We start from the raw sequence: 72,089 nt of genomic DNA on the forward strand, positions 1-72,089 counted from the left end.
CTCAAGCGTGGATTTTTAAAAATATTTTTGTCAACGATGATCAGTTCCTCAAGCGTGGATTTTTAAAAATATTTTTTTCAACGATGATCAGTCCCTCAAGCGTGGATTTTTAAAAATATTTTTGTCAACGGTGATCAGTCCCTCAAGCGTGGATTTTTAAAAATATTATTGTCAACGATGATCAGTTCCTCAAGCGTGGATTTTTAAAAATATTTTTGTCAACGATGATCAGTTCCTCAAGCGTGGATTTTTAAAAATATTTTTGTCAACGATGATCAGTTCCTCAAGCGTGGATTTTTAAAAATATTTTTGTTAACGATGATCAGTTCCTCAAGCGTGGATTTTTAAAAATATTTTTTTCAACGATGATCAGTCCCTCAAGCGTGGATTTTTAAAAATATTTTTGTCAACGGTGATCAGTCCCTCAAGCGTGGATTTTTAAAAATATTATTGTCAACGATGATCAGTTCCTCAAGCGTGGATTTTTAAAAATATTTTTGTCAACGATGATCAGTTCCTCAAGCGTGGATTTTTAAAAATATTATTGTCAACGATGATCAGTTCCTCAAGCGTGGATTTTTAAAAATATTTTTGTCAACGATGATCAGTTCCTCAAGCGTGGATTTTTAAAAATATTATTGTCAACGATGATCAGTTCCTCAAGCGTGGATTTTTAAAAATATTTTTGTCAACGATGATCAGTTCCTCAAGCGTGGATTTTTAAAAATAATTTTCTCAACGATGATCAGTTCCTCAAGCGTGGATTTTTAAAAATATTATTGTCAACGATGATCAGTTCCTCAAGCGTGGATTTTTAAAAATATTTTTGTCAACGGTGATCAGTCCCTCAAGCGTGGATTTTTAAAAATATTATTGTCAACGATGATAAGTTCCTCAAGCGTGGATTTTTAAAAATATTTTTGTCAACGATGATCAGTTCCTCAAGCGTGGATTTTTAAAAATATTATTGTCAACGATGATCAGTTCCTCAAGCGTGGATTTTTAAAAATATTTTTGTCAACGATGATCAGTTCCTCAAGCGTGGATTTTTAAAAATAATTTTCTCAACGATGATCAGTTCCTCAAGCGTGGATTTTTAAAAATATTATTGTCAACGATGATCAGTTCCTCAAGCGTGGATTTTTAAAAATATTTTTGTCAACGATGATCAGTTCCTCAAGCGTGGATTTTTAAAAATATTTTTGTCAACGATGATCAGTTCCTCAAGCGTGGATTTTTAAAAATATTTTTGTTAACGATGATTAGTTCCTCAAGCGTGGATTTTTAAAAATATTTTTTTCAACGATGATCAGTCCCTCAAGCGTGGATTTTTAAAAATATTTTTGTCAACGGTGATCAGTCCCTCAAGCGTGGATTTTTAAAAATATTATTGTCAACGATGATCAGTTCCTCAAGCGTGGATTTTTAAAAATATTTTTGTCAACGATGATCAGTTCCTCAAGCGTGGATTTTTAAAAATATTTTTGTCAACGATGATCAGTTCCTCAAGCGTGGATTTTTAAAAATATTTTTGTCAACGATGATCAGTTCCTCAAGCGTGGATTTTTAAAAATATTTTTGTCAACGATGATCAGTTCCTCAAGCGTGGATTTTTAAAAATATTTTTTTCAACGATGATCAGTCCCTCAAGCGTGGATTTTTAAAAATATTTTTGTCAACGGTGATCAGTCCCTCAAGCGTGGATTTTTAAAAATATTTTTGTCAACGATGATCAGTTCCTCAAGCGTGGATTTTTAAAAATATTTTTGTCAACGATGATCAGTTCCTCAAGCGTGGATTTTTAAAAATATTTTTGTCAACGATGATCAGTTCCTCAAGCGTGGATTTTTAAAAATATTTTTTTCAACGATGATCAGTCCCTCAAGCGTGGATTTTTAAAAATATTTTTGTCAACGGTGATCAGTCCCTCAAGCGTGGATTTTTAAAAATATTTTTGTCAACGATGATCAGTTCCTCAAGCGTGGATTTTTAAAAATATTTTTGTCAACGATGATCAGTTCCTCAAGCGTGGATTTTTAAAAATATTTTTCTCAACGATGATCAGTCCCTCAAGCGTGGATTTTTAAAAATATTATTGTCAACGATGATCAGTTCCTCAAGCGTGGATTTTTAAAAATATTTTTGTCAACGATGATCAGTTCCTCAAGCGTGGATTTTTAAAAATATTTTTGTCAACGATGATCAGTTCCTCAAGCGTGGATTTTTAAAAATATTTTTTTCAACGATGATCAGTCCCTCAAGCGTGGATTTTTAAAAATATTTTTGTCAACGGTGATCAGTCCCTCAAGCGTGGATTTTTAAAAATATTTTTGTCAACGATGATCAGTTCCTCAAGCGTGGATTTTTAAAAATATTTTTGTCAACGATGATCAGTTCCTCAAGCGTGGATTTTTAAAAATATTTTTCTCAACGATGATCAGTCCCTCAAGCGTGGATTTTTAAAAATATTTTTGTCAACGGTGATCAGTCCCTCAAGCGTGGATTTTTAAAAATATTTTTGTCAACGATGATCAGTTCCTCAAGCGTGGATTTTTAAAAATATTTTTCTTAACGATGATCAGTCCCTCAAGCGTGGATTTTTAAAAATATTTTTGTCAACGGTGATCAGTCCCTCAAGCGTGGATTTTTAAAAATATTTTTCTTAACGATGATCAGTCCCTCAAGCGTGGATTTTTAAAAATATTTTTCTTAACGATGATCAGTCCCTCAAGCGTGGATTTTTAAAAATATTTTTCTCAACGATGATCAGTCCCTCAAGCGTGGATTTTTAAAAATATTTTTGTCAACGATGATCAGTTCCTCAAGCGTGGATTTTTAAAAATATTTTTCTTAACGATGATCAGTCCCTCAAGCGTGGATTTTTAAAAATATTTTTCTTAACGATGATCTGTCCCTCAAGCGTGGATTTTTAAAAATATTTTTCTCAACGATGATCAGTCCCTCAAGCGTGGATTTTTAAAAATATTTTTGTCAACGATGATCAGTTCCTCAAGCGTGGATTTTTAAAAATATTTTTCTTAACGATGATCAGTCCCTCAAGCGTGGATTTTTAAAAATATTTTTCTCAACGATGATCAGTCCCTCAAGCGTGGATTTTTAAAAATATTTTTGTCAACGATGATCAGTCCCTCAAGCGTGGATTTTTTTAAATATTTTTCTCAACGATGATCAGTCCCTCAAGCGTGGATTTTTTAAAATATTTTTCTCAACGATGATCAGTCCCTCAAGCGTGGATTTTTTAAAATATTTTTCTCAACGATGATCAGTCCCTCAAGCGTGGATTTTTAAAAATATTTTTCTCAACGATGATCAGTCCCTCAAGCGTGGATTTTTAAAAATATTTTTCTCAACGATGATCAGTCCCTCAAGCGTGGATTTTTAAAAATATTTTTGTCAACGATGATCAGTCCCTCAAGCGTGGATTTTTAAAAATATTGTTGTCAACGGTGATCAGTCCCTCAAGCGTGGATTTTTAAAAATATTTTTCTTAACGATGATCAGTCCCTCAAGCGTGAATTTTTAAAAATATTTTTCTTAACGATGATCAGTCCCTCAAGCGTGGATTTTTAAAAATATTTTTCTCAACGATGATCAGTCCCTCAAGCGTGGATTTTTAAAAATATTTTTGTCAACGATGATCAGTACCTCAAGCGTGGATTTTTAAAAATATTTTTCTTAACGATGATCAGTCCCTCAAGCGTGGATTTTTAAAAATATTTTTCTCAACGATGATCAGTCCCTCAAGCGTGGATTTTTAAAAATATTTTTGTCAACGATGATCAGTACCTCAAGCGTGGATTTTTAAAAATATTTTTGTCAACGATGATCAGTCCCTCAAGCGTGGATTTTTAAAAATATTTTTGTCAACGATGATCAGTCCCTCCAGCGTGGATTTTTAAAAATATTTTTGTCAACGATGATCAGTCCCTCAAGCGTGGATTTTTAAAAATATTTTTCTCAACGATGATCAGTCCCTCAAGCGTGGATTTTTAAAAATATTTTTGTCAACGATGATCAGTACCTCAAGCGTGGATTTTTAAAAATATTTTTCTCAACGATGATCAGTCCCTCAAGCGTGGATTTTTAAAAATATTTTTCTCAACGATGATCAGTCCCTCAAGCGTGGATTTTTAAAAATATTTTTCTCAACGATGATCAGTCCCTCAAGTGTGGATTTTTAAAAATATTTTTCTCAACGATGATCAGTCCCTCAAGCGTGGATTTTTAAAAATATTTTTCTCAACGATGATCAGTCCCTCAAGCGTGGATTTTTAAAAATATTTTTCTCAACGATGATCAGTCCTTCAAGCGTGGATTTTTAAAAATATTTTTCTCAACGATGATCAGTCCCTCAAGCGTGGATTTTTAAAAATATTTTTCTCAACGATGATCAGTCCCTCAAGCGTGGATTTTTAAAAATATTTTTCTCAACGATGATCAGTCCCTCAAGCGTGGATTTTTAAAAATATTTTTCTCAACGATGATCAATCCCTCAAGCGTGGATTTTTAAAAATATTTTTCTCAACGATGATCAGTCCCTCAAGCGTGGATTTTTAAAAATATTTTTCTCAACGATGATCAGTCCCTCAAGCGTGGATTTTTAAAAATATTTTTCTCAACGATGATCAGTCCCTCAAGCGTGGATTTTTAAAAATATTTTTCTCAACGATGATCAGTCCCTCAAGCGTGGATTTTTAAAAATATTTTTCTCAACGATGATCAGTCCCTCAAGCGTGGATTTTTAAAAATATTTTTCTCAACGATGATCAGTCCCTCAAGCGTGGATTTTTAAAAATATTTTTCTCAACGATGATCAGTCCCTCAAGCGTGGATTTTTAAAAATATTTTTGTCAACGATGATCAGTCCCTCAAGCGTGGATTTTTAAAAATATTTTTGTCAACGATGATCAGTCCCTCAAGCGTGGATTTTTAAAAATATTTTTGTCAACGATGATCAGTCCCTCAAGCTTGGATTTTTAAAAATATTTTTGTCAACGATGACCAGTCCCTCAAGCGTGGATTTTTAAAAATATTTTTCTCAACGATGATCAGTCCCTCAAGCGTGGATTTTTAAAAATATTTTTCTTAACGATGATCAGTCCCTCAAGCGTGGATTTTTAAAAATATTTTTCTTAACGATGATCAGTCCCTCAAGCGTGGATTTTTAAAAATATTTTTCTCAACGATGATCAGTCCCTCAAGCGCGGATTTTTAAAAATATTTTTCTCAACGATGATCAGTCCCTCAAGCGTGGATTTTTAAAAATATTTTTCTTAACGATGATCAGTCCCTCAAGCGTGGATTTTTAAAAATATTTTTCTTAACGATGATCAGTCCCTCAAGCGTGGATTTTTAAAAATATTTTTCTCAACGATGATCAGTCCCTCAAGCGCGGATTTTTAAAAATATTTTTCTCAACGATGATCAGTCCCTCAAGCGTGGATTTTTAAAAATATTTTTCTTAACGATGATCAGTCCCTCAAGCGTGGATTTTTAAAAATATTTTTCTTAACGATGATCAGTCCCTCAAGCGTGGATTTTTAAAAATATTTTTCTCAACGATGATCAGTCCCTCAAGCGTGGATTTTTAAAAATATTTTTGTCAACGATGATCAGTACCTCAAGCGTGGATTTTTAAAAATATTTTTCTTAACGATGATCAGTCCCTCAAGCGTGGATTTTTAAAAATATTTTTCTTAACGATGATCAGTCCCTCAAGCGTGGATTTTTAAAAATATTTTTCTCAACGATGATCAGTCCCTCAAGCGTGGATTTTTAAAAATATTTTTCTCAACGATGATCAGTCCCTCAAGCGTGGATTTTTAAAAATATTTTTGTCAACGATGATCAGTACCTCAAGCGTGGATTTTTAAAAATATTTTTGTCAACGATGATCAGTCCCTCAAGCGTGGATTTTTAAAAATATTTTTCTCAACGATGATCAGTCCCTCCAGCGTGGATTTTTAAAAATATTTTTGTCAACGATGATCAGTCCCTCAAGCGTGGATTTTTAAAAATATTTTTCTCAACGATGATCAGTCCCTCAAGCGTGGATTTTTAAAAATATTTTTCTCAACGATGATCAGTCCCTCAAGCGTGGATTTTTAAAAATATTTTTCTCAACGATGATCAGTCCCTCAAGCGTGGATTTTTAAAAATATTTTTCTCAACGATGATCAGTCCCTCAAGCGCGGATTTTTAAAAATATTTTTCTCAACGATGATCAGTCCCTCAAGCGTGGATTTTTAAAAATATTTTTCTCAACGATGATCAGTCCCTCAAGTGTGGATTTTTAAAAATATTTTTCTCAACGATGATCAGTCCCTCAAGCGTGGATTTTTAAAAATATTTTTCTCAACGATGATCAGTCCCTCAAGCGTGGATTTTTAAAAATATTTTTCTCAACGATGATCAGTCCTTCAAGCGTGGATTTTTAAAAATATTTTTCTCAACGATGATCAGTCCCTCAAGCGTGGATTTTTAAAAATATTTTTCTCAACGATGATCAGTCCCTCAAGCGTGGATTTTTAAAAATATTTTTCTCAACGATGATCAGTCCCTCAAGCGTGGATTTTTAAAAATATTTTTCTCAACGATGATCAATCCCTCAAGCGTGGATTTTTAAAAATATTTTTCTCAACGATGATCAGTCCCTCAAGCGTGGATTTTTAAAAATATTTTTCTCAACGATGATCAGTCCCTCAAGCGTGGATTTTTAAAAATATTTTTCTCAACGATGATCAGTCCCTCAAGCGTGGATTTTTAAAAATATTTTTCTCAACGATGATCAGTCCCTCAAGCGTGGATTTTTAAAAATATTTTTCTCAACGATGATCAGTCCCTCAAGCGTGGATTTTTAAAAATATTTTTGTCAACGATGATCAGTTCCTCAAGCGTGGATTTTTAAAAATATTTTTCTCAACGATGATCAGTTCCTCAAGCGTGGATTTTTAAAAATATTATTGTCAACGATGATCAGTTCCTCAAGCGTGGATTTTTAAAAATATTTTTGTCAACGATGATCAGTCCCTCAATCGTGGATTTTTAAAAATATTTTTGTCAACGATGGTCAGTCCCTCAAGCGTGGATTTTTAAAAATATTTTTGGATTTTTAAAAATATTTTTGGATTTTTAAAAATATTTATCTCAACGATGATCAGTCCCTCAAGCGTGGATTTTTAAAAATATTATTGTCAACGATGATCAGTTCCTCAAGCGTGGATTTTTAAAAATATTTTTGTCAACGATGATCAGTTCCTCAAGGGTGGATTTTTAAAAATATTTTTGTCAACGATGATCAGTTCCTCAAGCGTAGATTTTTAAAAATATTTTTGTCAACGGTGATCAGTCCCTCAAGCGTGGATTTTTAAAAATATTTTTGTCAACGATGATCAGTTCCTCAAGCGTGGATTTTTAAAAATATTTTTGTCAACGATGATCAGTTCCTCAAGCGTTTATTTTTAAAAATATTTTTCTTAACGATGATCAGTCCCTCAAGCGTGGATTTTTAAAAATATTTTTGTCAACGGTGATCAGTCCCTCAAGCGTGGATTTTTAAAAATATTTTTCTTAACGATGATCAGTCCCTCAAGCGTGGATTTTTAAAAATATTTTTCTTAACGATGATCAGTCCTTCAAGCGTGGATTTTTAAAAATATTTTTCTCAACGATGATCAGTCCCTCAAGCGTGGATTTTTAAAAATATTTTTGTCAACGATGATCAGTTCCTCAAGCGTGGATTTTTAAAAATATTTTTCTTAACGATGATCAGTCCCTCAAGCGTGGATTTTTAAAAATATTTTTCTTAACGATGATCAGTCCCTCAAGCGTGGATTTTTAAAAATATTTTTCTCAACGATGATCAGTCCCTCAAGCGTGGATTTTTAAAAATATTTTTGTCAACGATGATCAGTCCCTCAAGCGTGGATTTTTTAAAATATTTTTCTCAACGATGATCAGTCCCTCAAGCGTGGATTTTTACAAATATTTTTGTCAACGATGATCAGTCCCTCAAGCGTGGATTTTTTAAAATATTTTTCTCAACGATGATCAGTCCCTCAAGCGTGGATTTTTTAAAATATTTTTCTCAACGATGATCAGTCCCTCAAGCGTGGATTTTTTAAAATATTTTTCTCAACGATGATCAGTCCCTCAAGCGTGGATTTTTAAAAATATTTTTGTCAACGATGATCAGTCCCTCAAGCGTGGATTTTTAAAAATATTTTTGTCAACGGTGATCAGTCCCTCAAGCGTGGATTTTTAAAAATATTTTTCTTAACGATGATCAGTCCCTCAAGCGTGGATTTTTAAAAATATTTTTCTTAACGATGATCAGTCCCTCAAGCGTGGATTTTTAAAAATATTTTTGTCAACGATGATCAGTACCTCAAGCGTGGATTTTTAAAAATATTTTTGTCAACGATGATCAGTCCCTCCAGCGTGGATTTTTAAAAATATTTTTCTCAACGATGATCAGTCCCTCAAGCGTGGATTTTTAAAAATATTTTTCTCAACGATGATCAGTCCCTCAAGCGCGGATTTTTAAAAATATTTTTCTCAACGATGATCAGTCCCTCAAGCGTGGATTTTTAAAAATATTTTTCTCAACGATGATCAGTCCCTCAAGCGTGGATTTTTAAAAATATTTTTCTCAACGATGATCAGTCCCTCGAGCGTGGATTTTTAAAAATATTTTTCTCAACGATGATCAGTCCCTCAAGCGTGGATTTTTAAAAATATTTTTCTCAACGATGATCAGTCCCTCAAGTGTGGATTTTTAAAAATATTTTTCTCAACGATGATCAGTCCCTCAAGCGTGGATTTTTAAAAATATTTTTCTCAACGATGATCAGTCCCTCAAGCGTGGATTTTTAAAAATATTTTTCTCAACGATGATCAGTCCCTCGAGCGTGGATTTTTAAAAATATTTTTCTCAACGATGATCAGTCCCTCAAGCGTGGATTTTTAAAAATATTTTTCTCAACGATGATCAGTCCCTCAAGTGTGGATTTTTAAAAATATTTTTCTCAACGATGATCAGTCCCTCAAGTGTGGATTTTTAAAAATATTTTTCTCAACGATGATCAGTCCCTCAAGCGTGAATTTTTAAAAATATTTTTCTCAACGATGATCAGTCCCTCAAGCGTGGATTTTTAAAAATATTTTTCTCAACGATGATCAGTCCTTCAAGCGTGGATTTTTAAAAATATTTTTCTCAACGATGATCAGTCCCTCAAGCGTGGATTTTTAAAAATATTTTTCTCAACGATGATCAGTCCCTCAAGCGTGGATTTTTAAAAATATTTTTCTCAACGATGATCAGTCCCTCAAGCGTGGATTTTTAAAAATATTTTTCTCAACGATGATCAGTCCCTCAAGCGTGGATTTTTAAAAATATTTTTCTCAACGATGATCAATCCCTCAAGCGTGGATTTTTAAAAATATTTTTCTCAACGATGATCAGTCCCTCAAGCGTGGATTTTTAAAAATATTTTTCTCAACGATGATCAGTCCCTCAAGCGTGGATTTTTAAAAATATTTTTCTCAACGATGATCAGTCCCTCAAGCGTGGATTTTTAAAAATATTTTTCTCAACGATGATCAGTCCCTCAAGCGTGGATTTTTAAAAATATTTTTCTCAACGATGATCAGTCCCTCAAGCGTGGATTTTTAAAAATATTTTTCTCAACGATGATCAATCCCTCAAGCGTGGATTTTTAAAAATATTTTTCTCAACGATGATCAGTCCCTCAAGCGTGGATTTTTAAAAATATTTTTCTCAACGATGATCAGTCCCTCAAGCGTGGATTTTTAAAAATATTTTTCTCAACGATGATCAGTCCCTCAAGCGTGGATTTTTAAAAATATTTTTCTCAACGATGATCAGTCCCTCAAGCGTGGATTTTTAAAAATATTTTTCTCAACGATGATCAGTCCCTCAAGCGTGGATTTTTAAAAATATTTTTCTTAACGATGATCAGTCCCTCAAGCGTGGATTTTTAAAAATATTTTTCTTAACGATGATCAGTCCCTCAAGCGTGGATTTTTAAAAATATTTTTGTCAACGAGGATCAGTCCTTCAGGCGTGGATTTTTAGGAATATTTTTTAAACGACGAACAGTCCCTCAATCATGGATTTTTAAAAATATTTTTGTCAACGATGATCAGTCCATCAAGCGCAGATTTTTAAGAATATATATTTTTCTTTTTTTGTAAAACATTTTTATTCCCTCCTTCCATAGAACCAATCAACCCCATGCATTTGAATTACAACATCACCAAAAATATATCTAAACAATATCCCGCCGACACTTCCGCATGGCCTTACGCATCAATATTGCCTGTCGTTCCTCTTCCTTACGTCTCTCTTCTTCCTCCCATGCTTTGCGTATGGCATCGGCTTCATTTGTTGCCTTTTCGGATATTTCATGTACCAACTCAAGATGTTCCATCATACCTTTACGCATGCAATATTGAAAATTCATCGCCGCAGAATATTTGATATCCATTCCCGAACGCACTCCCAACTCTTGCCAATGCAGATAAAGCCAATTTTCATTTTTCAAATCACGTATGGCATTAAATTTCGGTACGAATTCATCCATGACTTGTAAAAAGTAGTGAGCAACATTTTGTATTTCCGGTTTTTCATTGAAAATTTCCAGTGATTCATTGAGGGAATTCTTAATAGCCTGCAAAGCTTCCCAGACATCGTCGAGCTCGATATTTACAATGGGATTTCCCACCGTGGCTTCTTCCAGCTTAACAAGATCTTGACAGGCATACCAAAGATTTTTGTACGGCAAAAATCCTTCTATGATGCTAGCCAAGAATTCCAAGGATAATTCTTCCAGCTCAAAGAGTTCCTGGCGATAACGCAAGGTTTCGCCGAGTTTCTGAAGATCTTGTATAATCTTCCAGGTTTTCTTCACCTGGAAAGAAATGAGATAAGATTATTGTTTTGCTCGAAAAATATTCGCTAAGAATTCTAAGAGCGTGGATTTTTAAGAAGATTTTTTTCGACGAGCCTGGTTTTTTTAAAATGTTTTTTTCGATGTGCCAGGATTTTTTAAAATATTTGTTCGATAAGCCTGGATTTTTAAATACTATTTCGTTGCGTCAGGATTTTTTAAAATATTATTCCGACATGCTTGGATATTTTAAAATATTTTTTTCGACTAGCTTGGATTTTTTAAAATTTTTTCGAAGAGCGTGGATTTTTTAAATATTTTTTCGACGAGAGTGCATTTTTCAAAATATTTCTTCGACAAGCGTGGATTTTTTTTAAATATTTTTTCGGCAAGCGAGGATTGTTTAAAACATATTTTCGACGAACATGCGTGGATTTTTTAAAATATTTTTTGAACGAGAGTCGATTTTAATTTTTAAAAATAGTTTTTCGACGAACATGTGCTTTCAAAAAATTTTTTTTCGACGATCATGGATTTTTATACCCTCCACCATAGGATGGGGGTATATTAAGTTTGTCACTACGTTTGTAACTACTAGAAATAATCATTGTCGACCCCACAAACTATATATATTCTTGATCAGCGTGCAATTCTACATCGATATAGCCTTGTCCGTCCGTCTGTCTGTCTGTCCGTCTGTCCGTCTGTGGAAATCACTCTAGCGTCCGAACGGATTGACGTAGGTGGATGAAATTTTGGGAAAATCTATTATATGTACGTAGGACTTTTGGTATTGAAAGCGGGCTATGTAGATCCACGCTTTTGTATAGCCCCCATACAAAATGACGCGTGACGCGTCGTCGTTTTAATGAATTTTTAAGATATTTGTCCCATTTTACCACCGAATTGGTTGTAATTTGGTATTTTGTGTCTCCAGAGGCCAAAAAACATTCCTACCAAAGTTGGTTTATATAGGTCCACGTTTTGGTATTACCCCCATATAACGAACCATATAAAGTACGCGTCATTTTAATATATTTTGAATGTATTAGTCCCATTTGACAACAGAATCGGTTGTCACTTTGTATTTTGCATTTCCAGAGGCTAAGAAACATTTCTACCATAAAATGTTTATATAGGTACACGTTTTGATATAGCCCCCCATAGGACGATATCTCCCTATTTTCGGTATTTTGAAGGTTTTGGCGTCATTATCACACCGAGATGGCTGAAATTTGGTATTTAGTATTCGTTTGGGGTATACAACTTTCCCCCAGAAATTTGTATGTATAGGTCCACGCCATCATATAGCCCCCATAGAACAGTACCTTCCGATTTTAGGTATTTTGAAGGTTGTGGCCACATTAATCCACCGAAATGGATGAAATTTGTGGTGGAGGGTATAAAATGTTCGGCACGACCGAACTTAACGCATTTCCTACTTGTTTAAATAATGTTTCGACGAGCGTGGATTTTTTAAAATATATCTTCGACGAACTTGGATTTTTTTAATATATTTTCGATAAGCGTGGATTTTTAAAATATTTTTTGGACGAGAGTGGAATTTTATTTTTTTTTGGCTTAACGTAATAATATTTTAAAAAAATCCACGCCTTTGGAAATAATATTTTAAGAAATCCACGCTCTCTTTAAAAAGTTTTGTTTTTAAATATCCACGCTCTGTTAATAAATAATTTAAAAAATCCACGCGTGGATTTTTAAAACATTTTTTGGACGAGAGTGGATTTTTATTTTTTTTTTTTTTTAAATCCACGTGGATTTTTTAAATTATTTATTAACAGAGCGTGGATATTTAAAAACAAAACTTTTTAAAGAGAGCGTGGATTTTTTAAAATATTATTTCCAAAGGCGTGGATTTTTTTAAAATATTATTACGTTAAGCCAGGATTTTTTAAAATATTATTATAATATTAATATATTAAAATATTATTTTAAGAATATTTTTTTCGACGAGCGTGAATTTTTTAAAATATTTTTCCCAGAGCGTGGATTTTTTAAAATATTTTTCCCAGAGCGTGGATTTTTTAAAATATTTTTCCCAGAGCGCGGATTTTTTAAAATAATTTTTTGAAGAGCGTAGATTTTTTAAAATATTTTTTTGAAGAGCATAGATTTTTTTAAAATATTTTTTTGAAGAGCGTAGATTTTTTTAAAATATTTTTTTGAAGAGCGTAGATTTTTTAAAATATTTTTTTGAAGAGCGTAGATTTTTTAAAATATTTTTTTGAAGAGCGTAGATTTTTTAAAATATTTTTTTGAAGAGCGTAGATTTTTTAAAATATTTTTTTTTTGAAGAGCGCGGATTTTTATACCCTACACCACTATGTGGGGAGGGTATTATAAGTTGGTTTTGGCCAAAAAGTTTGTAACGCATCGAAATAATGGTCGTAGACCCATACTTATATATATCAAAATGAATGTCTCGACGAGCTGAGTCGATCTGGCTATGTGTGTCCGTCCGTCAGTCCGTCCGTCCGTCCGTCTGTCCGTCTGTCCATCTAAACCTTGTAATCACGCTACAGGTCGCAATTTTGATCGGATCGTCGCGAAATGTTGATGGGGGTCCCGGAGGGGAAGAAGCCTATTGATTTTGGTGATGCTCGGATAATATTTAGGGGTCGGAATGGGCAAAAAAACTTATGTAGATAAAAAGACAATGTTTTTTTCCAAAGCGAATATCTCAGCTTCTATATGGGGTATACCAAAAGCAAAACCTGACAATAAAAGTAGAAAATATCACCTTTCTAATAATGTAAAGTAAGTTCTCGCAGGTGATCAAACAACGAAGATATCACAATAGTCGCAACTAAAACCCAAATTTTCATTTTTGCGATTTTAATTATAATGACGAATATCACAGCTTTGGTTGGGGACTTTCCAAAAGCAAAGCCTGGCTATGAAAGTAGAACATCCCATCTTTACAATGATGTAAACTAAGTCGGTGTAGGTGACCAAATGTCGGAGATATCGCAATAGTCGGTAGTACATCCCATTTTTCCACTTTTTTGGAAATCACGCTACAGGTCGCAATTTTGATCGGATCGTCACGAAATTTTGAGGGTTAATGGGGGTCACACAGATGAAGAAGCCTAATGATTTTGGTAATGGTCGGATAATATTTAGGGATCGTAATGGGCAAAAAACTTATTTGGAGAAAAAGACAACGTTTTTTTCCTAAGCGAATATCTCAGCTTCAATACGGGGTATACCAAAAGCAGAAGCCATGAAAGTAGAAAATATCGCCTTTCTAATGATGTAAAGTAGGTTCTCGTAGGTGATCAAACAACGAAAATACCGCAATAGCCGCTAATAGAACCCAACTTTTTATTTTTGCGATTTTAATAATAATGACGAATATCACAGCTTTGGTTCGGGACCTTCCAAAAGCAAAGTCTGACAATGAAAGTAAAAAATCCCATCATTACAATGATGTAAAGCAGGTTGGCGTAGGTGGCCACATAACGGAGATATCACAATAGTCGGCAATACATTCCATTTTTTCACATTTTTGTAATCACGCTACAGGTCGCAATTTTTATCGGATCGTCACGAAATTTTGGGGGCTAATGGGGATCCTACAGAGAAAGAAGCCTATTGATTTTGGTGATGGTCGGATAATAATCAGGGGTCGGAATGGGCAAAAAACTTATTTGGAGAAAAAATCAAAGTTTTATTTCAAAGCTAATATCTCCGCTTCTAAAAGGGGTATATCAAAAGCAAAACCTGCTAATGAAAGTAGAAAATATCACCTTTGCAACGATGTTACGTAGGTTGTCGTAGGTGGTCAAACAACGAAGATATCGCAAAAGCCGCTAATAGAATACAACTTTTCATTTTTGCGATTTTAATAATAATGACGAATATCACAGCTTTGGTTCGGGACCTTCCAAAAGCAAAGTCTGACAATGAAAGTAAAAAATCCCATCATTACAATGATGTAAAGCAGGTTGGCGTAGGTATCCAAATAACGGAGATATCGCAATAGTCGGTAATACATCCCATTTTTCCACTTTTTTGGAAATCACGCTACAGGTCGCAATTTTAATTGGAACGTCACGAAATTTTGGGTGTTATTGGGGGTCCCACAGTGGAAAAACCCTTTTGATTTTTGATAATGGTCGGATATTATTCAGGGGTCGGAACGTGACAAAAAAATATTTGGAAAAAAGATCAACGTTTTATTTCAAAGTTAATATCTCCCTTCTGTAGGAGGTATATCGAAAGCAAAACCAAGCAAGGAAAGTAGAAAATATCACCTTTACAACGATGTGAAGTAGGTTGTCATAGGTGGTCAAACAACAGAGATATCGCAATAGTCGGTAATGCATCCCTTTTTCCATTTTTGTGCAATCACACTACGAAATTTTGATCGGATCCTCACGAAATTTTGGGGGTTGATGGGGTCTAACAGAGAAAGAAGCCTATTTATGGTTGGCACACATCCCACTTTTCCATTTTTTATTTGGGTTGTACTGTCGATGCACTTAAATGCGTTTCAAAAAAATTGACCTGTTTTAATGAAGACATTCAGAGCAAAGGCGCTAAGCTATCCCAATTTTAATATTTTGAATTTTATTAGTCAAAAGCTTATGAACAGGGGTAGTGGTGTAGGGTATCACATAGTCGGCCACCACCCGACTATAGCCTTGGCTCACTTGTTTAAAATATTGTTTTGCACGAGAGTGTATTTTTTAAAAAAATTGTTTTGCACGAGCGTGGATTTTTTAAAATATTGTTTTGCACGAGAACAAATTTTTTAAAATATATTTTTGACGAGCCTAGATTTTTTGAAATATATTTTCGACGAGCCTGGATTTTTTAAAATATATTTTCGACGAGCGTGGATTTTTTAAGATATTTTTTTGCACGAGACTAAATTTTTTAAAATATTTTTTTTGGCAATTGTGGAATTTTTCAAATATTTCTCAACTCACCTCCACTGCCGTCTCCATGACCTTCTTGGGATTAAACTGCAGCGAGAATTGTTGTATCTCATCGTTGAGCGACTCCAAACGCTCCTCAAATCCAATGCATTCACTTAAATGCAATCGCTTGAATTCTTCAATATCCATCTTCTGTTCCTCCTTCAGGGTACTCAGACGATCTAGAATCTGTTTAGGCCAAGCATATGCCTCCCATTTCATGGCAAATTGATGATCTGGTAGATTATAAAAGAAGCTGTCCAACATATCATATTCCAACCACATAACTTGTATATCCGCTCTCAATTGATCCACCAACTCTGGTATGGTAAGGGCAAAGTTCCTGATCTCATAAAGATGTTCAATGCTTTGGGGTTTTTCATTTATGCGATTATAAATCTCCAGACACCGCTCGAGAAGATGTTCATTACTATCATACATTCGATCGATGTAGTATTCAAAGATCCGCTTGACAATTTCGATTCTCTTTCGTATCATATATTGCTTCATCGGGTCGACTATGACTAGGAAGGGACCAATGCTAATGGAGGCGGGTAGAATTTCACGCATTTCCTCTTTGCAACGCTTATGCTCCAATATGTCAGTTTTCACCTGCATGGAAGTTTTCTGGGAGGCTCTGTATTCCGCCATATAGGTGGGTACGTGAAGCAGATAGAAGTCAACAAATCGTTCATATTTCCGAGCATAGGAATGTAGAGGTGGTATAGCTTTCAGATAACATCTTTGCAGCAAATCATTGCAACGAACATAAAGATCCTCGATTAGCTCCACGGTGAGTATAAACAGATTCGGGGCAAATCTCAGGTTTACCAGAGTCTCAGCATCAATACAACGTACGCCACTGGTTTTCTCCAGACTTTTCTTAAATACCTCCTTTAGGGCGGGGGGAAATTCTTCTGGGTTGGTGGAGTAAATTACCTCCTTTGTGTCCTCCGTCACACTGATGATAAGCGAGAAAATGGGTTTCGCATAGGGGAATTCGGAATTTATGAAATCACTCGTCCACTGATAATCCTCTGGCAGCTTGAGGAATGGCAAACAGGGTTCACTAAGAAATTGAGTAAAATTCGTTATTGAAGATTCCAGCAGAACCTGCATAGATTCTTGCATCCGAAATTTGGTTTGTAAAATAAAACGAAATATTTTACACATTTCATAGACCCTCCACTTGTCCAGGCATATATCCAACCAGCCTTTGCCCAATGGTCGCAGCACCATTATTATGCCCATTGCCAATTTAGAGGGCCATGAGTTTTTTAGATATCCCGCGACTTGAGAACTTTGTTGCTGCTGGACACTTAGAAAATCGGATAGAGGCATTGCCTTGGCAAAGTTGCAAATGAAAAGACTCAACGTTTCAATGTAAAGGCATTCCGAGGCCACATTACCCATGGACTCTATACCACCTGCCGTGTAATAAAGTGAAAAACTCAAGACCTCATAGGCTCGCTTTTTGATGGCGATATTGAAACTTTTCAGGATCCTTTGTTCTTCTACACTTCTCGGCGACACAAAGGCCTTGGGCAGGAATCGCTTAATGACATCAGCCTGTAGTAGCGGAAACTGTTTGGGTTGAATTGTAACAAATCTCTGCAAATCATAGCAGGCCATTAGATGTTCAAATAACAAATAAATCTCCAGTCGTAGCTGTTGATAAAATAGCGGATCTGTGGTGGTGGCGACATTCGCCATTAATCTCTCCACCAATTTGTTGGGATAATAACGCTGCTCATTTAAATTTTGCCGCAGAACACAATCCGCAATTGTCTCCATCATTATTATTGATTCCGCCTGGTTCCTCTGCTCCACAGCTGAATGCAGACGTTCTATGAACAAAAAAGGATTTTCGGCCAAAAACATAATTTGTATACCAGGCACCTGATAGCAACATTCATCCGACAATATCATAACCTGCCATTTGCCTGAACCGCTGTCAAACTCGCTGACGGCAGCATCTTGCCATTCATAGTCTCTCAGGCTTTGTTGTAAAGGCAAAAAGGCTTTGGCCGGCAAGGGATATCTTTGATCGCCCTCTACCAACCCCAAAGACAACCATACATCAGGGCAATGACTCTCCAGATTAGGATCATCAAAAAAGCTCAATGGTAGAAAGTGTTTAAATGCCTTCTCGGACAACAAAAAGTATTGCTCCTCCGTAGGCAACAATTCCTCTGGTGTTAATCCGGCTTTAGACAATTCTTCTCCTAAATTGACTTTGTTATATAATCTTCTCTTGCGATCCACCTCAACATCTCGAGGTAGTTGTTTTGCCGGCACACGTCTGGTCATCTGAACCTTGGGTAATATTGCCTTCAAGGGAAACTTGTGTATTCTACCACTTTTACCCTCTAGGGTCAACCATCTCTGGGCCATTTCAATGTTATATTCATATTTGGGTAGTCTATCCCTTTCAATGGCAAACTCTTTAAAGTGCACCCCCGCCGCCGGATCATTGGATTGTTGGCATACCCGAACAGTTATGGGTGGACTTTCGTCCAAAAGAGAATCTCTGGTTGTTTTCACCAAACCCTGAGAATAGATTGTGGTACGACGTGAATCATAGAAGGCCGGTGGTATGTTTACAGAGTTCCGTGATGTTCCTCTGTCTTCGGCAAATATTGAACCTTTAGGAGGATGTTGGGACATGGTTTATTTCGAAGCTTCTCTGTGGAATATCTATTTTGAAGTTTGACAAATATACTGAAACAAAGAAGGAAGGGTGTTTCTAAAAAATTAAACAACTTTTTTTCAATAACCTTGCATTTTTTAATAACCCTCTACACTTCTTTCCATGAGTATCTTTGTTATTTTCGCGGAAAGTTGTATTAATCTGTTATACTATGCCTATTCACAATGCCTCTCGTAGACAAAGAAGAGGTTCTTGTCATGACTACAGGACTCTTCCAGAAATAAAGATTCATTCACACTTTAACCAGGAAATAAAGGTTAATTCACAATTAAATCATGAAATGTGCGGACAGTGTTTTTCAAGGACCAACAGACCAATGAGCGAGGATTTTTTTTAAAGAATATTTTTCAAGGACCAATAGACCAATAAATGTGGATTTTTTAAACAATATTTTTCCAGAACCATTCACCCAATAAACTTGGATTTTTAATGAATATTTTTTAAGGACCACTCACCCAATAACTGGTCCATTACAGAACATTTGTTCTATAAGCCGAACTAAGAAAAGATCTCCAATTCTATCTGTTAACTGCTTCACTTTCTGGAATACCGCGCCTTTTCATCTCTTCATCCACTTGTGTGCTCCATCTAAGCTTAGGCCTGCCAATTCTGCGTACACCGCCATGTGGCATGTATTCATACGCCTTTTTAGCGGGTTCATCATCGTTTATTCTTACGATATGGCCTAGCCAACGCAATCGTTGCATCTCGATACGTTTAACTATATTCATGTCTTTGTATAGCTGGTATAGCACGTGGTTCATACGACGTCGATATTCACCGTCAACGCAAATCGGCCCGCAGATCTTTCGAAGAATTTTCCTCTCAAACACACCAAGCACTGGCTCATCTGCTAGTGCAAGTACCCATGCTTCGGAGCCATACATTAGCACGGGCAGTATCAGTGTTTTGTAAAGCGTTGCTTACTCAGACCGAAGTAGCATCTGTTGGCCAACACTATTCTTCTTCGCATTTCACAACTGATGTCGTTTGTTGTGTTTACGGAGGTGCCGAGGTAGATGAAGTCTTTTACTACCTCAAAATTATAGGAACCAACGTCAACAGTTGGCCCGATCTCTATGGATGCATTGCGCGTCGACACCATCAACTTGGTATTCTCGCCGTTTACCGCCAGACCCACTTTAGCAGATTCCCTTTAGACATTTGCAAAGGTGTCAGTTACTTCCTTTACCGATCGACCCATGATGTCTATGTCGTCGGCATAAGCAAGTAACATATGGCTGTTCGTGTATATTGTTCCACTTCTTTTGATGTTGAAAAGATCACACGACAGGCCGTCTCCTTGTCTGAAGCCTCTTTTGGCAATAAACTCTTCGGAGAGGTTCTTTCCTATTTTAACAGATGACCGAGTATCAGTTAATGAAATTCTACAAAGCCGAATGGCTTGGAACACCTTTGAACGTAAAGGGCTGTCGAAGGCTGCTTTATAATCGACGAAAAGATGGAAGGTGTCGATCTGCATTTCTTGGGTCTTTTCCAGGGGCTCAATTCTGTTTCTATGAAAATGTGAACTGAAAACTTTTATAAAGGAGAAAACTGTTAAATGAAAATATTATAAAAGAAATATTTTTCATTTCAAATTTTCATAGAACAAAAATCCAGCCCCAGGATTTGTCTCAAGGTAAATGGTAGATTTGTCCGGTCTATAGCCGCACTGATAGGGTCCAATAATTTCATTGACCATAGGCTTTAATCTCTCACACAATATGCCAGATACTATCGTATATGCAATAGGGAGCAGACTTATGCCCCTGTAATTGGAGCACACAGTCTTATATCCCTTCTTGTGGACTGGAGATAGGATGCTCACGTTCCAATCGTCGGTTATGCGTTCTTTCTGCCAGATGGTGCTAACTAGCTGATGTATACACCTTATTAGCGTGTCGCCTTCAGTTTTGAACAACTCGGATGGTAGGCCATCGACTCCTGCTGCCTTATTGTTCTTCAGCCGGTTTACTGCTGTCTTTACCTCATCTTCGCCGGGCGGTATACATTCAATACCATCTTCTGGGATTGGATCTGTGGTATCTTCGTTGTCTTTGTTAGTATTGGATACCAGCAGTTTGGAAAAATGCTCTTCCATATCCATAGCACACTATCTGTATCAGTTACCAAATTACCTTGCTGGTCTCTACAGGAGGATGTGCCTGTACCAAAGCTATCAGTTTTATGCTTGACTCTTTGGTAGAATTTTCGGACTTCATTCTGGTTCCTGTACATCTCGATTTTTTCCACTCCCGCTTTTCCATCTCCATCTTTTTCTTGCGGAAAAGACGTTTCTCCTCTCTCTTTTTCTCCCGATATCTCTCTCGTGCGCTACGCGTTGCTACGGATTATAAAGTAGCCCTATGTGCCGCATTTTTCTCTTCGGTAGCAGCACGACACTCATGAATCATACCATGGATTCCTTGGTGGAGGACTCTTGTATCCAAGTATGGATTTTGTGCTGATATGTTATCGGGACGAGGAGTTTTTCATTAAGCAATTGGGCTAGTTGAGTGGAATATGATGTGGCTATCCGTTGTGCTTGCAGTTTACCGATGTCCAACTTCCGTGTTGTATCTATTCGTGCTTTATTTCCAACGTTTAGACGGGTACGTACCTTTCCTGCAACAAGGTAGTGGTCCGAATCTATGTTTGCTCTTCGGAACGATCGTACATCCAATACGATCGATGAATGTCTTCCCTCTATCACAACATGATCAATTTGATTATTTGTTCGTTGATCTGGATACAGCCAGGTGCCCTTATGAATATCGAGATGCTTAAATCTGATACTGCTAACTACCATGTTTTTTGCAGCTGCAAAGTCTATCAGCCTCATACCATTGTCAGATGTTTCACTGTGGAGACTGCATTTCCCGACTGTTGGGCCAAAGATATTTTCCTTTCCAATTTTGTTATTAAAATAGCCTAGTATAATTTTAATGTCATGGGCTGGGCAACGGTCATTTCTTATAAGCGCTCGTAAAATATATCTTTGGTCTGTTCGTCCTTTTCTTCAGTGGGAGCATGAGCGGAAATAAAGCTGATGTTGAAGAATTTAGCTTTTAATCGAATTGCAGCGAGTCTTTCATTCACTGGGGTGAAGCTGGAGACCAGATATTTTAATCTCCAAACAACTACAAATCCGCAACCAAACACATGCTTTGTGTCATGGCAGCTATAATCATGGTCCTTAAAACGTTTGCGGGGTTTGTCAACTTTAAAGGGGTTTGTTTTTCTTTTCTTTCGTTTTTTCATAGTAGGCTGTTTTTTCTAGGGGAGGGTTACTAACCCGACGCCCAAACCCAAGTTTTTAACGTTCTTATGGGTGAACGCGCGGCACATGTTAGCTCACTACCTTTAACGGGTGTTAAAGGCAGTTCCCCAGGTGACAGCACGGGGAGGTCAGTGTCCACTTGAGATGAACGAGGGACCATGATAAATCCTGAGCTTGGTATCTTCCATCCCCTACGTCACCCACCTTCGGGTACTTCCCACACAAAATTTCGGAAGAGTGCGGTTTAAGACATCCTCTCGAATCCTTCTGATTTTTGTTGTAGCAACTTGTATTCGCTGCCCCCATTACGAAGGTGCAAGTTTTTTCAGGAGAGTACTGACTTGATCAGGTTAGAATATGGACTATATATGTCAACTCCTTCGGGAAAGTATACCTAATTCCGGAAAAGTGCTGGTTAGGACCTCCTCTCGAATCGTTTTGATTTTTCTTGCAACAGGTTGCACTCAAGGCCGCTATTAACATGGTACAATTTTTTTCAGAGGCAAATCCATACTTCTTGAGATAATTACCCGAAAACTGTAAAAACTAGCATGTGCAGTGGCTGGTGCGCACGACAACTGCCGAACCGAATACTATGTTGGTCACACTTTGTGTATCGTAATATTTCTTAAAATATTAGATGAAATTCTAAGATGGCGCTCCTGCCGATGCCTTCGAAAATATTCTCTCAAATGTTAATCGCAATATCTCATAAACGGAGCAAGCGATTTACTCCAAACTTTAGATAAAATTCAAAGATGGTGCCACTCCTTCCGATACCTTCCCTCCAAAAGTTCGAAAATATTCGCTAAAATGGTAAGCGCGATATCTCATAAAAATAGGAACCGATTTGGTCCAAACTTTGGATTTCGAAATATTTTCTCCAAACTTGGTTTATGTTAAAAATTGGGTCCTATTTGTCCACTAATTGGGGTACTACCAACACAAATGCTCAACATTTTTGTCTATAAGAAACATATTCTTAAAAACTCCACGAGTCCTTAAGAAAAATATTCTTAAAAAATCCACGAGTCCTTAAGAAAAATATTCTTAAAAAATCCACGAGTCCTTAAGAAAAATATTCTTAAAAAATCCACGAGTCCTTAAGAAAAATATTCTTAAAAAATCCACGAGTCCTTAAGAAAAATATTCTTAAAAAATCCACGAGTCCTTAAGAAAAATATTCTTAAAAAATCCACGAGTCCTTAAGAAAAATATTCTTAAAAAATCCACGAGTCCTTAAGAAAAATATTCTTAAAAAATCCACGAGTCCTTAAGAAAAATATTCTTAAAAAATCCACGAGTCCTTAAGAAAAATATTCTTAAAAAATCCACGAGTCCTTAAGAAAAATATTCTTAAAAAATCCACGAGTCCTTAAGAAAAATATTCTTAAAAAATCCACGAGTCCTTAGAAAAATATTCTTAAAAAATCCACGAGTCCTTAAGAAAAATATTCTTAAAAAATCCACGAGTCCTTAAGAAAAATATTCTTAAAAAATCCACGAGTCCTTAAGAAAAATATTCTTAAAAAATCCACGAGTCCTTAAGAAAAATATTCTTAAAAAATCCACGAGTCCTTAAGAAAAATATTCTTAAAACATCCACGAGTCCTTAAGAAAAATATTCTTAAAAAATCCACGAGTCCTTAAGAAAAATATTCTTAAAAAATCCACGAGTCCTTAAGAAAAATATTCTTAAAAAATCCACGAGTCCTTAAGAAAAATATTCTTAAAAAATCCACGAGTCCTTAAGAAAAATATTCTTAAAAAATCCACGAGTCCTTAAGAAAAATATTCTTAAAAAATCCACGAGTCCTTAAGAAAAATATTCTTAAAAAATCCACGAGTCCTTAAGAAAAATATTCTTAAAAAATCCACGAGTCCTTAAGAAAAATATTCTTAAAAAATCCACGAGTCCTAAAGAAAAATATTCTTAAAAATCCACGAGTCCTTAAGAAAAATATTCTTAAAAAATCCACGAGTCCTTAAGAAAAATATTCTTAAAAAATCCACGAGTCCTTAAGAAAAACATTCTTAAAAAATCCACGAGTCCTTAAGAAAAATATTCTTAAAAAATCCACGTTTATTGTTGAGGTAGTCGTTGAAAAATATTCTTTAAAAATCCACGTTTATTGTTGAGGTAGTCGTTGAAAAATATTCTTTAAAAAATCTACGTTCTATCTATTCTTAAAAAATCCACGAGTCCTTAAGAAAAATATTCTTAAAAAATCCACGAGTCCTTAAGAAAAATATTCTTAAAATATTCTTAAAAAATCCACGAGTCCTTAAGAAAAATATTCTTAAAAAATCCACGAGTCCTTAAGAAAAATATTCTTAAAAAATCCACGAGTCCTTAAGGAAAATATTCTTAAAAAATCCACGAGTCCTTAAGAAAAATATTCTTAAAAAATCCACGAGTCCTTAAGAAAAATATTCTTAAAAAATCCACGAGTCCTTAAGAAAAATATTCTTAAAAAATCCACGAGTCCTTAAGAAAAATATTCTTAAAAAATCCACGAGTCCTTAAGAAAAATATTCTTAAAAAATCCACGAGTCCTTAAGAAAAATATTCTTAAAAAATCCACGAGTCCTTAAGAAAAATATTCTTAAAAAATCCACGAGTCCTTAAGAAAAATATTCTTAAAAAATCCACGAGTCCTTAAGAAAAATATTCTTAAAAAATCCACGAGTCCTTAAGAAAAATATTCTTAAAAAATCCACGAGTCCTTAAGAAAAATATTCTTAAAAAATCCACGAGTCCTTAAGAAAAATATTCTTAAAAAATCCACGAGTCCTTAAGAAAAATATTCTTAAAAAATCCACGAGTCCTTAAGAAAAATATTCTTAAAAAATCCACGAGTCCTTAAGAAAAATATTCTTAAAAAATCCACGAGTCCTTAAGAAAAATATTCTTAAAAAATCCACGAGTCCTTAAGAAAAATATTCTTAAAAAATCCACGAGTCCTTAAGAAAAATATTCTTAAAAAATCCACGAGTCCTTAAGAAAAATATTCTTAAAAAATCCACGAGTCCTTAAGAAAAATATTCTTAAAAAATCCACGAGTCCTTAAGAAAAATATTCTTAAAAAATCCACGAGTCCTTAAGAAAAATATTCTTAAAACATCTACGAGTCCTTAAGAAAAATATTCTTAAAAAATCCACGAGTCCTTAAGAAAAATATTCTTAAAAAATCCACGAGTCCTTAAGAAAAATATTCTTAAAAAATCCACGAGTCCTTAAGAAAAATATTCTTAAAAAATCCACGAGTCCTTAAGAAAAATATTCTTAAAAAATCCACGAGTCCTTAAGAAAAATATTCTTAAAAAATCCACGAGTCCTTAAGAAAAATATTCTTAAAAAATCCACGAGTCCTTAAGAAAAATATTCTTAAAAAATCCACGAGTCCTTAAGAAAAATATTCTTAAAAAATCCACGAGTCCTTAAGAAAAATATTCTTAAAAAATCCACGAGTCCTAAAGAAAAATATTCTTAAAAAATCCACGAGTCCTTAAGAAAAATATTCTTAAAAAATCCACGAGTCCTTAAGAAAAATATTCTTAAAAAATCCACGAGTCCTTAAGAAAAACATTCTTAAAAAATCCACGAGTCCTTAAGAAAAATATTCTTAAAAAATCCACGTTTATTGTTGAGGTAGTCGTTGAAAAATATTCTTTAAAAATCCACGTTTATTGTTGAGGTAGTCGTTGAAAAATATTCTTTAAAAAATCTACGTTCTATCTATTCTTAAAAAATCCACGAGTCCTTAAGAAAAATATTCTTAAAAATCCACGAGTCCTTAAGAAAAATATTCTTAAAAAATCCACGAGTCCTTAAGAAAAATATTCTTAAAAAATCCACGAGTCCTTAAGAAAAATATTCTTAAAAAATCCACGAGTACTTAAGAAAAATATTCTTAAAAAATCCACGAGTCCTAAAGAAAAATATTCTTAAAAAATCCACGAGTCCTTAAGAAAAATATTCTTAAAAAATCCACGAGTCCTTAAGAAAAATATTCTTAAAAAATCCACGAGTACTTAAGAAAAATATTCTTAAAAAATCAACGAGTCCTTAAGAAAAATATTCTTAAAAAATCCACGAGTAATTAAGAAAAATATTCTTAAAAAATCCACGAGTCCTTAAGAAAAATATTCTTAAAAAATCCACGAGTCCTTAAAAAAAATATTCTTAAAAATCCACGAGTCCTTAAGAAAAATATTCTTAAAAAATCCACGAGTAATTAAGAAAAATATTCTTAAAAAATCCACGAGTCCTTAAGAAAAATATTCTTAAAAATCCACGAGTCCTTAAGAAAAATATTCTTAAAAAATCCACGAGTACTTAAGAAAAATATTCTTAAAAAATCAACGAGTCCTTAAGAAAAATATTCTTAAAAAATCCACGAGTAATTAAGAAAAATATTCTTAAAAAATCCACGAGTCCTTAAGAAAAATATTCTTAAAAAATCCACGAGTCCTTAAAAAAAATATTCTTAAAAATCCACGAGTCCTTAAGAAAAATATTCTTAAAAAATCCACGAGTAATTAAGAAAAATATTCTTAAAAAATCCACGAGTCCTTAAGAAAAATATTCTTAAAAATCCACGAGTCCTTAAGAAAAATATTCTTAAAAAATCCACGAGTAATTAAGAAAAATATTCTTAAAAAATCCACGAGTCCTTAAGAAGAATATTCTTAAAAAATCCACGAGTCCTAAAGAAAAATATTCTTAAAAAATCCACGAGTCCTTAAGAAAAATATTCTTAAAAAATCCACGAGTCCTTAAGAAAAATATTCTTAAAAAATCCACGAGTCCTTAAGAAAAATATTCTTAAAAAATCCACGAATCCTTAAGAAAAATATTCTTAAAAAATCCACGAGTCCTTAAGAAAAATATTCTTAAAAAATCCACGAGTCCTTAAGAAAAATATTCTTAAAAAATCCACGAGTCCTTAAGAAAAATATTCTTAAAAAATCCACGAGTCCTTAAGAAAAATATTCTTAAAAAATCCACGAGTCCTTAAGAAGAATATTCTTAAAAAATCCACGAGTCCTTAAGAAAAATATTCTTAAAAAATCCACGAGTCCTTAAGAAAAATATTCTTAAAAAATCCACGAGTCCTTAAGAAAAATATTCTTAAAAAATCCACGAGTCCTTAAAAAAAATATTCTTAAAAATCCACGAGTCCTTAAGAAAAATATTCTTAAAAAATCCACGAGTAATTAAGAAAAATATTCTTAAAAAATCCACGAGTCCTTAAGAAAAATATTCTTAAAAAATCCACGAGTCCTTAAAAAAAATATTCTTAAAAATCCACGAGTCCTTAAGAAAAATATTCTTAAAAAATCCACGAGTCCTTAAGAAAAATATTCTTAAAAAATCCACGAGTCCTTAAGAAAAATATTCTTAAAAATCCACGAGTCCTTAAGAAAAATATTCTTAAAAAATCCACAAGTAATTAAGAAAAATATTCTTAAAAAATCCACGAGTCCTTAAGAAGAATATTCTTAAAAAATCCACGAGTCCTAAAGAAAAATATTCTTAAAAAATCCACGAGTCCTTAAGAAAAATATTCTTAAAAAATCCACGAGTCCTTAAGAAAAATATTCTTAAAAAATCCACGAGTCCTTAAGAAAAATATTCTTAAAAAATCCACGAGTCCTTAAGAAAAATATTCTTAAAAAATCCACGAGTCCTTAAGAAAAATATTCTTAAAAAATCCACGAGTCCTTAAGAAAAATATTCTTAAAAAATCCACGAGTCCTTAAGAAAAATATTCTTAAAAAATCCACGAGTCCTTAAGAAAAATATTCTTAAAAAATCCACGAGTCCTTAAGAAGAATATTCTTAAAAAATCCACGAGTCCTTAAGAAAAATATTCTTAAAAAATCCACGAGTCCTTAAGAAAAATATTCTTAAAAAATCCACGAGTCCTTAAGAAAAATATTCTTAAAAAATCCACGAGTCCTTAAGAAGAATATTCTTAAAAAATCCACGAGTCCTTAAGAAAAATATTCTTAAAAAATCCACGAGTCCTTAAGAAAAATATTCTTAAAATATCCACGAGTCCTTAAGGAAAATATTCTTAAAAAATCCACGAGTCCTTAAGAAAAATATTCTTAAAAAATCCACGAGTCCTTAAGAAAAATATTCTTAAAAAATCCACGAGTCCTTAAGAAAAATATTCTTAAAAAATCCACGAGTCCTTAAGAAAAATATTCTTAAAAAATCCACGAGTCCTTAAGAAAAATATTCTTAAAAAATCCACGAGTCCTTAAGAAAAATATTCTTTAAAAAATCCACGTTTATTGTTGAGGTAGTCGTTGAAAAATATTCTTTAAAAAATCCACGTTTATTGTTGAGGTAGTCGTTGAAAAATATTCTTTAAAAAATCCACGTTTATTGTTGAGGTAGTCGTTGAAAAATATTCTTTAAAAAATCCACGTTTATTGTTGAGGTAGTCGTTGAAAAATATTCTTTAAAAAATCCACGTTTATTGTTGAGGTAGTCGTTGAAAAATATTCTTTAAAAAATCCACGTTTATTGTTGAGGTAGTCGTTGAAAAATATTCTTTAAAAAATCCACGTTTATTGTTGAGGTAGTCGTTGAAAAATATTCTTTAAAAAATCCACGTTTATTGTTGAGGTAGTCGTTGAAAAATATTCTTTAAAAAATCCACGTTTATTGTTGAGGTAGTCGTTGAAAAATATTCTTTAAAAAATCCACGTTTATTGTTGAGGTAGTCGTTGAAAAATATTCTTTAAAAAATCCACGTTTATTGTTGAGGTAGTCGTTGAAAAATATTCTTTAAAAAATCCACGTTTATTGTTGAGGTAGTCGTTGAAAAATATTCTTTAAAAAATCCACGTTTATTGTTGAGGTAGTCGTTGAAAAATATTCTTTAAAAAATCCACGTTTATTGTTGAGGTAGTCGTTGAAAAATATTCTTTAAAAAATCCACGTTCATTGTTGAGGTAGTCGTTGAAAAATATTCTTTAAAAAAGTCACATTTATTGTTGTGATGGTGGGTGAAAAATATTCTTTAAAAAATCCACGTTTATTGTTGTGATGGTGGGTGAAAAATATTCTTTAAAAAATCCACGTTTATTGTTGTGATGGTGGGTGAAAAATATTCTTTAAAAAATCCACGTTTATTGTTGTGATGGTGGGTGAAAAATATTCTTTAAAAAATCCACGTTTATTGTTGTGATGGTGGGTGAAAAATATTCTTTAAAAAATCCACGTTTATTGTTGTGATGGTGGGTGAAAAATATTCTTTAAAAAATCCACGTTTATTGTTGTGTTGGTACGTGAAAAAATATTATTTAAAAAATCCACGTTTATATTTGTGTGGTTGGTGAAAAATATTCTTTAAAAAATCCATGTTTATTGTTGTGTTGGTAGGTGAAAAAATATTATTTAAAAAATCCACTTCTACTGTTGTGATGGTGGGTAAAAAATATTTTTTAAAAATCCACGTTTATTGGGTGGATTGTCCTTGAAAAATATTCTTTAAAAAAATCTACGTTTATTGGTCTGCTAGTCGTTCCCTATTTGATTTTCGTTTTCGCAAAATTGTGAAATTCAAGATGCCTTTAAAGTGTTCCCTATATGCCGTTTATTGTTGTGATGGTGGGTGAAAAATATTCTTTAAAAAAATCTACGTTTAATGGTCTGCTAGTCGTTCCCTATTTGATTTTCGTTTTCGCAAAATTGTGAAATTCATGATGCCCTTTATGCCGTTTCACCACAATGGAAATAAATAATTTGTTGCACCCCAGGATTTGATTTAAAACAATATACAGTTTGGTGGGTAGATTTTCATCTTTAATAATTAATTATTCTATATAAAAAATATAGATTATACAAAAATATTTGTTAATTTTTTTAAATTTATCTAGGTATAAAAAATTTCGATATGTATTTGTCTCTTAATAAATTGTATAACGTTTAATAAATGTTATAATTTAAATAAGTCTCATAATAATTTCTACTAATATGAACGTTTGCCCAGTGGCAGCACTTCATCAAACGATTGTTTACGTTCTTCGACATAGGCCAAAAACACCAGGCCATAGTGTAAAATTAGTTTCGTTAAAATTTCTACATCAGCTTCGGCTCGATGTAAATTCTCTGGAGTTTGATGAAACACACGTTCATATATATTACCCAAAACATATGTGCCTTTTTTGGGAAATCTTGTTGCCGGGGTAAAGGGTTGTGAGAATAGTTCACGATACATATTCAGGGAAAACAGACGCTTTTCATTTTCAGCCGCCAAGAGAGTAGATAGTAAAATATCACAGTTTTGGGAGTAAATTTGACTTTGTGAATTGCTACATTCCTCCATTTGTTGTATCCGTTCTTTGATTGTTTGTATTTTGAACTGTTTTTCATCTAGTTCACGAAATGCTTTAAACGAGTCTATACAATAAATTGATGATGGTATGGCCTGTAGAGAGAAGATTCTTTGATTATAATGTGAAGGGGTAGATATTTGGGGAGGTACTACTGACCATATTGATTCTCTGCAGAACATATCGAATGACTGGATAATCAAAAGACCAACCATTATGGGCCACAAAACAAACCGGTGTTTCCAAACGTTCCAAAAACATAAATAAGCAATTGGCTGTGTTCTCATCGAAGGGGGCTTCATTTTCCAGTAAGCTATTTGTTAGACCTAGAAGGAGAGGGAATATTAAATTGATGAATAATACACGTAATAAAAAATACAGGTTTCCTTATGACAAATCTACATCTTGAAGACTTCAGGTCTTCATATGGAATTTCACAATTTTTCATATAGAATACTCTCATATAGGAGACGACAAGTCTTCACACACAGATGATGACCACAAGTACATATTATATTATTAACAAAACTATCAGCCGACTTTATGAACACCTCTTTAATAGGTCTTATTAATAATACTTGTTGTTGTAGCAGCTCTTAAACCTACGATAATACTGATAATACTTGTGTTCATCATCTTTGAATACTTGTGGTCTTCTATATGAAGACATGCGAAATTCTATATAAAGACCTGGTGTCTTCTATACAAAGACATGGGGTCTTCTATATGAAATTGTATTACTCTCCTCGAAAGCAACACGTAAAAGTCTTCCACAAGAGTCAAGACACCTTACTTTGCTGACGTCACTAAAATGAAATTATCTTAATTATCTTCCAACTCACCTGACATCTTCGCTGCATCTGGATGAATGCTTTTTTCGGGATTAATCATCATCGTAATTTTGTGGAGAACACGGGGCAGCATAGGTGGTTCAAACTTTTCTGAAATTTGTAGATCGTCATCCAATTGTTGGTGCAGTGAATCTTCCTTATAACCCCGTAGATTAGATGAAGAAAATGCATAAATACTTAGCTCTGTAATGGCGCATGTATTTCCCTGCTGCCATGGTAGTCCATTGGTTTCCAAATCTATTACAGCTATGGTTTTAATTTCATCATGTTGCGCTGACATGTTTTCTTAGGCACTTTATGTTGTGATGGTGAGATGTGGAACAAGAATGAAGTGGGTGATGCGGATGATGCCTTATGTTGCCCATCTTGTCAACATATGTTTTTGTTTATATTAAATATACTCCTCCTCTCACTCCCCCCTGAGTGTTAAAGGGTAATTGGTTATTGGGTAATTGGCTATTGGGTAATTGCATGGTACAATTACTTAGGTAGATGCCTCAGCCCAGCTGATCGAATCAAAAACGTCAAAAAACCACAAAAACCATATAATTTGGTATGTAAGAGATAGAATGTATACGCTTTATAGGCAAACACATGCGATAAAAATATACAACAGAGACCATTTGGCGAAAATTTTGACATTTTACATTACAAAAAAAGTTGCTTTGTTGTAGTAATTCGCTGATGCATCTACCTAAGTAATTGTACCATGGGTAATTGCTGTCATGGTACAAATACACAGGTAGCCGCATCGGCAATTGTTGGTAACATAAGATATCCAAATTTGACATCAATTCAATGCAATTGACACATTATGTTACCATCAACTGGCTTGATAATGCTACCTGTATTATTGTACCATGATTGCTGTTGAGCATGGTACAATAATACAGGTAGCATTATCATGCCAGCTGATGGTAACATAATGTGTCAATTGCATTGAATTGATGTCAAATTTTGACATCTTATGTTGCCAACAATTGTCGATGCGGCTACCTGTGTATTTGTACTAGAGTTCATGAACGAACTAGTTCAATTGAACGATTCATTGAAAAGAGCGTATGAACTAGATCAGTCGATATAGTTCATTATAGTTCAATAGTTCACTGAACTATAATCGGTCGGGAGCCGTACGAACGATTCACAATCTAGTTCAACATGTCGTTCACAAATACATAAAGTGACGGCGTCGTCTATGTTAAGGGATGCCTTCGTAATTTGATCAGTTTGTTTATGTTTTGGATCAAGGTACATGGAATAGCTGTCCGAAAAGGAAGATTTCTACAAAAACATACGAGACATACAATATTACAATATGTCGAATCCATTATCTATTGAATCTGCCTTTTTTGATAGAAAAAGACGGGAAAAAGTAAAAAGAAACACACACACACACACAAAGCTTTTTTGCAATGACAATTTCTACACACACACACACAACATAAGATTTTTTGCCAGCCACCTAAATGAAGGATGTTTTTTCTAAAATTAATTAATCTTTCTTTAAGAATGGAATAAAACTATGTAAATGTAATATTTTTGTTATGGAGTAGTTAAATTATATTAGATTTTTGTTTGTTTGTATTTGGTGTATGTATGCGTTTTCATCAAACGACCGATTAAGAGCCGGTGAACGATTTTGATCCGAATGATTGAACTGAACTATGAACTAGATTACTGACCTAGTTCAGTTTAAAGAGCTGAGCTATTGAACTAGATCTTTCAAATGAACTAGATTGTACAACTCTAATTTGTACCATGCTGTTGAGTGACTAAGTAGGGTTAGTTAGTGTACGGAACGTGGATAGCGTAACGTAACGAACAGAAACACAAATCATATACTTTTATAGTCGTGTTCCTTTACGTGCCTGAAGTTACCAGTTTTTACCACTTTTTACCCGCAAAGTGTTCCCTTACATTTAAAAGCATACAGTTTATATGAGAATATTTCACCACTTTTACCATTTTTTGCCACTGTTACCATTTTTAAAAGTAAAGGAACATACAGTAATTTCTGGTTATCTGCATTATTCATAGCTGCATTTTGGCGTTACCTGAACAAAAATCTGTTTATAGGCAACTATTCTCTAGATTCCGTTCAAGATATTATGTTTTAGTGCACATTCAATAGCTGCATTTTCGGCATAGCTGCATCAAAATTTTGTTGATTTTACTTCAATTTGGATGTAAAATTTACATATATGTATGTATCTGCACAAGAAAAAATTTTAACTTTTTTGGCGAACTCATAACAAGGATAAAATTCGACCACTCTGATTTTGTACTGATAAGAAGCAAGGCAAATTGATATAAGGTAAATGCATGAATTACAACAACTAACAAATTTACAAAAACAACATTGTTGTTATAGAGCCAAACCTATAGGTTTGGCCCATAGAAAATTTAATGTCAAAGAAAATATTGTATAATGGGGTCGTTCTAAAAAAATTCTCAGGAAAAACATAAATATATTTTGAAAATCCTCTAAAATAGAACAATTTTGAATCAAAATGTAAATAAAAAGCATTCGTAGGTCTTGTTGTCGTTTACGATGAAAAGAAGTATTTTATAGTAGCATGTTTCGTATTTTCAAATTTCATGAGTACCCTATTACCCTATTACATTTTGAAAACCAAATTTACAAAAAAGTAAAAATACAGCTGATTGTCACTTCTACCTTATATAAATTTGCCTTGATAAGAAGTGTGCAAATACAAATACAACACAAGAAAAGATAATGACTTGTAAAAAATTGTAAAGTTTTCTCTCCCGAACTTGAAATGTCTCTCACTTTATTATTTCAACATTGCTTAAAACTGCACATCATATGCACGTAAGTAATATTGAAGATATCGGCCTTGTTGGGCAGGTAATAGCTCATTTAGACTAGCCATAAATCCTCGACTGGATTTAATAAATCCAGTATAAATCTCATTGCATTTAGATATACATTTTGGAGGATTTAAATGGCAGTCAGCTGATTTTTGTTCATAGCACAATTACCAAGGTAGATGCATCAGCCCATCTGATCGAATTTGAAACGTAAAAAAAATTTTTGTAAATTGAATTCGTCTCAAAAAACATACGTCAAATTAAAAATTTATTGTTTAATACTGAAAATGATCACACATTATGCTACTAATGCTTAGTAAAGAGCAAATAAAGAATTATTTTATCACAGTTTGCCCATCTAAAATAAATAAACGAATTATTTTATCGTTTAGCCATCGTAAATATTAGTCTTGGTTGATTAAAATCAACTTTGTACATCAAAACAAATTTAATTTTTCCACCTTGTTTACAAATTTTTACATTTTAAATTATTTTTAGCGTAGCAATTCACCGATGCATCTACCTTGTTTCTTGTGCTAGCTTGCAACTTTTTGTATTTTCTTGCAACATGTTGCAAAAAACAGAGTTGTATACGAGGATTTATGCCAGATTTAAAACAAATCCACTCAATACGAGGATTTATTTTTGTATGGGAAATCTGGTAGATTTTTGCTGGATTTAGCAAATAAAACCTGATAATGTGCTAAATCCGGCTAATGATGTCATATCTAAATGGCATATAAGGCATTATTACAAAAAAGTAAAAATACAGCTGATTGTCACTTCTACCTTATATAAATTTGCCTTGATAAGAAGTGTGCAAAACAAATACAACACAAGAAAAGATAATGACTTGTAAAAAATTGTAAAGTTTTCTCTCCCGAACTTGAAATGTCGCTCACTTTATTATTTCAACATTGCTTAAAACTGCACATCATATGCACGTAAGTAATATTGAAGATATCGGCCTTGTTGGGCAGGTAAGCGAATTTAAGCTTCCTGCATTTTGGGGATTGCTGCACAAGAAATCGTGCAATTTTTGATAGTGCAGGTAAGCAAAAAATACTGTACCATATGTGTTTTTGGGTTGTTGTCTTGGATAGCTAATGTAATGTATTTCCACGTAGCTTGAGACAAGAAATTGGACTCAAATAAGCATGACTGTCTGTGGCCATAATGAATAAAGGAATGAATAAAGTATGTATGTATGTGAACATGGCAGAATAAGAAGGTAATCTCATTTCAAAAATCCGTCCTTGAGCTGTCAAATACAACCATGCATGAAACGATATGAAAGTTGTTTTTGTTATTGTATGTCAATGACAACAATAACAAAATACTGTTTGTTTACGTTTTCAAGAAATTGATTTTTGATTTCAATTTTATTGAAACAATAAAATATTCGTTATTTTGAGAAAAGGCCAAGAAAAACGGTAAGTAAAAATGAAGAAGACAACGCGGTCTGTGTGGATATATGGAAATTCAGTGAAAAACCGCAAAAATAACTGTTTCTCTGCAATGTGAAATATAACTTCAATCATGGTTTAATAATAAAGGTTAGCTAAAGCTTCCTGTCAATTTAAATTTTTTTCTTTCGACTGTTCCTAAAACGTCAAAACAATATACACAATCTTTGTATGTGTGTGTGATGTTTGAATAATATGCCAACAATTTTAAAAACAATCAAATTCAATGATTTTCAAAATTGTTTTTAGAGCATTTGTATGGTAGAAATCCTTCAGCTTATTATTAAACCAAACATTTTATCATATCCACAACTCGATTATGTGGAGAAACCTTGGCCCTTCATACATTTTTTTATAAAATGCTCAAAATTGGTATTTTGTAAACAAACCCACTTGTTTTGTTTACTAATTTTGAAGTTTTATGAATTCAGGAAAAACTAGGGTTCTATAGATTTTTTTCATTTAAATCTACCTCTTTACTTATACCATGACTTCAATGTTTTTATTGTTATTCGTGTTATTGCAGAGTTTAGCCAACCCAAAACCAGTGGAAAATAATGGCAAATCATGAGAGATGGTCAGCAAGCAGTGTTCAGGGCACCCATTCGCCCTGATGACAAAACATCTACCAATTAAGGCGTTGTAATAAGCGTGGTACCACTAGGCCAGTAAGTCATTGGGTTGCAGCGAGAATGAATGAGTTTATATTCATATACTGAATGTGTGCCTTTTGTTATAGGCGTTGTTCCTATCCCCGTGTCTGTGTTGTGGTACTAACCGTTGTGGTCAAAAAGCAATTGCAAATTCGATGCAAAAAGCATTCTAAGGGGTAGTTTACACTACATGTTAATGTCATATGACATGAAATTTTCCATCGTTATATATTCGATAATATGTGTAATATTGGAGATTTTCCTTACAGCATTTACTCTGTGCGTCCACACCAGCAAAAATGTAAAAAAACTACGTCTCCACATTGCCTCTGTGGGTAAATATGGAATGTTTTTATTTCGTGTCATATGACATTGATAGATAGTGTAAACTACCTCTAAGTATGAGTGTTGACAAGATTAGTATGTGGAAATTGACCCCTGGTGCCCATGATGGCGTTACCTCATCTGGACCGAATCTACATTCGACTTCTTAAATCTAAAGAAACAGCGAGTTGCTGCGTGACCCACGCAAGAAGCTCTTCTGTCGAATCCATTGTCCATTGTTTGTCAACTCATCACGATGAATTCTGATATTTTTGTGGCAGTATAGGTTTGTTGGTGCGTTGGCAGCTGCTGGGCGAAACTCTTTTCTCGCTGCCGTGGGATTTGTCGATTCCTAATGCTGATAAGCGTTCCATTGCCAAGCTATCGTCAAGAAAAACAACGTTGAATTGGGTAAGCCACCAAAGCTGCTGTCAACAGCGCTATAATGCTACAAAAGGCATTTGAAGCCAGAAAGAAGAATACCACAGCTGCCCCCAGAAGATGTAAAGGCCTGCGTACATAAGCTACTTTGCCTGATTGCCTTGCTTACCTGCTTCATTTCTGACGTAATAAAAATAATAGAATAAAGACGAAATTTCGAACTGGGTTGCCATCAGTTGGAAATTATGTCGACCTTCTTTGTTCTTTTATTTTTTTATTGAAGCAGCAAAGCAAGGCAATCAGGCAAAGCAGCTTATGTACGCAGGCCTTAAACGTTTGAAATTCTTTTAACTTTGTGAGAATATTGTATTCTTTTAAAGATAAAAAATGCATGATTTTTTATAATTTACAAGAATAAAAAGCATACATATATTTCATAGGAAAACATCTGTGTATGTCTTGTCTTTATGTGTATGTTTTGTCATCTTAATCATGACTATCTAATTTGAGTCATTTCGATAGTTCTCCTGCCAAACAGCCATTTTAGTTTGTCACCGTAGCATTTTTTCAGGAAGCAAGGACTTGCCCATGTTCGAGAGGAATATTCCGATTTGTTAAGGTTGGACCAATGTCTGCCACTTCTTCAATTATTGTGACCACCAGTCATTTATATTGGGCACTATAGGATTTTTAAAGCTTTTGGACAAATATGTCTGGAAGCATGGACTTGATCACGAAACACATCATATCACTGTAAACAGGACCACAAGGAATTTAAAAACGATTCTCGAACAGCCCTTAAGCGAATTGAATTGAAAATTTTGTGTGGAGGTACTCGAAGGATTGAATAGATATAGTCCATCCTTAATCTATGTCTGGAAAAAATATTGCGAGAATTAATTATTGGCAAAATCAGTTGATCCGTTCGTGAGTTATCGTACGCTCCACTTTAGCGAAAATCTTTGAACTTTTATGTGGGATGTACCGGAAGAAGTGACTGCCCCATTCTCGAAATTGATTAAAATTTTGAAAAATATGACGAGGACCGATATTTGGACCGCATCAGCAGATCCGTTCGAGAGTTATCCTTCAGGCAGGCGGACAGACAAGGCAAAATCGACTCCAAATGGTCTGACATTTTTTAATTAAAAATTTTAAAATTAAATTGATTTCAGATTTGAAATGTAAATAAACCTGACGTATGTATGTTTTTACATGTACATACAAAGTTTGTCAAAATGAGTTTGGCAATGAAGGGACGGCAAAGCGAATACAACTCTGTGAGCTCTGAGCGTGAGGTTACCTTGTATCATTGTATCATGGTATGTGAATAAGTTGAAGTATTAACAATATGAAATTCAAATACCACTAGATTCTAATACTTGTTTAGAAGAACAGTAGTATAAATATCCACGGCACTATAATACAGGTACAACGGCAAAAACAACCGCTTATCACACTAGATGTCAAAATGCTTTATTGTGAATAAAATCACACACATTAGGCAAACAAGGAATTCACAGTAATGCGTTACTGTGAACATTTTTGACGTTTGGTATGATTTGATGTAAAGGACAGAACAGAATCAATTGTCGCTTGCTTCCCCAAATGTCAAATTATAAAGGAATGTCAGAGCCTCTTTGCAAATACGCATGCGTTCTCCTTTAGGAGGCTCTGACATTCCTTTATAATTTGACATTTGGGAAGCAAGCAAAGCAAGCGACGATTGATTCTGTTTTGGCCTTAACGCCTTCTTACTCCATCATGACCTGTTTTATTGTGCCATGGAACTATATGAGCGAAAGAGATCGATATAGTTCACATAGTTCATTTAACGGAATAGTTCCATTGAACTATTAATCAAATCAGTAAACAAACTGACAAATCGGAGGAAACTGGACTGACAAATCGGAGGAATCTGGACAAATGTGAGGAAAATGTAAGTAAATCTCCAAAATTAGCCATCCCAAGAGCAAAATTACTACAAAATTTCACTCTTACAGGCATAATAGACCCTTTCGCAAATGCGCATTACCACAATGTTCTGGTTTACGTTTTAATTTGGTGCACAAATTTCCAAGACGCAAAGAGAGACTTCAACAGTGGTTAGATGCGATTTCAAGTCCTCGTCTCAACACTCTACCAGTAGAACGTCTAAATCTTCTTTGGATATGTTGTCGTCACTTTCGTGTTGAAGATTATGTTAATCCCCAGTCTAAGACACTTAATATAGCTGCTATACCAAGTTTAAATCTTCGCAACTTGGATGCCTTGGATAAGTGTCGCCAAGGTGATGTTGAAAAGGCAACAGTTCTTACAGATGAAGAAGTCGTATGGCTGCAGGAGACGAAAAGCAAAGATCAATTAGAATTATTAAAGTCACGAGTGGCGATTACACAACAAAGAACACCAGCAGCAACATCTCCAGCAGGTGGACAACAAAATAATAGTGTCAGTTCAACATCGTCCACTCCTCCCTCTTCTACATGTTCAGTTCAAACAACAATCAGCTTAGCTGAAGCCGAAAGAATTCTTCAACGTACACCATGTTGTCACACCACAAGTGGTGTAGCTCCAAACACTACCATCCCACCATCACCAGCAACCATTCACACTATACCACCATCACCTACTGATTCCTGTACTACTACCGAAGATACCACCGACTTTACTCTATTCCTAGATGATGGTTATATTGAAATTAATGATTACAAACTGGGGCGAACATATGAGTTGAATAGTTTATGGTTACGTTCATTGTGCCACTGCGCCAAGTGCTATGATTCCACATATGACATACCTAAGATAAATGTTTTTGAACTTTCACCAGATGTACAGCCAATTATGGCAAATGTTGCAGATGAAACTACCAAACTGGAAATTGTGTGTAAGTAAAAACGGAAGAACTTTTTACACTCCCCATTTTTTTATAGATGAGTGGCAAGGTTTCCTTTTAGAGAGTGGCAACGAGTCTTTATAGAAGAGTGACAAGTAGTGATTTTAGACCAGCGACTAGACGATCGACAAGTTGTCTTAAGACGAACTGAGGAGAGACTTTGTAGTCGAGCCGAAGAGTACCTTTATTGCCGAGCAGAAGGGAGTCTTTATACACGAGCTGAAAGGAGTCTTTATAGACGAGTTGAAGGGAGTCTTTATAGACGAATTGAAGGGAGTCTTTACAGACGAGCTGAAGGGAGTCTTTATAGACGAGCTGAAGGGAGTCTTTATAGACGAGCTGAGGGGAGTCTTTATAGACGAGCTGAAGGGAGTCTTTATAGACGAGCTGAAGGGAGTCTTTATAGACGAGCTGAAGGGAGTCTTTATAGACGAGCTGAAGGGAGTCTTTATAGACGAGTTGAAGGGAGACTTTATAGACGAGCTGAAGGGAGTCTTTATAGACGAGCTGAAGGTAGTCTTTATAGACGAGCTGAAGGTAGTCTTTATAGACGAGCTGAAGGTAGTCTTTATAGACGAGCTGAAGGTAGTCTATATAGACGAGCTGAAGGTAGTCTATATAGACGAGCTGAAGGTAGTCTATATAGACGAGCTGAAGGGAGTCTTTATAGACGAGCTGAAGGGAGTCTTTATAGACGAGCTGAAGGTAGTTTTATAGACGAGCTGAAGGTAGTTTTATAGACGAGCTGAAGGGAGTCTTTATAGACGAGCTAATGGGAGTCTTTATAGACGAGCTGAAGGGAGTCTTTATAGACGAGCTGAGGGGAGTCTTTATAGACGAGCTGAAGGGAGTCTTTATAGACGGGCTGAAGGGAGTCTTTATAGACGAGCTGAAGGGAGTATTTATAGACGAGCTGATGGGAGTCTTTATAGACAAGCTGAAGGGAGTCTTTATAGACGAGCTGAAGGGAGTCTTTATAGACGAGCTGAAGGGAGTCTTTATAGACGAGCTGAAGGTAGTCTTTATAGACGAGCTGAACGTAGTCTTTATAGACGAGCTGAAGGTACTCTATATAGACGAGCTGAAGGTAGTCTTTATAGACGAGCTGAAGGGAGTCTTTATAGACGAGCTGAAGGGAGTCTTTATAGACGAGCTGAAGGGAGTCTTTATAGACGAGCTGAAGGTAGTTTTATAGACGAGCTGAAGGGAGTCTTTATAGACGAGCTGAAGGGAGTCTTTATAGACGAGCTGAAGGGAGTCTTTATAGACGAGCTGAAGGGAGTGTTTATAGACGAGCTGAAGGTAGTCTTTATAGACAAGCTGAAGGGAGTCTTTATAGACGAGCTGAAGGGAGTCTTTATAGACGAGCTGAAGGTAGTCTTTATAGACGAGCTGAAGGTAGTCTTTATAGACGAGCTGAAGGTACTCTATATAGACGAGCTGAAGGTAGTCTATATAGACGAGCTGAAGGGAGTCTTTATAGACGAGCTGAAGGGGTCTTTATAGACGAGCTGAAGGGAGTCTTTATAGACGAGCTGAAGGGAGTCTTTATAGACGAGCTGAAGGGAGTCTTTATAGACGAGCTGAAGGTAGTCTTTATAGACGAGCTGAAGGGAGTCTTTATAGACGAGCTGAAGGGAGTCTTTATAGACGAGCTGAAGGTAGTCTTTATAGACGAGCTGAAGGTAGTCTTTATAGACGAGCTGAAGTAGTCTATATAGACGAGCTGAAGGTAGTCTATATAGACGAGCTGAAGGGAGTCTTTATAGACGAGCTGAAGGGAGTCTTTATAGACGAGCTGAAGGGAGTCTTTATAGACGAGCTGAAGGGAGTCTTTATAGACGAGCTGAAGGTAGTTTTATAGACGAGCTGAAGGGAGTCTTTATAGACGAGCTGAAGGGAGTCTTTATAGACGAGCTGAGGGGAGTCTTTATAGACGAGCTGAAGGGAGTCTTTATAGACGGGCTGAAGGGAGTCTTTATAGACGTGCTGAAGGGAGTCTTTATAGACGAGCTGAAGGGAGTCTTTGTAGGCGATCTGAAGGGAGTCTTTGTAGACGATCTGAAGGGAGTCTTTATAGACGAGCTGAAGGGAGTCTTTATAGACGAGCTGAGGGGAGTCTTTATAGACGAGCTGAAGGGAGTCTTTATAGACGGGCTGAAGGGAGTCTTTATAGACGGGCTGAAGGGAGTCTTTATAGACGTGCTGAAGGGAGTCTTTATAGACGAGCTGAAGGGAGTCTTTGTAGGCGATCTGAAGGGAGTCTTTGTTGACGATCTGAAGGGAGTCTTTATAGACGAGCTGAAGGGAGTCTTTATAGATGATCTGAATGGAGTCTTTATAGATGATCTGAATGGAGTCTTTATAGACGAGCTGAAGGGAGTCTTTATAGACGAGCTGAAGGGATTTTTTATTAAGAATTGAAGGCGTTCACAAACAAAAAATATTGAAGACATATTTTTAAAATTGGTAAAATAGTTTTAAAAGATCCACATTTCGGGGGCAAATATTGAAAAATATTTTTTGAAAAATCCACGCTTTTCGGAAAAATATTGATTGATTTTTTCAAATCCCCGCTTCTCTGAAAAATAATGGTTTTTATTTAATTTCACGTTTCTCTAAAAAATATTGAAAAAAAAAGATTTTGTATTTGTAACCCATCCACGTGGAAAAATATTAATTTTTTAATCCACGCTTATAGGTAAAGCATTGAAAAATATTTTTTAAAAATCCACGCATCGCGGAATTATATTACATTATTTTTTTAAAAAATCCACCAATATTGAAAAAATATTTTAAAAAAATCAACACTTCGTGGAATAATATTGAACGAATATTTAAAAAAATCCACGCTTCGCGGTATATTGAAAAAACATTTTTTAAAAAATCCACGCCTGGTGAAATAATTTTGAAAAAGTATTTTTTAAAAAATCCATGCTTGGCGGAGAAATTCGAAAAAATATTTTTAAAAAAATCTACGCTTGTCGGAAAAATGTTGAAAATATTTTTAAAAAATTTACGCTAGGCGGAAATTTATTGAACAAATATTTTTAAGAAATCCACGCTTCCCAGAAAAATAAAAAAAATATCTTTTAAAAAATCCATTCTTCTCGGAAAAATATAGAGAAAACATATTTCAAAAAATCCACGAAAAATATTGACCAATAATTTTGAAAATTTCCGCTCTACTCGAAAAAAATAATTTAAAAAACATACATACATCCTTCTCGGTAAAACATAGAAATTTTTTTTAAATAGTCTCTATTCGAAAAAAAAAAATATTAAAGAAAAAATTTTTAAAAATCTTGGTTTTCAAAAAATTTTGATATCATATTTTTTTAATTCAAGTTAATATTCGTGGAAAAGTAGACTTTAGAACACCCACCAAGAATTTCGTTGAAAAAATTTAATAAAAACTCCAATTTAATAAAAACATATTCGTGGAAAAGTAGACTTTAAAACACCCTCCAAGAAATAATTTAATAAAAACTCCAGTCTCATGTTCAACTAATCTGAAACTTTTTTCCTTGCAGGGGAAGATGGTCATACCTCTACATATGACCTGAACAAAATCTACGAAAAAATGCAAGCAAAGAAAGTCACAAATCCCCTGCAGAGTCATATCTTGTGGTCAGCCCCCGATATGAATGATGATGCTTTTCAACCCCTACCTTGCTACGATATACTAATGGATATCAATAAAATACCCACCGCATTACGAAGACTACAGAGAACAGGCGTTTTAGTTGTAACCTCCCTACCAAGATCCGATACAGATTCCCTGCTCAGACGTACACTTATATCAAAACTTTTCAATCACGTCTGGGATAATTTAATAAGTGAAAAACGTAAACATTTTTGTGCCACACACACAACGCCATATACGAATTGTACCTTTGAGTCAATGGATAAAGGTCTACAAATGCTCACTGTGCCATATCACAAAGAAAATATCAAAATAAAGCTATGTTTAGTCGATGGTTTTAATGCGGCCAAACAATTGCAACATTCGAATAAAATATCTTATGATTTTTTATCACAATATGTTTTGGAATATACGTTTAAGGATAATCGTGGATATTGCCATAAAACAAAACAAAATATTATTAATCTTAAGGATGAGAGGATAATGTTTTCACCCTATCATATGACGGATTTGAAGGCTCAAGATTTTGATATGATTGCAACACATTCCAAGAAATTCAACGAGTTACTGAAGCTCAGCGAAAATCAATGGCATTTAGAATTGAATTCTGAAATGTTGATCATTTTGGATAATTTTCGTATTTGTTGGTGTATTAGTGAACATTATGCCGACAATGAATTGGATTGTCTCTATATGGAGAGAAGACATTTTATAAGTAGTTTACATCATCAATTAAAGGTAAGTGAGGACTTATTTTTCCCCATGTTCCCTTTTGAGTAATTTACGTTTATTTTCCTTTTTACAGCAGTGATTTTGTCGTATACAACAATCGCAACATTTAAAGTTCCTATATATACACGCATATATACAAACCCATCTACATACATATACACATAACATAAATTCGAATGTTCCTATTACATTTTAAGCCTAAACTGTTGTTCTTCGACCACCTTTCAACCAAGTTCAAGTGTGGAGCAGACAACAGAATAATTTAATCATAAGTTAAACTAGGATGTTCCTAAATAGTTTGATGTTCCTATTTTACAAAAAACGAAAACCGAGCGTGTAATGGCTCACGCTCTCCATGTGTAATATTTTTAAAAGAATATTATATTTAATATACTTTTATTGATGTTCCTATTTACAAATAGATTGATAAACAAAATAACGAAGACGATATTTGGAGAGTCTATTCAATAACAAAATGATCAATTTTTGTTCTCAATAAATATGTATTTTACAACGGCTTTCATCCTCAAATAGATGGAAGTTCCGAAAAAAATCCACGAATATTGAAAAAAATGTTTAAAAAAGTTCACAATTATTGAAAAACATTTTTTAAAAAAAATCCACCGAAATATTTTTTAAAAAATCCGCTATTATTGAAAAAATATTTCTTTGAAAAATTCCTGAATATTGAAAAAATAGTTTTTCAAAAATCCGCAATTATTGAAAAAAAAAAATAAAAAAATAAAAAGAACACAATTATTATTTTTTTTTTAAATCTACCATTATTAAAAAATTATTTTTCTTTTTTAAAAAACCATGATTTTTGAAATTAAATTTTATAATTTTTTTTATATAATAGAAAAAAATATTTTTTAAAAAATCCACGATCATTAGAAAAATATTTTTTAAAAAAACCCACGATTATTAGAAAAATATTTTTTAAAAAATCCACGATTATTAGAAAAATATTTTTTAAAAAATCCACGATTATTAGAAAAATATTTTTTATAAAATCCACGATTATTAGAAAAATATTTTATTGGAAAAATATTTTTTTTTTAAAAAATTCACGATTATTGAAAAATATTTTTTAAAAAATCCACGATTATTGAAAAAATTAAAAAAAAAATCCGCGATTATTTGAAAAATATTTGTTATAAAATCCACGATTATTTGAAAAATATTTTTTTAAAAAATCCACGATTATTGGAATGTTTTTTCTAAAAAATTCACGATTATTTAAAAAATGTTCTCTAAATCCCCAAGGTCATTTTTTTAATTTACGATTATTGTTTTTTTATATCCAAGATAATTGGAAAATATTTTTAAAAAAGAACCAACGATTATTGCAAAAATATTTTTTAAAAAATCCACGATTAGAAAAATATTTTATTATTGTTTTTTTTTAATCCACTATTATTGCTTTTTTAAATCCATGATTATTGGAAAAATATTTTATAAAAAAATCATCGATTATTGGAAAAATATTTTTTATAAGATCCAAGATTATTAGAAAAATATTTTTTAAAATATCCACGATTTTTGAAAAATATTTTTTAAAATATCCACGATTTTTGAAAAATATTTTTTATAAAATCCACGATTATTAGAAAAAATGTTTTAAAATATCCACGATTATTTGAAAAATATTTTTTAAAATATCCACGATTTTTGAAAAATATTTTTTAAAAATCCACGATATTGGAAACATATTTTTTAAAAATCCACGATTATTAGAAAAATATTTTTTAAAAAATCCACGATTATTAGAAAAATATTTTTTAAAAAATCCACGATTATTAGAAAAATATTTTATTGGAAAAATATTTTTTTTTAAAAATCCACGATTATTGAAAAATATTTTTTAAAAAATCCACGATTATTGAAAAAAAAAAATAAAAAAAATTCGCGATTATTTGTAAAATACTTTTTAAAAAATTCACGATTGGAAAAATACTTTTTAAAAAATTCACGATTATTGGACAAATATTTTTTAAAAAATCCACGATTATTAGAAAAATATTTTAAAAAAAATCCACGATTATTTGAAAAATATTTTTTTAAAAAATCCACGATTATTGGAATGTTTTTTCTAAAAAATCCACGATTATTTAAAAAATGTTCTCTAAATCCCCAAGGCCTTTTTTTAATTTACGATTATTGTTTTTTTATATCCAAGATAATTGAAAAAATATTTTTAAAAAAGAACCAAAGATTATTGCAAAACCATTTTTTAAAAAATCCACGATTAGAAAAATATTTTATTATTGTTTGTTTTTTTTAATCCGCTATTATTGCTTTTTTAAATCCATGATTATTGGAATAATATTTTTTAAAAAATCCAGGATTGTTGGATAAATATTTTTTGAAAAAATCCACGATTATTGGAAAGATATTTTCTAAAAAATCCATGATTATTAGAAAAATATTTTTAAAAAAAATCCATCATTATTGGAAACATATTTTTTAAAAACTCCACGATTATTGAAAAAATATTTTTTTAAAAACTCCACGATTTGAAAAATATTTTTTAGAAAATCCACGATTAGTGGAAAAACATCCACGTTTATTAAAAGATTATTTTTAATTAAAAGAGTATTTTTAAAAAAAATCCACGGCATTTTTTTAATTATTGAACAAATATTTTCTAAAAATCCACGATTATTTAAAAAATATTTTTTAAAAAACCCACTATTTTTGAAGAAATATTTTTTAAGGAACCCAATACGTATTTTTTAAATTATTGAATAAATATTTTTTTTAAAAATCCGCTATTACTGAAAAAATATTTTTTTTTTAATCCACTATTATTGAAAAATAATTATGTGTTTTACAACGTTTTTTCTCGACGCTTAGGTTTATTTTCCCTACAATATGGATCGGCGTGCATTAATTGATATATTTGTTGATTAAATAATTATTTGTTTTATTGAATAAATATTTTATTTTTTTAAGCATTTAAAATTAAAACTAAGCCTACAAAAATTACAAAAGAACTCCATACGGGAGTACTAGAAGCTGATGCAGCTTTTTCATTGATATCATAAAAGCGTACGGTCATTGTTATGGGAACTTCAACAAGTTCATCCAATGCAAATTCCAAATCATGTCTTTCACCCATCAATAGCACAGCATGTTCAATAATATGTTGATGCTGCTGGGCTGAGAAATCCACAAAACCAATATGGAACTCATAGCCCACACTCAGCAGTATATTGCGGCAAACAAATGTTGCGGAATTTTCAATATATTGACCAAATACTTGATTAAAATCTGCATTGAAAACATTTAGCTGCAACCATTGTTCAGAATGATTTTGGGGTTTACCCAAACGAGAGATATAATAGGAATCTATGTCGGAGATATTGAGTCCTCCAGTAAATAGTTGTGCATTGATTTGAGTTTGCAGTTCAAGGCATATGGCGGTGTAGTTGGCCTTGGCAGGATCTTCAAGATGTAAAGTCTCATTATTCATACGTATTTTACATTGTTTTGCCACATTTACGCCATAGCTTATGTACTCTAATTCATCTCTGGACTCTCCGGAATATCCACACAATCCCTTGTATTTTTGCATAATATTTAAAGTGTGACCTCCTGCATCTTCGTAATCATTGGAAAAGAAATTCAATTGTTGGTTCTTTTCGGACAAGGGTAGTGATTTGTTGGAGGCCACATATTTACCCATGATTATGGGTTTTCCTAAGGTATAACCATAAGGACCGGAAGATATTTTAGATTTATTTTGCAGATTTTTTGAACTTGTTAAATTCTTCTGGACCTCTTTCAGACTTCCATTTATGTATTTAATGTCAAAAGTCAACCAAGATTCTTGGGCATCGGATACTATTTCCACTTCCTGATGCCATAGGTCTATAAGTATACCAAATATCGTGGTAAAATTGTGATATATTGTAATTTGTATTTCATTCAATTCGGTATTCTCCAATTGCTCTTCATGAATTTCCGTTGGGGCATGACATTTTTTTGAGTTGCACAGACACCATCGCAGACTTATATTTGCAGACAGTTTCTTCAAATCCTTCGCTTCGAATAGGTGTTCTTCTAAGTTCGGTTTTTGTAGCACCTTATATTTGTCTTGTAAATCAACCAGATTCTGTTGCATTTTATCTAGTTTTTCGATGGATTGAAGACATTCCCTTTTTTGAGATTTCAGATATTTAATTGGTTCCATAGCTTGACAATAGGGTGGCCCCAAAGACGATGGAAGTTCTGCAAAGATGTAAAGAAAGTTTTTTTACTCGGTCAAAATTTTTTTTTGAAAATCCAAGATTATTGAAAAAGATTTTGTTTAAAAAATTCTAGATTATGAAGAAAAAATTTGTTTTAATTCAAGATTGAAAAAATGTTTTTTTTTACAAAATCCAAAATAACATTTTTAAAAAAATCCACGATTATTAGAAAAACATTTTTTAAAAAATCCACGATTATTGGAAAAATATTTTTTAAAAAATCCACTATTATTAAAAAAATATTTTTTAAAAAATCCACGATTATTGGAAAAATATTTTAAAAAAATCCACGATTATTGGAAATTTTTTTTTTAAAAATCCACGATTATTGGAAAAATATTTTTTAAAAAATCCACTATTATTGGAAAAATATTTTTTAAAAAATCCACGATTATTGGAAAGATATTTTTTAAAAAATCCATGATTATTGGAAAAATATTTTTTAAAAAATCCACGATTATTGTACAAATATTTTATTCAAAAAATCCACGGTTATTAAAAAATATTTTTTAAAAAATCCACGATTATTAGAAAAATGTTTTTTAAAAAATCCACGATTATTGGAAAAATATTTTTTTAAAAAATCCACGATTATTGGAAAAATATTTTTTAAAAAATCCACGATTATTGGAATTTTTTTTTTAAAAAATCCACTATTATTAAAAAAATTTTTTTAAAAAATTCACGATTATTAGAAAAATATTTTTAAAAAAAATCCACGATTATTGGAAAAATATTTTTTAAACAATCCACGATTATTGGAAAAATATTTAAAAAAAATCCACGATTATTGGAAAAATATTTTTTAAAAAATCCACGATTATTGGAAAAATATTTTTTTAAAAAATCCACGATTATTGGAAAAATATTTTTTAAAAAATCCACGATTATTGGAAAAATATTTTTTAAAAAATCCACGATTATTGGAAAAATATTTTTTTTAAAAAATCCACGATTATTGGAAAAATATTTTTTAAAAAATCCACGATTATTGGAAAAATATTTTTTAAAAAATCCACGATTAATGGAAAAACATTTTTTAAAAAATCCACGATTATTGAAAAAATATTTTTTTAAAAAATCCACGATTATTGGAAAAATATTTTTTAAAAAATCCACGATTATTGGAAAAATATTTTTTAAAAAATTCACGATTATTAGAAAAATATTTTTAAAAAAATCCACGATTATTGGAAAAATATTTTTTAAAAAATCCACGATTATTGGAAAAATATTTTTTAAAAAATCCACGATTATTGGAAAAATATTTTTTAAAAAATCCACGATTATTGGAAAAATATTTTTTAAAAAATCCACGATTATTGGAAAAATATTTTTTAAAAAATCCACGATTATTGGAAAAATATTTTTTAAAAAAATCCACGATTAATTGGAAAAGTATTTTTTAAAAAATCCACCGATGTTGGAAAAATATTTTTAAAAAATCCAGGATTATTGGAAAAATATTTTTAAAAAAATCCACGATTATTGGAAAAATATTTTTTAAAAAATCCACGGATGTTGGAAAAATATTTTTAAAAAATCCTGGATTATTGGAAAAATATTTTTAAAAAAACCACGATTATTGGAAAAATATATTTTTTTAAAAATCAACGATTATTGGAAAAATGTGTTTTTAATCCACTATTATTGTAAAAATATTTTTTAAAAAACCCACGAATATTGGAAAAATATTTTTTAAAAAATCCAAGATTATTGGAAAAATATTTTTTAAGAAATCCACGATTGTTGGGAAAATATTTTTTAAAAAAATCCACGATTGATTGGAAAAGTATTTTTTAAAAAATCCACCGATGTTGGAAAAATATTTTTAAAAAATCCAGGATTATTGGAAAAATATTTTTAAAAAAATCCACGATTATTGGAAAAATATTTTTTAAAAAATCCACGGATGTTGGAAAAATATTTTTAAAAAATCCTGGATTATTGGAAAAATATTTTTAAAAAAACCACGATTATTGGAAAAATATATTTTTTTAAAAATCAACGATTATTGGAAAAATGTGTTTTTAATCCACTATTATTGTAAAAATATTTTTTAAAAAATCCACGAATATTGGAAAAATATTTTTTAAAAAATCCAAGATTATTGGAAAAATATTTTGTAAAATATTTTTTAAAAAAATATTGCAAAAATATCTTATTAAAAGATCCTCGATTGTTAAAAAATACTTTTTAAGAACTACGATTATTGAAAAATATTTTTTTAAAGAAATCCGCGACTATTAAAACAATATTTGCTTAAAAAATTAACGATTTTTAAAGAAATATATTGACAAAATATTTTTAAAAAATTATTGCAAAAATATCTTATAAAAAATTCCCGATTATTAAAAAATATTTGCTTAAACAATCCAGGATTATTTGAAAAATATTTTTAAAAAATTACCGATTATTTAAAAAAAAAATATTTTTTTAAAAAATCTACATTTTATGGAAAAACATATTTTTTAAACAAAATACCAAAGTTTTATGGTTTATTTAAAAAAAATCCATTTTTATTTAAAAAAATCCATTTTTATGGAAAAATATTTTTAAAAAATCCACGTTTTATTGAAAAACATTTTCAAAAAATTCACGATTATTGAAAAAACATTTTTTACAAAATTATCCACGATTATTTGAAAAATATTTTTAAAAGATACCCTATTATTTAAAAAAAAAATATTTTTTAAAAAACATTGAAAAAATGTTTTTAAAAATCTTCATTTTATGGAAAAATATTATTTAAAATAATCCATTTTTATGAAAAAATATTTTTAAAAAATCCACATTTTATGGAAAAAATATTTAAAAAAAAATCCAAATTTCTAGGTTATATTAAAAAAAATCAAAATTTCTAGGTTTTTACCGAAATTCCGAACTTCCTTTGTCTCCACATTCACCAGCTTTAAAGGATCACCATACACATAATAATCCCTCGGCGAGGTTGGAACATCTTCCACCAGCAAATTGGGCCACTTGTAATAATGGGAAGTATCCGAAAAACTTGCATGGACCTACAGTGAAACAAAGTATATGTAGCTTCGAAATTGAAAACCGTTCCATAATCCCCTTACCCTTACTGTGGCGTCAGATGATGGCAAATTCGTTCTGAAAACACACAACCAACCATCTTTCTCTTCACATGTGGGTAGGCCATGTTGAAATTTGAAATCTTCAAAACGCCCCTCATGTAGCTCAAAATCATTTGGGCTTTCTTTGAGACATCTAAACCGCTTAAAAGCTTCCGTAGGACAATCGGGATCACAACAACAATTTATGTCACAACCACTTATGATTAAATCACAGAAACAATATTTAGAATGTTGGGCGGCATTTTGTGAAGCTAGTGCTGATGTTTCAACGGGTATCTCGGTGGTATTGGTTGTATCAGAACTAAGGGGTGTTGTGGTTGTAGGAGATTTGGTCGTGGTGGTTCTAGATTTTTTGGTAATGGATTTCTTTGTGGTGCTTGCTGTAGTTGTTGTTGGCTTCTTTGTGCTGGTTGTGGTCTCTTTTCTGGGTGGAAATTCTGGCCATTCGGATTCAGTTGTGGTTTTTGGAGGTGGTGCAGTGCTAGTGCCGGGAGAGATGTCTGTTATATTTGTATGATCGTTTACAACGTCGTCGTCTATAATCACTTCTTCTGTTGTAGAAACAGTGGATTGGGTAGTGGAGGTTGTTGTTGTATCTAGGGGTTTTGATATTCCAATTTTTACAGCATCCAGGACAATTAGAGAGGGAAGTATAATACAACTCAAGAGTAGAAGTTTTTGATAAGACATGTTTAACGGTTGGCCCAGTTTTATTTGAACTCAATACCAAATTTTGCGAAATTACGAAATATCAAATTAACGTCAATGATTATTTTGCCTGAAGTTCGAGTCTGTAGCTTGTATCTGAAACGAAAATGGAAACATTCAGAAATTAGGTAAACAACACGTTTATTGGCTGAAATCGGAGCTAGTGGTTCATCTAGACGTTTTTTCAAGGACTCTTGCTTTGAATTTTTTAAGTATTTTTCACAGCTAGCGGTCTCTTAAGATGAAGATGTTTGCTCTATGGGTAAACTTGTTTAAAGATTTTTTACAGCTAGTAGGCTATTCGCCCTATTTTATGAATCCATTACTGATCTGCCACTTACCTCTCTAAACCGCTAAATATCAAATCTTCCTTACACAGGGCCAAACCACCACCACCGAATTTCTCACGCAGACTATCGTACCACGAGCGTGGTGCTATTTTCCAAGTTAAAACCTCCAAACGATGTTGTCCTGGTTTGGTGGGCAAATGAACAAAACCATAACCTACCGGCCAGGATTTATTCAAAACATTAACAGCATGTACTTCCAAGTGTAACTTAGGCCAGCCCTGCACTGATGCTGTGGCCAAATGGATATCCAATGGTTGACAAAAATCCGATGATGATTCCAAACGATTAGCGGACACAAATGTTTGGCCCTGCGACTCACCTTGGTTAACACGCCAAGCAGTGCCTGAAAGAAAATAAGATATTCATTTTTTTCCTGTTGCACACCTACAGTTACTCCCAGCTTATTTGATGTAGTTACAATTTATTAAGTAAAGTTGCAATATTTCGGCTTGTTTTAAACTTAGTGTGAAATAAACTGATCTTATCTATAAAAGGCTTGGCTCACAGTTGAAACTTATATCGGAATATGTTAAAAAATATGCACCCTTGGGAAATACAAATCAAAAGATTGGTACTACCCTAAAAATCATACTCACAGCTTAAATGATGCACCCTATTTAAATTAGTCCCTAATAGTAAATAATACCATATTTTATTATGTTAATCATATTTAGAACTTCATGTGGTATCCCTTTTTGAACCAGAATAACAATTAAGTATGATATATGGACTTAATAGTATAGCTACGTGAGGAATAGGTTTATAATAGTCCATATGGCCCCATACCTCAAGAAGTGCACTATTGAGGTCTAGAGGATTTGATATATCGTGAGTTTTTTATATGAGGTTATCGCTTACACCATCTATGTTCAATAAAATTAAAATCTGGATCAGTTTGTAAAACTTCCCAAGAGTGTTAATGTATCCAGAACTTCAAACGTAACGTCCGGTGCCTGGTTAGCTTATCAAAAATCAGTTTATTTCATTATCGGTTGAAAATAAGTCGAAATATTGCAACTTTTCATAATAAATTGTACCTACATCAAATAAGCTGGGAGTAACTGTATAACGACGTCGTACTCACCACTTTGTAAACTCCACTTGCAAAAAATGTGCGGTTCTTGAAAATCAACAGCTTTCAATATTTGTCCAATAATATAGACTTCCGCCATTAATTAAAACAATTTGAAAAATGTTTTAAACATTAGTGGGACTTTTTCAAACTTTTTCATTTAGTTGTGTAAAGTTTCTTTCTTTCAAACGATTTAATTTATGAATCCTTTTTTCGTCTTTCTTTCCTAGTCCTTATTTTTCCATGGCAATAGAAGTTGTCAACCGAACCGTTGTCATGGTGTTTCAAATTAGAGTTGTATTTTACATGACAACCACACAGGAAGCTTCTATAGTAACATTGTTTTAAGGTAAAGGGGTTGCTGTCTGAGATGAAAATAAATCACCCTGTATTTGAAGACTAATTGGTGCAGGCAACAACCGGAGCAGGATATTTCAGCTCAGTTTAGGATTTCGAAATGATTCAGAATGTTATTAAGGATGGCATCATAGGGGTCGCCCTTATGCCATTTAAAAAATTGAGTACCTCGTCAAATGATTCAATTCTCATTCAATGAGAGAATTGACTGATAGGATTTCTTTGTCTATAAATTCATTAGTCTATGATGCACAGTTCTGATAGATATTATAGGATAAAGGTAGCAGTCGGTTCCATATTACTGAGTTAAATTTAAATCCTCGATTTAAAAAAAATATATACACTATAGTCTCGATAATCCGGACACTCGTTAATCCGGACAACGCGGTAATCCGGACACTCGATTTTTTTACATTGTAGACTCTATAATCCGGACATCTCATATTTTTCGTACCTCGATAATCCGGATATCAATATTTTTTCCTATCTTGAGCATTAGATTCTTATTAATTTCATTGGCGTTTTCATTCTTAGCAATAGCAATTGGTGTATAAATAAGAAAAAATAATGTTTTCAATATTTTCGGTCCATTTCTGAATTGCCACTGTTGACTCAATTATACAGGCAATATGAAATTAACTATCTGAATCTGTTGAATGATTTTCATTGATGACTGACTACGATAAGCAAAAGTATTTTAAACCTAGTGTAACATAGCCTAGTTCCCTTAAAAATCGATATAGGATCTTCCTTCCTCTAAAGAAATTAGCCATCTGATTCGTGAGAAAGTCCCTTGGGAGCATGTAATGTATTCCAAGGATATTTTACCTAGAAATGTTTAGAACATTTAAAGCGTTGGAATTAATAGCTTAGTTTTTAGATTTAGATTTTTTAGATTCTGTAAGTAATTTTTTTGAAAAAATCAGTAAAATTAAAATTTGAATGCGCTCTTGCAAATGGCAGAACTTAACGATTACTTTTTTGGTCGCCACCTTTACCAATTTTACCCTTTTTTGTCGGTAACGCAAAAAATGAAATGTATATTTCAATAAAGTATTATTTTTTATACCCTCCACCATAGTATGGAGGGTATATTAAGTTTGTCATTCCGTTTGTAACACATCGAACTAATCATTTGCGACCCTATAAAGTATATATATTCTTGATCAGGATAAAATTCTAAGACGATCTAGCCATGTCCGTCTGTCCGTCTGTTGTAATCACTCTAGCATCCGCAATAATTGAGATAGAGTGCTGAAATTTTGCACCCGAGTGTCTTTTTTCCATAGGCAGGTCAAGTTCGAAGGTGGGCTATATCGGTCCACTATTTGGTATAGCCCCCATATAACGGTACCTCCGGATTTGAGGTATTTTGACGCTCTTCGCCACATTTGCAGACCGAATTAGCTATAATTTGGCACTTGGGGTTCCTAGTGATCAAAAAACTTATACCCCAAAGGATATGGGCATAGGTCCATGTTTTGGTATAGTCCCCATATAACGGTACATCCCGATTTTCGGTATTTTGAGAATTTTAGCCACAATTTTTAACCGAACTATCTGCAATTTGACATTTGAGGTTCTCCGTAGTCATAAAAAATCTCCACCAAACATCGTCAACATAGGTCAATGTTTTGGTATAGCCCCCATATAACGGTACCTCCCGATTTTTGGTATTTTGAGAATTTTAGCTACAATTGTTAACCGAAATAGCTGTAATTTGACATTTAAAGTTCTCAGTGGTCATAAAACATCTCCAACGAAACATCGTCAACATAGGTCCATGTTTTGGTATAGCCCCCATATATCGGTATTTCCCGATTTTCGATATTTTGAGAATTTTAGCTGCAATTTTTAACCGAACTAGCTGTAATGATCGGTATTTTGAGAATTTTAACTACAATTTTGTATATTCAAAAATAATCGTCAATATAGGTCCATGTTTTGGTATATCCCCCCATATAACTGTACCTACCGATTTTCGGGAATTTACAGTGGTCACGAAATTTCTTCACTAAAATTCGTCAATATGGGTCCATTTTTGACTCAATTTGACTCTTGAAGTTCCCTGCAGCTATAAAACTTTTCCGCCAAAAAATTTAAAGATTGGTTGACTCTTTGATATAGCCCCGTTGGTGGTACCTTTCACCTAGCTGAACACATTTTTATACCCTCCACCATAGTATGGAGGGTATATTAAGTTTGTCATTCCGTTTGTAACACATCGAACTAATCATTTGCGACCCTATAAAGTATATATATTCTTGATCAGGATAAAATTCTAAGACGATCTAGCCATGTCCGTCTGTCCGTCTGTTGTAATCACTCTAGCATCCGCAATAATTGAGATAGAGTGCTGAAATTTTGCACCCGAGGGTCTTTTTTCCATAGGCAGGTCAAGTTCGAAGATGGGCTATATCGGTCCACTATTTGGTATAGCCCCCATATAACGGTACCTCCGGATTTGAGGTATTTTGACGTTCTTCGCCACATTTGCAGACCGAATTAGCTATAATTTGGCACTTGGGGTTCCTAGTGATCAACAAACTTATACCCCAAAGGATATGGGCATAGGTCCATGTTTTGGTATAGTCCCCATATAACGGTACATCCCGATTTTCGGTATTTTGAGAATTTTAGCCACAATTTTTAACCGAACTATTTGCAATTTGACATTTGAGGTTCTCCGTAGTCATAAAAAATCTCCACCAAACATCGTCAACATAGGTCAATGTTTTGGTATAGCCCCCATATAACGGTACCTCCCGATTTTCGGTATTTTGAGAATTTTAGCCACCATTTGTAACCGAACCATCTGCAATTTGTCATTTGAGGTTCTCCGTAGTCATAAAAAATCTCCACCAAACATCGTCAACATAGGTCAATGTTTTGGTATGGCCCCCTTATAACCGTACCTCCCGATTTTCGGTATTTTGAGCATTTTAGTTACAATTTTTAACCGAACTAGCTGTAATTTGACAACATAGGTCCATGTTTTGGTATAGCCCCCATATATCGGTACCTCCCGATTTTTGGTATTTTGAGAATTTTAGCTACAATTGTTAACCGAAATAGCTGTAATTTGACATTTGAAGTTCTCAGTGGTCATAAAACATCTCCAACGAAACATCGTCAACATAGGTCCATGTTTTGGTATAGCCCCCATATATCGGTATTTCCCGATTTTCGATATTTTGAGAATTTTAGCTGCAATTTTTTAACCGAACTAGCTGTAATGATCGGTATTTTGAGAATTTTAGCTACAATTTTGTATATTCAAAAATAATCGTCAATATAGGTCCATGTTTTGGTATATCCCCCCATATAACTGTACCTACCGATTTTCGGGAATTTACAGTGGTCACGAAATTTCTTCACTAAAATTCGTCAATATGGGTCCATTTTTGAGGGTCTACATTGTTTTGATGAAACTACCCTCAATTTGACTCTTGAAGTTCCCTGCAGCTATAAAACTTTTCCGCCAAAAAATTTAAAGATTGGTTGACTCTTTGATATAGCCCCGTTGGTGGTACCTTTCACCTAGCTGAACACATTTTTTAGATTAGATTAGATAACACTGTGCAACAAAATGGAGGTGAAAGTCTGGGGCACGGAAAATTCCTCTTGGGGAAGAAAGGCCTTGGTGAGTATATTATGAACCCCGAAGGACAGATCCGCCGTGAGTCGAACTTCCGCGTTATGGCGTGATAAAATTTTTGATAGAGACCCTGTGGGCCATCAGGAATTAGAGTTATATCTCACGGTGCTCTTGAAACAATTTTAAATGGAAGGTGCTTACACCTCGGAAATTTTTGCGGATTCTGAAACTACAATGTTTATAGCTGAGAACAATCAAAAAACAAAAAAAAATCGCCGGAGCGCTTTTTAAATAAATCGTGATTTAAGTTGACATTTTTATGGGGTTGTTTAGGTTTTCGCGATTTTGCTTAGAAACCACATTTCCTATCAAAATGGGACTAAAACAAATGTTGTAGATATGAAAATTCTCTACAAAATTGACCTTTATGATATTCTCGTCGGTTTTACCGTTTTGAGATATAGAAGTTCAAATTGGGACAATTCAAATTCAATTCAATTCTGTATCGCCCCCTTATAAAACAATGTCATGACTGCAAATTCCCAACTTAAACTTATATATCTAAAAAAATGTTACAACTAAGGATAAGTTACTTAAGCCAGTCTTGTAGAGAATTTTCACAGCTTTAAGATTTTCTCAGGTCACATGTCGATACGATTTACCGTATTCAAGAAAATTCGCGAAACCCTAACAAAAAAACCTAAAAATGTAAACTGAGCTTCTTTGTCTCAAAAATGGTACAAGCTGGGAACAAATGATAAACGTCAATCCTCTAGAGAATTTTGACAGCTACAACATTTTCTTTAGCTCCATTTCGATTGGACTTGCGGTTTTCAAGCAAAATCGTAAAAACCTAAAAAACACCTAAAAATGTGAATTTTGACCGCGATTTATTTAAAAATCCCTACAGCGATTTTTTCTTGTTTTTGGATTTTTCTCATCTATGAACACTGCTGATTCAGAATTCACAAAAACTTTTCCTGTGTAAGCGGTTTTCATCAAAAGTTAGTTAAGGCGCACCCTACATGACATTGTTTTATAAGGGGGCGATACAGTCAGTGCATTGTCCCAAGTTGAACTTCTATATCTCAAAAATGGTAAAAACTACGAAAATACCATAAAGGTCGATCTTGTAGAGAATTTTCATAGCTACAATATTTGTTTTAGTCCCATTTTGATAGGAAATGCGGTTTCTAACCAAAATCGCGAAAACCTAAACAACGCCTAAAAATGTCAACATAAATCGCGATTTATTTAAAAAGCGCTCCGGCGATTTTTTTTTGTTTCTTGATTGTTGTCATCTATGAACATTGTAGTTTCAGAATCCGCAAAAACTTCCGAGGTGTAAGCACCTTCCATTTAAAATTGTTTCAAGAGCACCGTGATCTTTGTTCACTGTTGCTTAAGTGCTCTACAAAAACAACAAACAAAGATATAATGCTAATTCATTATGGCTTACAGGGTCTCTTGCAAAAACTTTATCACGCCATAACGCGGAAGTTCGACTTTAATGTACACACACCAAGGGCTTTCATTCCCAAAAGGAATTATCCCTGCCCCAACATTTGTGTTCACAGTGTAATTTAAGCAATAGTGGGAGGCAGTAGGAATTTATCCACTGTCGAAAAGTTGTTCCACCTAAAATTGTGAAAGGACCCTAATTATTCCATTTTAATTAAGACTATTTTATGGTGGAGGGTGTAAAAAGTTCGGCCCGGCCGAACTTAACGACTTTTTACTTGTTTTATTTGAGTTATTCTGACGATGCATTTAAACGCGTTTCAATAAAATTGACCTGTATTAATGAAGACATTCAGAGCAAAGGCGCTAAGCTATCCCAATTTTAATATTTTGCATTTTACCAGTCAAAAGCTTATGCACAGGGGAAGTGGTGTAGGTATAGCCTTGGTTCACTTGTTTGATATACAAAATGCAACCAATAGATTTTAATTCCATATTGTCTTATTCGAGATAAAGCTGCTACGGCGAGATAAAGCTGCTGATATTTATAGAAATACCTAAAACGCATATATTCGCCATAATGAGATGTGTACATTTGAATTCTGAAGTTATATCTCAAGTCCTAAGAGGCTTATGTCGCATGGACACTGAAAATCAATATGTGTACATGGGCTTCGAAGTTTATATCCTTGAAAAGAAAAATGAATAAATATACACTAATTTGAGAGAAGATATAAATAACAATACACTGGAAATGCCACCTAAATTACGCCGGATGAGTAAAATTAAGAGGTAAATTTGGTGGCCGGGAAAGTCCTAAAATGGCCGCAACCCATTATATTTTCTTAATATGAATTTGATGATCTTAGATGTCAGGTTATTATCTAATAAACGTCCGTTAATACGATTTTAACTTACAAAATTATATGTTTTTTTTAACTACTCGGTAATCCGGACAATTCGATAATCCGGACATCGCCGAAACACGTGGTGTCGGATTATCGAGACTATACTGTATATATATATATATTTTTAAATAATCCCCGATTATTGAAAACAATAATATTAAAAATATCCAAGATTATTGAAAATATATTTAAAAAAGTCCCCGATTATTAAAAACATTTTTTTAAATCCCGGATTATTTAAAACAATAATATTAAAGATTATTTAAAATATATTTTAAAAAATTATTAAAAATATTTTTTAAATCCCCTATTATTAAAAAGAATATATTTTAAAAATCACCGATTATTGGAAAAATATTTTTTTTTAAATACCCGATTATTGAAAATATATTTTTTAAAAAATCCACGATTATTGAAAAATATTACAAAAAGATTATCGAAAAATATTTGTTAAAAATCCACGTTTATTAAAAAATAGTTTTAAAAAATCCGCGGTTATTGCAGTAATATTTTTTTTTTTAAAAAAATCCACGATTATTGAAAAATATTAAAAAACGATTATCGAAAAATATTTGTTGTTGGCGTTTTTTATTGTTGGACTGCAGAATTTTACATCTTTGTGTTTATTTCAGCTTTAGTCCATATTTTGTTGTATTCAAGTATTTGAATAACAACAAAATGTTTTACAGTGGATATGAAATTGATTAGTTGCGGGCGGAGGGTAGGGAATACTATAGTTTCAGTTGTCACCAAACAACTTCATCAGTTCCCTTTTCCGCCGACTCTGTATCGATAAACAGGTCAATAAGCCCATCCAGCAAATTAAACAAAATGAGATGGGCTTATTGACCTGTTTATCGATACAGAGTCGGCGGAAAAGGGAACTGATGAAGTTGTTTGGTGACAACTGAAACTATAGTATTCCCTACCCTCCGCCCGCAACTAATCAATTTCATATCCACTGTAAAACATTTTGTTGTTATTCAAATACTTGAATACAACAAAATATGGACTAAAGCTGAAATAAACACAAAGATGAAAAATATTTGTTAAAAATCCACGTTTATTGAAAAATAGTTTAAAAAAATCCGCTGTTATTGCAATAATATTTTTTAAAATACCCACGATTATTGTAAAAGAATTTTTAAAAAATCCACGATAATTGAACAAATATTTAAAAAATCCACGATAATTGAACAAATATTTAAAAAAATCCACGATTATTGAAAAAATATTTGTTTAAAAAATCCACGGTTATTGAAAATGTATTTAAAAAAAATCCACGATTATTAAAAAAGTATTTTTTAAAAACTCCACGGTTATTGAAAAATATTTTTTGAAAAATCCAAAATTATTGAAAATATATTTTTAAAAAATCCACGGGCTTAAGTCTCGTTTAGGGGCACCTCTCGGATCGGGCTGAAATTTTCATAAATAAAGTAATGGTGCTAAAGTAGGACTTTCCCGAAATGTCAAGACCCATATCTCGGGAAGTATGGACTTCCCCCCTGGAAAGATATATATAGTTGTGATCAGGGTCCCAAGGACTACCTATGGTGAAAATTTCAGCCCGATCCGAGAGGTGCCCATAAATAAAGTAATGGTGCTAAAGTAGGACTTTCCCGAAATGTCAAGACCCATATTTAAAAAAATCCACGATTATTGATAAAATATATTTTAAAAAATGCACTATTATTGAAAAAATATTTTTTAAAAAATCCATGGTTATTGAAATAATATTTTTTTAAAAAGTCCACGATTATTGAAAAAATATGTTGTAAAAAATATACGATTATTGAAAAGTATTCTTTTAAATCCACGATTATTAAAAAATGTAAAAATTTTAAAAATCCTCGATTTTTAAAAGAAAAATATTTTTTAAAAAATACACGATTGCACTGTGCAACAAAAATCAATTTTTTCAAAATGATGGGAAAAACCGATTATATTACGAAAGTAGAGCTAAAAATATGAGACACGTGTATCCGCGTTTTTAATGTTTACATCTGAAAGTAACCAAAGTAAGCGCGGCAAGTTTGGTCCATTTCTAGTTTTTTTTAAATATTGGAGTTAAGACATCTTAGAATCCTTTCATTTTAGGTATATAGTGTCTTTGGCAACCTTTAACCCGCATGCGATTCACCATATGGTCCTTTTTTCGAAAATCTATCAAAAACTCCTTTAAAATGTGATCATATCCCCAGCAAAAAAAGTCCTCCCAAAATCATGGGTTTCGTAAGGGATTTTTGGCAGCAGTAACTACTCTCAAACCCCCTTTCTTCCCCATTATTTTTACAAGGGCATGTCGCACTCAGTTTCTAGTTATTTTATGACCACTAGAATAACTAGTTGATGTAGAGAATTTGTTTTTAATTTTATCGCACTTTTTACTTTTATTTTACTTTGCTGTCTGCCCGAATTAAACCCACGAACCCTCTGATTTCTAGCCAAAGACACTACATACTATGCCACGCACACGAACATTAAGGGTTGCTTAAGAACTTAAATGTGCAGTGCACATGTGCACCACGAACTGTTATTTTTTAATTAAAAAACTCGCGTGCCGACGATGAGCGTTGAACACACAACCCTAGGATTTATAGTCGGACACACACTCACTGTGCCACCGTCGTCATTACTTAGTGAGGAGTAAAGTAGGTAGGTTTACCTTGTAAATTTTTAAGAAGTAACCCATTACTTTTCAGATTACTTGTAATGCGAAAAGAAGCTTGTTTACATTACATTGTAAAGGGTTACGTAATGACCGGATCCAAATTTTTGCTGGGTCAAATCCAAATATTCTACAAAATTGTTCGTCATAAAATGATAATATTTGTCACTGAATATTAAATATTATCTAATCGCCAGGAATCTCTAAAAATGAAAATCACGTTTTAGGGTTAAAGTCGCACTTTATCTGAGTTTATTAAAAATTGTTCCTTAAAACATAATTTTAGAGAGGTGACACCAAGGGCAAATATATTCTTCGTCAAATTTCACTATGGGTCACCAAAGAAATGAAATGTCTATTTACATTACACTAGCAAAATGCCCGCCACTTCGTAAGCGGAAAAGGAATAATATACAAATAAACAATATTTATTATGGAGAACACTGAAAATTTTGATATACTAAAGGCCTGCGTACATAAGCTGCTTTGCCTGATTGCCTTGCTTTGCTGCTTCAATAAAAAATAAAAGAACAAAGAAGGCCGACCCAATTTCCAACTGATGGCAACCCAGTTCAAAATTTCGTCTTTATTCTATTATTTTTATTACGTCAAAAATGAAGCAGGAAAGCAAGGCAATCAGGCAGAGCAGCTTATGTACGCAGGCCTTAATACTTATTTGAATTGATATTTAATTTCTTTCAAGTACCGCTCGTATACGTTTTGTTCGAATTTCAAAGAAAGACCTCTACAGTTCAACAGCGGCCTACATTTAAAATTCCTGTCCATGTTTTATTAGAACGGTATGGGTATTTTGAAAATTTTATCCACATTTTCCAACCGAATTTTGAAATTTGTGATATCAAAATGTAGAAAACCTTTATTCAGAAGATGTTACCCTATATAACATTAAATTTTTGAGACATTTTATTTTAAGCCTTTTTTCTCAGGATGTAAAAACCTTCTTCAAATGAACTTACAATAACGTTTAGAATAGACAACAAATATAAAAACAATTTTGTTGAAAAGGTACGTTTGACTTTTTGATTTCAGTACATTATTTAGAAACCGAATTCGTGTTAACCTAGAAACAATAGTACATTATTCAGTACAATTTTTAAAATCCAGGACCTTAGCTCAAATGTTACAGTTTTAGCTCTACTTGTTCACCCAATGTCAATGGTATTACATGTAGAAACCTTTCATACATTTAAAGGCGGATTTAAATAAACATTCTGATCCAATCTCAACAGTTATCCTCATAACAAATTTCATTTATCGATTCACCCAGTACCACTGCTTCAATGTTTAGTATTATTTAATACTTCTAGCACACTTATTGTACGATAAACATCTGCACAAGCCACTTGTTTCTCCATTCAAGCTTTGGAACAAAAAACAAGATAAGTCGTTGTATGTCAACGCTACAAACGAGTCAAGTAAATCAACTCAACGAAATTTTCAAGACCAGTCAAGCTATGCCGACTCAACGAAATGTTCTCGTCAATCAAGCCACACAACGAAATGTTCGAGTCAATCAACTCACACAACAAAATGTTCGAGTCAATCAAGCCACACAACGAAATTTTCAAGACCATCCAAGCTACACAACGAAATTTTCAAGACCACCCAAGCCAAACCAACCACCACGTTAAAGTCGCTCAACACAACAGCTGAGTGGTGCATCATAAAATTGTATGTGTAAGCGACAAATGTTTGAACAATTCAAAATGTTCTACCTGTTGGAGTGATGAAATGTCGTGTGTGAATTAGGTTACATGAATAAGAAAAACCTTAATGAAATTCCCAAAAATTTTATGACATTATGATACAATAAACGACTTTTTTTGGAAAATTAGGATTTTTACTTTCAGGTGGTTTATTACCTTAGGAATGTCCTCTCATAACACTACATCATAAAATCTCAATGATTTTAAAGAAACTCGATAATTGAGTAAACGTTAAAACTATTTTGCCATAAAAAAATGATTATGGCGTTCGAAATAAACATCGCCAATACTACAATAAATGAATGAAATAATGTTACCTACTTCCCACATGTAATGTGATGTGTGGCTTACTGTATGTATCTCTGCTCTTAGTGGTAAGCTCATACATCCATTGACATCTTCACAAAAATGCCTGTAATTTTTAATACAAATTACCGGCATAACAGAATGTTTGATTATTATATAAATAAAACACGGTTAGGTTTTTTAATTATTTTTTATTGTATAAACGGTAGAAAACCTTCCTGAAAACCCTGAAACCTAGAGAAAAAAATGATAGATTATTAAATTTGAAATATTTGTTTGTATTAAAATTAGACCAACAAAAAACTATTCAAGTAATTAAAATCATAAAAATTTAAAACAACTAAGAATAACTATGTTATAAAAATTAAAAAGAAAAAATTAAATAAGATAAATAAAATAAATATATAATAAAATAAAGAAATATGTAAAAATAAAATTAGTAATCAATATTTAGAGTATTTGAAATAATACTTTTTAAATTTAAATTGCTATTTAGAAACATAATATTGTTAACGTTTGATGTGTTTTTACCAAGTACTGACCTTCTATCGGATAATAAATTACGTGCTCTAGAGAAAATTCTTTCTGACGCTGCAGAACTTGCAGGTGTGGCAAATATAAAAACACTCAATTTATAAAGAAGTGGGAACTCACTTTTATGTAACTCCCACCAATTCAGTAAATTGAAATCTTTATAATACAAAACGGTTTTTGCAATGTATCTGGTTATTTCGTTACTCAACCCCTCACGTTGTCCTAGCAATGCTGAACTTTGAACAAAAACGGAAAATGCATCTTCTTCAATATTTGTATCTTCTACATCATTTGATGAACTATCACTTGAAGAATTTTCATAATGCTTTGCCATTTTTATACATTCCTCGTGAATTTGTTCCACATCGTTCTGCTCAAAATGATGAAGTTTATTTGCTGGTACACATCAAATATATTTGAGGCAACCAAGGTTTCTAGATAATGCAGTAGCCTTTCTTTAAATTTCCGCGTGATTTCCGAGTAGCTTGTTTGTCTGCATATACTTTTCAATTTGTGAATTTGAGGAATGACATGATGCAATGTGGGATAATTATCAGCTTCCAATAGTCGTGAGGACTCCTCAAAAGGTTTAAGAATCTCAAGGATGTCGTTGATGGTTCCCAAGTTGAGGTGAGATATTCTTCTGTATTCGTCCTTCTCCTCAAGCATTCGTCTTATGTCTGTCCAATTCTGTTTAATTGATTCCAACAGAAAGTAAATGGTATTCCATCGTGTTGGAGTGTAGCTTTTTAGAGTTGAATGAAGGCTGCTGTATATACATGCTTTCTTAAAGTATTTGACCACTTTTGCGCATTCACTTGACATTGTTTTGACCTCCTCCACATCAGCAATTGCTTTTTCAATGACGTTGTTAAGAAGGTGGTTTATGCAAAAAATGTGCTGCTCATTTGAAAAAGCCGTCTTCATGTTTGAGCCTCTGTCGGTTACGACGCGCACCAAATGGTTCAGCTCGCATCCAAAGTCTTTTAAAATTTTCTCCATTTTAATTCTGAGGTTATGTCCTAAATTGATATAATTAATTATAATTAATAAGACATAATTAAAAAATATCAACAAAAACAAAGAAAAATGTTAAATAAAATATTTACCAGTATTTTTAAGATTATCCATTCCTCTCATAGCCAAAACTTTATGTGACAGCGATCCATCCTTGATGTAATGAGCCGTGGCGCCAATATATGTTCTCTTCAAAAAATTGTCCTTCCACAAATCACATGTTATAGCAAATCCATTATCTTTTATTGATACCAATTCCTCCTTTAATATAACATGTTAGGTTTGGTACAAAATGGCAATATTACGGGAAACGGTAGTAGAATGCGGTAATAACTTCATAAAATCGATATTTTTACCGTACGAATGACCAGTCTGTTGTATAAATTCTACTAGATTGTGTAAGCCGTCATCGTTTACAATGTTGAACGGTCTACAGTTACCAACTACCCATTGCACGACCAGTTGTAAACACATTTTCTTCAGTTCATTATCTGGTTGCACTTTAATATTATTTGATTCTTTATCGTTTTTATATTTTTTATAGCAAGGATGCCTCAGCAAATTCGAAGTGTATCGCAAATTGTTTTTATATATGTTTTTACACGTGTTACAAATCACGATATGTTTCAAAATTTCACCGTTTTCATTTTTGATTTACATAAAAATATTATAGACTTCACTTCTTCCAGTTTTTTTAACTGTGGTATATTCTCCACTAGTAATTTTTTCTTTTATATTTTCAAAATTTTCCATATTTTCACTACTCAAACACAACTTTTCTATTGTAGAACACACACACAAATGATCACAACATTCGCTCAAGCGACCACAATATACCGCACAAGCGACTACAATGATCAAAATGAAACGCACAAGCGACCACAATGATCAAAATAAACGCACAAGCGACCACAATGATCACAATATTCGTACAAGTGACCACACGCTTGAAAATGGCACGATGTCACTTACAGTCAATCAAGCTTGTGATCGATGTGGTCAAGCCTATACAAGCCATCACACAATGACTCACTTGAACTAATTCATAACTGTGATTTGAATCATTCGGCTTAGTTTGTGCGAATGACTTGAATGAATCAATAATGTCTTAGTCTTGAAAAATGTCAGTTCATTTAAGACGGCACTTGCAGCACTTTATTGTACGACCACCTCTAACAATGAACCTGACAAATCAATAATATATCAGAATTTCACTTCTATACCAAATTTATTGCAATTTTGTACTTGTCACGCACTAATGATATAATTCCATCTTCATTGCTACACCCAACGTCAAATTTAATAGCATTTAGTACATTTCGTATTTCTCAATAAATCAACCAGTAGTCCGGTCAAAATAGACGTGCGTAAATTCCCACAAAGCTGAATTTTGGTGGAGAGCTAGGGTTGGCCATTAGAAGCAACGTCCTAAAGGTCCCCATCGATCCCATGTGTGCAAAACAAGTTATTCGTGACCGGACTACAGCCCTCCGCCTAATTTTAGAATTTGTATGCATTTCAAAAAATCCGTATCTAAACACCAACACAATCCCTCATACAACAATTCGAAATTCCACCTATATCCCATCATGCAACACCAAACTGGTACTAAATTTAGTACTTATAGTATGTATAAGTTCCAAAAATTACTTCCTTTTATCCAAAACTATATCCAAACCGCGATTTAGTATTTTTCGTATACATTATTACGAATTTGCAAAACTTCCTCTCTATCTCCACTCCAAACGTAAACTGCTATACTAATACCTAATTTCACAATTTCAGCTCTACCCCTTTACACAATAACAATTTGGACCAAATACTGTGCCATTTAGTAATTTTCGTACACTTATTGTATGTATATCCACAACCACATCCATATCTCAACCCTACACACCAACAGCGGCTATAATACAACATTTCCGAATTCCGCTTCTATTCATAATACCATTAATACTTTTCGTATGAAAGTACGAATTTCAATAACTATCTCCAACAGTAATAGCGAATTTCAGGATTCCAGCTCTATCCGTCCACCCAAATCAAAATTTTACCAAATTTAGTACCATTTATTAATTTTCGTACCCATAAGTACGAATTTCCAAAGCTACCTCAATGCAACGATTCCAGCTCTATCTGTACACCCAAATCCAAAATGTACCATTTAGTACTTTCCGTACCCATAAGTACGAATTTCCGAAACTACATCAACCCTACACTCCATAAGTAATCATAATTCAAAATTTCAGGTTTCCAGCTCTATCCGTCCACCTAAATTTAATTGTACCATATTTAGCACCATTCACATTTAGTACTTTCCGTACCCATAAGTATGAATTTCCAAAACTACATCAACTTTACACTCCATCAGTAATCTTAATTCCAAATTTCAGGATTCCAACTCTATCCGTTCACTCAAATATATGTAAATTGTACCAAATTTAGTACATTTTGTACTTTCCGTACCCATAAGTATGAATTTCCAAAACTACCTCAATCCTACACTCCATCAGTAACCTTAATTCGAAATTTCAGGATTCCAACTCTATCCGTTCAACTAAATTTAAATTGTACCAAATTTAGTACTTTCCGTACCCATAAGTACGAATTTCCAAGACTAACTCAATCCTACACTCCAAAAGTAATTAAATTCCAAATTTCAGGATTCCAGCTCTATCCGTTCACTCAAATATAATTTGTACCAAATTTAGTACCGTTTACTACTTTTCGTACCCATAAGTAAGAATTTCCAAAACTACATAAATCCTTCACTCCATCAGCAATATTAATTCCAAATTTCAGGTTTCCATGTCTATCTAAATCAAAATTGTACCAAATTTGGTACCATTTAGTACTTTTCGTACACATAAGTATGAATTTCCAAAACTACCCCCATATCTCAATCGTACACTTCAACGGTAATCTAAATTCCAAATTTCAGGTTTTTAGCTCTATCCGTTCACCCAAATCCAAATTGTACCAAATTTAGTACCATTTAATACTACTCGTACACATAAGTACGAGCTTCCAAAATCATTTCCTTATATCAACACCACTTCCCAACCTTGATTCCCATGCCAAATATGAAGATTATAGCTATATCCGCTCAAAATATACAATTGGTACCAAATTTAGTAACTTTTCGTACAAAAACCCTTTGGTACATCTTTCTAACTCTCCATCAGTTACCCTCATTCCAAATTTCAGAATTCTAGCTCTTCCCGTTTGCCTAATACAAATGGTACCATATTTAGTACCTTTTAGTACTTTTCGTACCCTTCTAGGTCGAATTTCCAAAAACCCAGCCTTATCTCACCCCTACACACCGACAGCAACCCACAGTCAAAATTTCAGCATTCTAGCTTCAGCGGTTTCTTCTGGGCGATGATATGTCAGTCACTCAGTCACTCACTGAGCTCTTTTATATATATAGATATCATGAAAATATCATTATCAAGTTTGCTCAAAAAACATGGAAATATTTCCCAAATTTTTGATGACATTTTCTTCTTTTTTTGAGTTAATACATGAAAGTAATATGAAAAGTGTCAAAAGAAGAAAAATTCTACACAACAGAGTTTCAGAATAAACCATATATTAAGGTATACTATTTTCTTAAGAAAATTATATTACAAATTTATAAATTTTTGGATGAAATTATTTGTTTTAATTTTTGACTGTTAATTTCAAATAATTCTATAGTGGATCAAAATCTAACAAAATTTCACTATGAGTCTCTGAATAAAAGAAATCTGTAACCATAACATATAACATTCTTAAGCCCCAATTTACATTAGGCGAGTTTACTTGCGGCAAGTCTCTGTTTGTAGGAGAGACACGTAAGGGGAATGGAAATGAAAAAAATTGCTCGTACCAGCAATTCCTTTTATTTTTTCGAAGTTGATATTGTTTTCATTGTTTTGAAAAGAAGACTTGCCGGAACAGAATTGCTTGTGTTGACGCAAGAGACAATTTTAAAATGGAACGAGAGAAATTGCCGCAAGGAAAATGGCTTAATGTAAATCGGGACTAAAATCCCTTGTTTTTTATATAGGGTTTATGCCATATTTTACAATTTATATCCAGATTGTCGTTGTGATTTGACACTATAAATATCTTATTTGGTGTACGAACAAAACACACTATGTGGTCCAATTTCGATGTAAATTTCAATGTGTGTTGGTATTTGGTGTAGGAATAAATTTAACAATTTACATACATATATCGAAATCTGTTCAGATTTAGATATAGCTCACATATACATTTTCAGCCGATTTCATGCACTTGATGCACCAAACAAATCTATGTCTGTTCGATTTTGATGAAATTCGGAGTGTATTGAGGAATTCGGTCTAGAAAAAAAATGTCAAATTAAATTGAAATCGGTTCAAATCGGTCTTTTTTATTTTTTTTTCTTTTTTCTTTATAGTTTCAAAATTTCAAAATTTTTTTATTTGAAATTTTGAAAAATATGCAGAATCCGATCTTTACTTATGACCATAATACTCTTTTTCCATAGTTTGGGGGTAGACAATTATTTTTATCCAAAGATAAAGATGTTCTTTGAAGTCCAGATTTTCAATGCGGCTTTGAAACCTCCATAGAAATCATAGTCATTTATACCTTTCGCCTAAAGGCCTCCAAGGGCGTCGGTGGTGTAATGGTCAGCATAGTTGCCTTCCAAGCAGTTGATCCGGGTTCGATTCCCGGCCGACGCAGAAGTCTTTTTATCACTTAATTTATACATTTTTTTAACACTTGTTTGACAATTATAATTGTTTTTTTTTAATATTTATTTTCATTCAAATATAGTAAACCTTTTAATAAAAATATTACAAAAATAAAAAGGGACTATTTCATTTTTTAAATAGGGTTGTAATAAATTTGAAAAGATTTACAAGTTTTATATAAATATTAGGCCATGTTTATATTATAGCCTTTTGCAGGGTTAACCTTCTTAATGAGGATTTATTTGACGTATACTCAAAGGAATTGACATTTGAAACCCAGTGGGTTTGTTAAATCCGGTTATATATAAACGTACTATAACATATATTATAAAAAATTAGGGGTTGTAATTTGCATTCTCCATTTTTATCATGTTTGCGTGAGAGAGTATTTTCTCGCAAATGTGTTACGCACACGTCATCAGCTGCGGTGTCCGAGTGGTTAAGGAGATGGACTTGAAATCCATTGGGTTCTACCCGCACAGGTTCGAATCCTGTCCGCAGCGAATTGTGTTTTTTTTTTCAATATCGGAATCAACTATGAAAAAATAATCCACGGGCACAAAAAATATGCTTTAAACATCCACGGCGTCGAAAAACATTCTTTAAAACATCCACGGACTCGCAAAATATTCTTAAAAAATCCACGGTCTTCAATAGTATTCATTACAAGAAAAAAAAAACACGTGCTCGAAAAATATTCTTTAAGAAATAAACGGTCTCGAAAAATATTCTTTAAAAAATCAACGGACTTCAAAAATTTTCTTTAAAAAATCCAAGGCTTCGAAAAATATTCTTTGAAAAATCCACGGTCTCGAAAACATTCTTGGAAAATCCACGGGCTTAAAAAATATTCTTTAAGACAGCCACGGGATCGCAAAATATTTTTTAAAACTTCCACGGGCTCGAAAAATATTCTTAAAAAAATCAACGGACTTCAAAAATCATCTCTAAAAAATCCACGGGCTCGAAAATATTCCTTAAAAAATCCAAGGGCCTAAAAATATTCTTTAAAGGCTCCTCGGGCTCGAAAAATATTCTTTAAAAGATCCTCGGGCTCGAAAAATATTCTATAAAAAATCCACGGGCTCGAAAAATAATCTTTAAAAATCTATGTATTCGAAAAATATTCTTTAAAAAATTCAAGGGATTGAAAAATATTCATTAAAAATCCAAAAATATTCTTTGGAAAATCCGCAACTATTCTTTAAAACATCGAAAAATATTTTTTAAAACTCCATGGGCTTGAAAATAATCTCTAAGAAATCCACGGGCTCGAAAAATATTTTTTAAAAATCC

At 33.0% G+C, this 72,089-nt stretch overlaps 4 protein-coding genes and 2 non-coding genes across 8 annotated transcripts; 3 read left to right on the forward strand and 3 right to left on the reverse strand.

The window, feature by feature from the left end:
* Positions 1–10,234: 10,234 nt before the first annotated feature.
* Positions 10,235–18,602, reverse strand: sac (sterile affecting ciliogenesis). The gene is made up of 2 exons (XM_073965118.1): positions 15,887–18,602; positions 10,235–10,952 (listed from the first exon to the last, which is right to left on the reverse strand). Exons 1-2 carry the CDS (start codon positions 18,539–18,541, stop codon positions 10,311–10,313), a joined length of 3,297 nt encoding a protein of 1,098 aa, XP_073821219.1. The 5' UTR covers positions 18,542–18,602; the 3' UTR covers positions 10,235–10,310.
* An 11,068-nt stretch (positions 18,603–29,670) lies between these two features.
* LOC141392167 (three prime repair exonuclease 2-like) lies at positions 29,671–31,466 on the reverse strand. Its single transcript, XM_073965119.1, has 3 exons — positions 31,065–31,466; positions 30,382–30,548; positions 29,671–30,317 (listed from the first exon to the last, which is right to left on the reverse strand). Exons 1-3 carry the CDS (start codon positions 31,351–31,353, stop codon positions 29,859–29,861), a joined length of 915 nt encoding a protein of 304 aa, XP_073821220.1. The 5' UTR covers positions 31,354–31,466; the 3' UTR covers positions 29,671–29,858.
* Positions 31,467–38,568: 7,102 nt separating this feature from the next.
* LOC141392168 (trimethyllysine dioxygenase, mitochondrial-like) lies at positions 38,569–44,439 on the forward strand. Of its 2 annotated transcripts, none has more exons than XM_073965120.1 (4): positions 38,569–38,668; positions 38,733–39,616; positions 43,159–44,009; positions 44,077–44,439. In XM_073965120.1, coding segments are annotated over exons 1-4 (1,743 nt in total). In that variant the 5' UTR covers positions 38,569–38,666; the 3' UTR covers positions 44,083–44,439. The 2 variants fall into 2 exon arrangements, with proteins under 2 accessions (XP_073821221.1, XP_073821222.1); XM_073965121.1 differs by having other exon boundaries at positions 44,080–44,439.
* Positions 44,440–46,904: 2,465 nt separating this feature from the next.
* Positions 46,905–53,720, reverse strand: LOC141393778 (B9 domain-containing protein 2-like). Of its 2 annotated transcripts, XM_073967236.1 has the most exons (4): positions 52,404–52,544; positions 51,337–52,158; positions 51,129–51,276; positions 46,905–48,236 (listed from the first exon to the last, which is right to left on the reverse strand). In XM_073967236.1, the coding sequence occupies exons 2-4, from the start codon at positions 52,042–52,044 to the stop codon at positions 46,954–46,956; spliced, it is 2,139 nt and encodes a 712-aa protein (XP_073823337.1). In that variant the 5' UTR covers positions 52,045–52,158; positions 52,404–52,544; the 3' UTR covers positions 46,905–46,953. The 2 variants fall into 2 exon arrangements, with proteins under 2 accessions (XP_073823337.1, XP_073823338.1); XM_073967237.1 differs by lacking the exons at positions 46,905–48,236; positions 51,129–51,276 and adding an exon at positions 53,497–53,720 and having other exon boundaries at positions 51,718–52,158; positions 52,404–52,755.
* A 16,989-nt stretch (positions 53,721–70,709) lies between these two features.
* On the forward strand, positions 70,710–70,781 carry TRNAG-UCC (transfer RNA glycine (anticodon UCC)). Its single transcript has one exon. It is a non-coding gene; the product is annotated as a tRNA-Gly (tRNA).
* Positions 70,782–71,214: 433 nt separating this feature from the next.
* TRNAS-UGA (transfer RNA serine (anticodon UGA)) lies at positions 71,215–71,296 on the forward strand. Its single transcript has one exon. It is a non-coding gene; the product is annotated as a tRNA-Ser (tRNA).
* The last annotated feature ends 793 nt before the right edge of the window (positions 71,297–72,089 follow it).

The sequence above is a fragment of the Musca autumnalis genome, unplaced genomic scaffold, assembly GCF_047663935.1.
Source record: "Musca autumnalis isolate F117 unplaced genomic scaffold, ASM4766393v1 scaffold_2, whole genome shotgun sequence".
NCBI lineage: Eukaryota > Metazoa > Arthropoda > Insecta > Diptera > Muscidae > Musca > Musca autumnalis.

Excerpts from the sequence above, each read along its gene's own strand:
- LOC141392167 (XM_073965119.1), bottom strand. The coding sequence starts at position 31,353 with ATGTCAGCGCAACATGATGAAATTAAAACCATAGCTGTAATAGATTTG. Across the intron at positions 30,549-31,064 it reads AGATGCAGCGAAGATGTCAG|GTCTAACAAATAGCTTACTG; the intron begins GTGAGTTGGAAG and ends CTCTCCTTCTAG. Across the intron at positions 30,318-30,381 it reads TTCTGCAGAGAATCAATATG|GCCATACCATCATCAATTTA; the intron begins GTCAGTAGTACC and ends TTCTCTCTACAG.
- LOC141393778 (XM_073967236.1), bottom strand. The coding sequence starts at position 52,044 with ATGTCTTATCAAAAACTTCTACTCTTGAGTTGTATTATACTTCCCTCT. Across the intron at positions 51,277-51,336 it reads CATCTGACGCCACAGTAAGG|GTCCATGCAAGTTTTTCGGA; the intron begins GTAAGGGGATTA and ends GTTTCACTGTAG. Across the intron at positions 48,237-51,128 it reads AAAGGAAGTTCGGAATTTCG|AACTTCCATCGTCTTTGGGG; the intron begins GTAAAAACCTAG and ends ACATCTTTGCAG.
- sac (XM_073965118.1), bottom strand. The coding sequence starts at position 18,541 with ATGTCCCAACATCCTCCTAAAGGTTCAATATTTGCCGAAGACAGAGGA. Across the intron at positions 10,953-15,886 it reads TCATGGAGACGGCAGTGGAG|GTGAAGAAAACCTGGAAGAT; the intron begins GTGAGTTGAGAA and ends ATTTCTTTCCAG.
- LOC141392168 (XM_073965120.1), top strand. Across the intron at positions 39,617-43,158 it reads TACCAAACTGGAAATTGTGT|GGGAAGATGGTCATACCTCT; the intron begins GTAAGTAAAAAC and ends TTTTCCTTGCAG.